At 33.5% G+C, this 72,089-nt stretch overlaps 4 protein-coding genes and 2 non-coding genes across 8 annotated transcripts; 5 read left to right on the forward strand and 1 right to left on the reverse strand.

Moving 5' to 3' along the window:
• The first annotated feature begins 2,157 nt into the window (after window positions 1–2,157).
• On the forward strand, window positions 2,158–4,598 carry LOC126668539 (basic leucine zipper 34). Its single transcript, XM_050361728.2, has 4 exons — window positions 2,158–2,273; window positions 2,356–2,446; window positions 3,002–3,128; window positions 4,198–4,598. Exons 1-4 carry the CDS (start codon window positions 2,161–2,163, stop codon window positions 4,338–4,340), a joined length of 474 nt encoding a protein of 157 aa, XP_050217685.2. The 5' UTR covers window positions 2,158–2,160; the 3' UTR covers window positions 4,341–4,598.
• Window positions 4,599–18,058: 13,460 nt separating this feature from the next.
• Window positions 18,059–18,132, forward strand: TRNAI-UAU (transfer RNA isoleucine (anticodon UAU)). The gene has a single exon. It is a non-coding gene; the product is annotated as a tRNA-Ile (tRNA).
• Window positions 18,133–26,464: 8,332 nt separating this feature from the next.
• On the reverse strand, window positions 26,465–26,565 carry LOC126670886 (U6 spliceosomal RNA). The gene has a single exon (XR_007638875.1). It is a non-coding gene; the product is annotated as a U6 spliceosomal RNA (small nuclear RNA).
• Window positions 26,566–32,428: 5,863 nt separating this feature from the next.
• On the forward strand, window positions 32,429–37,741 carry LOC126667698 (protein CHUP1, chloroplastic). The gene is made up of 3 exons (XM_050360749.2): window positions 32,429–33,515; window positions 36,208–36,342; window positions 36,422–37,741. Exons 1-3 carry the CDS (start codon window positions 32,625–32,627, stop codon window positions 36,491–36,493), a joined length of 1,098 nt encoding a protein of 365 aa, XP_050216706.1. The 5' UTR covers window positions 32,429–32,624; the 3' UTR covers window positions 36,494–37,741.
• A 2,839-nt stretch (window positions 37,742–40,580) lies between these two features.
• Window positions 40,581–42,440, forward strand: LOC126668540 (uncharacterized). Its single transcript, XM_050361729.1, has 5 exons — window positions 40,581–40,793; window positions 41,017–41,274; window positions 41,502–41,591; window positions 41,741–42,149; window positions 42,265–42,440. Exons 1-5 carry the CDS (start codon window positions 40,581–40,583, stop codon window positions 42,438–42,440), a joined length of 1,146 nt encoding a protein of 381 aa, XP_050217686.1.
• A 664-nt stretch (window positions 42,441–43,104) lies between these two features.
• LOC126667531 (6-phosphofructo-2-kinase/fructose-2,6-bisphosphatase) lies at window positions 43,105–57,684 on the forward strand. 3 transcript variants are annotated; one of them, XM_050360518.2, is made up of 23 exons: window positions 43,106–43,476; window positions 43,559–43,622; window positions 43,722–44,014; window positions 44,924–45,121; window positions 47,256–47,501; window positions 47,586–47,681; window positions 47,788–47,886; window positions 47,979–48,008; window positions 49,481–49,534; window positions 50,137–50,190; window positions 50,293–50,370; window positions 51,195–51,286; window positions 51,362–51,419; window positions 51,510–51,584; window positions 52,272–52,319; window positions 52,922–53,019; window positions 54,559–54,634; window positions 56,723–56,785; window positions 56,870–56,961; window positions 57,057–57,125; window positions 57,206–57,269; window positions 57,350–57,415; window positions 57,501–57,684. In XM_050360518.2, exons 1-23 carry the CDS (start codon window positions 43,300–43,302, stop codon window positions 57,576–57,578), a joined length of 2,268 nt encoding a protein of 755 aa, XP_050216475.1. In that variant the 5' UTR covers window positions 43,106–43,299; the 3' UTR covers window positions 57,579–57,684. The 3 variants fall into 3 exon arrangements, with proteins under 3 accessions (XP_055960807.1, XP_050216475.1, XP_050216476.1); XM_050360519.2 differs by having other exon boundaries at window positions 43,107–43,476; window positions 47,256–47,465; XM_056104832.1 differs by lacking the exons at window positions 56,723–56,785; window positions 56,870–56,961; window positions 57,057–57,125; ... (1 more) ...; window positions 57,350–57,415; window positions 57,501–57,684 and adding an exon at window positions 56,597–56,710 and having other exon boundaries at window positions 43,105–43,476.
• Window positions 57,685–72,089: the final 14,405 nt, after the last annotated feature.

Below are 72,089 nucleotides of genomic sequence, written 5' to 3' on the forward strand. Positions count from 1 at the left end.
GCCGAAGATAACGACCGGCGGAAGGCGGCGAGTGATGGTTTATGCGAAGAAAAAAGGTGGTCTGAAGTGTAAGATGAGAGAGCAAGAGTAGAGAATTGGGAGAATTTTAGGGTTTCAGTTTTAGAGAGAGGCGAGAGTTTGAGAGAATAGATTAGGGTTTCTGAAAATTAGTTTATAAACCAACACAAAACGTTGTGTTTTGTGTATCTGAACTCACACATGACCCAGCCTCTAGAAGCTTCCCACACGTGCGAATCCTGAGTAAAACGACGTCATTTTACTTCTACGGTTATTCCGGTTAAATCGGTCAACCGAACCTAGAAACGTCCATTTATCAAATATCAAATAATCCCCTAACCTACACCCAAACTACACTGTTTTACCGAGTTGACCAAATCAAACCTTCAATTTTGGTTCGGTCCGGTTAGTTCGCACAATTCGGTTTCTGCTCTCCCCTAGTTGTTGACCGGATGGTTTGATTACATTTTGTGTGGTTAGATTGTGCTTTGGTTAGATTAATTTTGGTTTTGTTAAATTAAGGGTGTTTTGGGGTTTTAAAATATTTTTGGATTTATAATGACGTGGCGCTGTCAATTTTTTTTCTTTTCGCGCTGCCAGCCGCCAAATTTTTTTGTAGGAATAATTTTGTCCATAAATACCGTGAATGAGCGCCGACGTAAAATTCGGAGGGTTTAGTAACTATTTTAAAAATATAGGAGATTTAGTGAAGGTTGAGGTAAAGGTCGGGAGAATTATTAGCCATGGAATTAAGTATTTACTGAGTTATTGGATTCTTTTATTTTTGTCCGAAGAAATGCTCATTCAAGAACATTTAAACTTTGTCTCTTTTACTAGACGTGTTTAATTTAATCTGAATAGCATAATGATGAAGTATCTATAATTGGCCTGGATTTAATTTTTCTATTATTGTTTCTTTCATGTTTATTCAAACGACTATATCATTATCAGTGACAGCTATATTTTTCTTTCATTATGATTATTGGTTTCCATTGCCATTTCTGAAAGACAAGAATTAATATATGAAAACTATTTTATAGCCCATTATTTCAACATATCTTCTATAACTCTTCTTACAAGTTACATGATGTTATTTTATTTGTCTAGTTCTCTTCTAAATATATATCTATATTTTAAAATCAACTTTTAATTCATCTATTCTTTTACTACCATATCAGATGGATAAGAAAGACGAATTTAAAAAAAATTATATGACATTACTCTTAATATATACTAGTAGATTAAAAATTATCTTAAAGCAATGTATCTCAAATTCGAATGAATTAACCACACAATACTGTATAAAATTTACAGAGATTTTTAGGTAGACTCAGTCTATCACGTTATTCGTGGACTAAACCTATCACATTATGACACGTTATTAAAATAGTGGCACTATCGTAATTTTATTTATTATCTTTTTACACTTTTGAATAATAATATTACGATAGTGCCATTATTTTAATGACGTATCATAATATGATAGGTTTAGTCCATAGATGACGTGATGGACCGAGTCTATCTAAAATTTCTCATGAAACGTAATTGCAATTTCTTGCAGCATAAGAAGGGGTAAATATGTAATTTTAACTCACACAACTATTAATTAGTTGGCAACAGCAAAGGTAATTCATGAAAAATTTTCCACAGTAATATTTTAAAAATCAAATCGATGACCAAGATGGTATAGCACCGATTCATGATTCAACCTATTCAATAATTGATCCGATTAAATACAAATAAATATATATATACATTGAGAATTAGTAAATTGATCGTACCTTAACTAGTAAATAAAGACTCGAACAACTCTTACGATTTAATCAACACTATTCTGTTTTTGTAATTCTTTTTCCGGTACAAAAAGATTGAGTGACCTTTGATTTGCGGTTGAACTGGTTAAACAGGCAATCCGGTTCGGTTCTTAAAACACGAATTTACTGTAAAAAAATAAAAAAATAAAGACTGATATTCATATATGGTATCCTATATTTTTGCTATATAAATTTAGGGCACAGAAAGAACAATTATTTCTTGCAAGTTTATAGCATATCCTTTAAAGGTTAGTATAGAAAAAAGATTAATGTATTTCCTTTAATAGTTGAAGTTGATAGATTTGTTAACCTAATTTTGCAGGTGAAGATGGAGGAGTACAATGAGTTGGAAGGATTATTACCAATATGGCCTTCATCAACTAATTCATTTCTCAAACAAAATGAGTTACCATCGGTGGCCGATCCAAAAAAACTTAAACGGTGATTAATATTTTGGACTATAGTTTTTGATATTAATATTAAATTATTTGATGTTGTTTTAGTAATGAAAAAAGTAATGCAGAATCATATCCAATCGAGTTTCTGCCCAGAAATCAAGAATGAAGAAGCTTCATTATGTGAGTGAAATGGAAGCAAAAGTAAAAGCTTTAGAGGTGAATATATATATACTTTCTTTTTTGTCAAATATTTCTAAAAAGAAAGTCAGCCTTTATGAAATTTTATAAATCGATCCAAAATTTTATAAATTTTTAAATATTTTAAGATTTGATAGTTTCGTTGAAAATTTATTTAAAAAAATTTCAATCAATTTAACTGTCAATTTTTTAATCTCTGTATAATTAAGTTAATATTCATGTTGCATTTTTGTGTTTATTTTCAGCTTCAAACTTGGTTTTTCTTCAACTATTAAAAGTTAGAAAGATTATAATTAGATTTTATTTGTTTTTAATTTTTTTAAAATTAAAAATTAAATTCTACAATTTTAAAAATAGATTATACTAACTAAGAAGTTAGTACAAAAATTTAATTAAAAGTTTTAGATAATTAAACTAAATGGAAATAAATTGAACATATTTATAAATTTTTTATTAAATTAAAATATGTTTACTAACTTTAATATTTTAAAATAAATCTATACAAAATTGAAAACATTTGAGTTTTTTTAAGGATTAATTGTTTCTACATAAAATGTATGTACTTGTATGAAGGCTGAAATAGCAGTTCTCCAACCCCAAGTGCTCATGTTTACAACTCAACAACAGCTTTTACAAATGGAGCAAAAATCACTTCATCACCAACTCTCTGCTCGTACCAACACCAAGCTCCTCAAAGATGGTAAATTCATCCACCACTCTTTTTCTCTCTCTCTATTTGGGCAATTGATTTCAAAAGTATTCAAACTATCGGATTTAGACTTTGATTCCGTTTCAATTTGGTTATTAAAATTTTAATTTTATTACAATAGAGATTTTTTGCTCAAAATATGATGTGGCAACCAGGTTTACCACGTGGTCCGTGGTATAACCACTTAATGAATAAGAGGAACATTTTTTCTCTTTAATAAAAAAATTACTAATATTTTTAAATAAATTTTCTTAAGATTTATCATATTATTTAAAAAATCAGTACGTATTGACCTCTTTATGTTAATAAATTTTAAATTTTATATATTATATGAAAAACAATTCTAATTTGTCCTTTTTAATTTCAATTTTTTGCTATGCCACTAGACGTCTCAATCGCTTTTTTCTTCTATTTTTCTAAAAAGTTGTTACTAATGCACAATTCAATTTTGCATATAGTTTTTTCAATCAAATAATGCATACATGTCAAGTTTTTAGATAAAATAATAAAATAAAATCTGACTGTCATGTATGTATTTTTAATCAGAAAAACTTTCTGTTGAAACGAAAAAATGAAATAAATTAAAATTTGGTGGCCAAAATATAAAAGATGTGAAAGTTTGAATACCGGCAAGATTAAATTATCCTTCTAAAGTAATATTATTATGCCTAAATTACCAAAAAAAACCCACCTTTTAGCCCCTTTTCAAATGCACCTTGACGTTACAATTTTGACAGTTGCATCCTAATTCGCACCTTTGGTTTTCAATTCGACCCTCAAATACTAAATTGATCTCTTTATCATTTGAAAAAAGTTAAAATAAGTCATCCATATTTAACTTTTTATGTGGAAAAGAGTTCAAACGAGTACTTTATAAGGGTTTTTATGAATTTTTTCCGAGTGAAAAAAGTCCAATTTGATTTTGAGGGTGGAATTGAAACCCAAAGGTGCGAATTAGGGTGCAACTGATAAAATTGCAACGTCAGGTTGCAACTGAAAAGGGGCTAAAAGGTGAGGGTTTTTTTTTGTGATTAAGCCTATTATTATTCAATTTTTGCAGCTGAAATTGAAGAAAATAAAGCGCAACTCAACACACTGAGGGAACTCCATTTATCGCAACATCAACAATTTTCATGGAGTCAACCACAATTTTCTATGAATTCAAATTTATGTATCAATGAAACTACTGCTCACCATCTGTGATCTTCTCATTCTTTTTTCTTTTTATTATCTATATTCAATTCTTTAAATGCATTTCTTTTCTTCAATTCAAGAGAAACTGTTGACATCGGCCCAAAAACATGGCTATCAAAGTGATGGGCTGCCAAGGAAGAGAGCATAATGGGCTGTAATGAGATTGGGCCCATATTAGCTATTTTTTATTGCCTTTTTATTTTCAGCTGAGTTAGACTTTTAGTCTTATCAGGTTAGGGTTTAATTAAGTGTTTTAGTTTTAATTCGCTTCTTTTTCCTATTATTAGGAGATTTGTCCCTATAAATAGTGCTTTTATCAAATTAATAAAGTCTACACAATTTCATCAAAAAACACAAATCAAAGCTCAGGCTTTTCTATCTTAATCTCCGGATTAAACCCTTAACTTAGGAGTAGTTGGAAATCAATCCCGCTTAGGTTTCTGAACCTCCGGAGCGATACTAGTAATTTTAGTTTAATTGGTTACTATTGTTCTTTTGTGTGACTTGATTGAAATTCGAGTTTCCGATTAAAGCATCAAACCGAAACAGTTCCCATTATCAAATTCAAAGATTTGAGTTTGGAAGTTTTTCCTGCGAACATCTTTTGGCGACTTCACTGGGGACGCGTTTATGGTTAGCACAAAAATCGGAACACTGAAAGACGATCCGAGATACACTAGATCGGTTACCCGAGAGTTACAAGAGAGAAAACGGTTGTTCCCCGGCAATTACGATTCAGATATTGAAGAAATAATGGCCAAAGATAAAACGACCGCGACCACTCAAAAAACTACGATCTCGCTAGAGACCGTATCTGAAAATTCGGCCAAAGATCCTTCTTCGAGACAAGAAGATGATTCGGCCGATTATTCACGAGACCTACCACCAAGTCGTCCGTCTCTCACGCATGCCGATTTTACCTCTATGCGAAATGAAATTGCTGGAGAAAATCGGCTCATGTTCGACGGAGTTATGAATCAAATGGCGTCGGTGATCAAGACAATGATGACCGATCATGCAGTCTTGCAGCGAGAGATCAGAGCAGATGTCAAATCCATGTCAAACGCAATAGAAAGTATGGCCAAAATCATGACTGGACAACACATTGCGGAGACGACCAACCGAAGGGTTGATCTCATTCAACCGCCGATCCGAGCTAATTCACAAAACCCGCAGGCCGATCCAACCCAGTCGTCGGCTAGATCGGGAATGCATTATGGATCGGTGAAGATCTTGTCACGAGACGATATTGAAACAAGTCTCGCAAGTGAACATGTTTCACAGAGACCTGGCAAAGAAGTGGCGAGCGAACCTCTTATAAATTTGCAGAACCCTGTGAAGGAAAACTCTTCTTACATATCAGCAAAGGGAGAGGATGGAGTATATGATCGAGCCCAACTTTTAGATGAACTGGAAAGATTGGGCGTTGATTGCAGGCCGATACCTCGGCCATCATATGTTAAGCCATACCCTGATTGGATCGACAAATTATATCCATTCCCAAGAGGATATAAGGTCCCAGAATTTAGTCTTTTCTCTGGAGAGGAAAAAGGGAAATCGACAGTCAAGCACATTGCCAGGTTTTCCGCGCAATGTGGAGAAGCGGGAGCACATGATTTTTGGAAGTTGAGGCTATTCGCTAGTTCACTAACAAAAATGGCGTTCACATGGTATTCACATCTAACGCCAGGTTCGATCGGCACATGGAAAGATCTCGAGGAGAAATTCCATGAAGAGTTTTATCGTGCCCCACCCGATGTCACGTTGGCCGATCTAGCTCGCATTTCTCAACTGCCAAACGAATCCATGAAAAAATACATATCAAGGTTCCGCAATTTGAGAACCCGCTGCCAAACCAGCATTGCCGAGTCGGATTGCGTTCCCATGGTGATCAAAGGAATGGACTTCGCAATGAGGGAGCATTTCGAGGGACATCGTTTCAGAGATTTGTTTGAGCTCACTAATCGAGTGACCAGCTATGAAAGGCTCTTGGTGGAGAAAGAACAGAGGAGAGGTTCGTCAAAAGGAACTTACTATAGAGATCAACTCGATGTGGCCGTCGTCACGGACGATAGCGATTGCGAGTCTGATGAAGATATTTGCATGGCTGAATTCCTAGCGAAAAAACCACAAGAGTGCTCGGCTTTGAGAAAGCCAGGATTTCAGAAGAAGAATAAAAGCGCCGCCATTCAGAAAGATTATTCCTTCGATTTAACAAAGGCGGACGAAATATTTGATGCCTTGCTCAAAGACGATCAGATAATTCTGGGAGAAGGTCACGTAATTCCTCCAGCAGACCAAAGGGTTGGAAAAGAGTATTGCAAATATCACAACTCTTGGAGACATAGCACAAATAACTGTGTTATCTTCCGAAATGTGATTCAAAAAGCAATAACCGAAGGCAAACTTTTATTCCCAACCAAAAAGGAGGCCGAAGCAAAATGTATTACCATTAATACGATTCGGCCAAATTTCGAGCGAGCATTGAGGAGCGGACGTGTGTTGGAAAAATGGGACCCGAAGAAACCAAAGTTTCGGGTAGAAGAGAAGCAGGTGTGGAAACCGCGCCTCAAGAATGAGACGTCCAATAAGAGCGTGTTTGAGCGAATATCTGAAGTCCAATGCCCTTCATGCAAGACCTGTTTCAAAGCGGAACACAATATGTGTCGAGCCAATCCTAAGACATTTAAACCAAAGGCTCCGACGAGAGAATGGAAGAAGCATGAACCTAAAAGGGAAGAAGGAGTCACGGTTTTCAGAAGAATGTTTCGGCCCACAGAGGAACAACCTCATTTGAGCAAGACTCAAAAACGGCGTATGCAAAGGATGAGGCAAGATTCCCGAAAGTTAGCCGATTCAAAAATGAAGCAGGGATCGCCAACAGCTGGAGACTTTCTACCGGTTAAAAGGCGACTGGCGTTCCTAAACGAATCAGCTGGTCGCATGGGCGATCACGACACGCTCAATCGCAAAGATAATACCATAGATCATTGCGAGCCAGCTATTAATGTTCCTATGTCTCCAGTGAAGAAGATCAGAAAGATCTGGGTAGAGAAAAAGTCTACGAAGCCGATCGAGCAGCAAAAAATGACGACCAACGAGTTGGTGATCGCCGATGAACCTAAAACACCCAAGCTGTCATACAAAGACGTGGTCATTTCAACAACCGATGGTCAATTGCGAGCCAGGGGTGTTAGGGAGATGCCACATGAGGTTCATGTCATTACTTTGCCTGAGTCATTTCGGTGCAAGCCCGGACAGAAAGGCATCTTAGATGGAGATGTGGTTGTGCCCGAAGAAATCAGCGCTGAAAAATCAGCCGTTGTGTCTCTCAGCAAACCGCCACAACGGATGACAAGACATATTCGGCCCTTGTATATAAAGGCCGATGTTAATAGCATCCCAGTTAATAGAGTACTCATTGACAATGGAGCTGGAGTTAACATATTGCCCGCCAAAATGCTTAAAAAATTAGGTATCAATCGCGATGAGCTGGAGCCAACTGATGTTTATATGACCGATTTTGGGGGAGGCGAGACGCCAGCAGAGGGTTACATAACCTTGAAAACTAGGATCGGTCGAGTCGAAACCGAAGAAGGATTTTTTGTTGTCAACGCAAGGAGTAATTACAACATTTTACTCGGACGAGATTGGATCCACTCCAATATGTGCATTCCGTCAACAATGCACCAAATGTTGATAATGTGGCGCGAAGATGGAATAGCAGAAGTTGTGCAAGGCGACCCGAACCCGTTCGGAGAAGATTCTAATTGTTTAGAGGCACTGCTGTATGATGATCAAGTGAAAGACATACAATCATTGAGTGCGAAACGCAACACCACCCCACGGATCGTCTTAAATTCGGATCGGCCTATGACAGTCACACTCGGGGGCAAAGGCCGATCGTCAATAATACATAAGTCCAATGATTAGTAAACATGAGATAATTAGAGAGAAAGTTCGCATGCTTTCCGAAAATTATGCGGTGCGATCAGCGGAGTGTATCTACGAAGATGAAGGACAAGATCCGACAAGGGCCCTTCAAATTGTCGATTTACAAATAGCGTCGAGCAAATTGGATGACGATCCTGCTCAGGTGCAAGACACGCTGATAGAAGTTGGCATGGGATCCGGAGTACAAACCAAGCCTATGTTTATCAGTGATCAGTTTGATAAAGAGACGGTTGATAGACTAATCGCTTTATTGCGAGAATTCAAAGATTGTTTCGCGTGGTCGTATGAAGAAATGCCAGGATTGGACCGATCCGTTGTTGAACATAAGTTACCACTAAAGACTGGTTTCAAGTCGTTTCGGCAGCCTCCGAGACGTATGTCAAAAGAAGTGGAAACACTAGTTCATGACGAAATTAGACGGCTCGAAGCAGCCGGATTTATCAGAGAAGCCAAATATACAGAGTGGTTATCTAACATTGTCCCAGTCATGAAGAAGAATGGTAAATTGAGAGTTTGTGTCGATTTCAGGAACTTAAATTTAGCCACGCCGAAAGACGAGTATCCAATGCCCATTGCAGATATGATGGTTGATGGCGCGGCCGGGCACACCATTTTAAGTTTCCTCGATGCGCACTCTGGTTATAATCAGTCCCAATCAACGAAAAAGATGTATCCAAAACAGCATTTCGTTGTCCAGGGCCGATCGGCGCATACGAATGGGTTGTTATGCCTTTCGGCCTAAAGAATGCTGGGGCCACTTATCAGAGAGCGATGAATAAAATTTTTGCAGGTTTGGATTGTCTGGAAATTTATATAGATGATGTGGTCATCAAGTCACAGACCAGCGAACAACATTTAACCAACCTGAGAGAAACCTTTGTCAGAATGAGAGAAAATGGCTTGAAGATGAATCCTTTAAAATGTGCATTCGGTGTATCAGCTGGTAACTTCCTAGGTTTTCTAGTTCACCAAAGGGGGGTAGAAGTTGATAAAAACAAAGCGCAGGCGATCATAAATGCTGAACCTCCTAAAACTAAGAAGCAACTTCAGAGATTGATCGGCAAATTAATTTTTTGAGACGATTCATTTCAAACACAGCGGGCCGATTAAGAAGTTGGAGAACATTACTGAAGGCCGGAGAAACATCTCAGTTCGTTTGGACAGAAGAGCAACAAAAAGTCTTTGACGAGATCAAGACTTATTTAGTCAAGCCTCCAGTCATGATGCCCCCTAAGCAGGGACAGCCGTTATTGTTATATATTTCGGCAGCCCACGAATCGTTAGGATGCATGTTGGCACAAGAAGATCAAGGAGTCGAAAGATCGGTTTATTATCTGAGTAAAAGCCTAACTGACACAGAAATTCGATATTCTACTATCGAGAAGCTATGTCTGTGTCTTTATTTTACATGCTGTAAATTAAGATATTACATGCTTCCGGTAGTGGTATATGTTTTATCTCAAACGGATGTGATCAAATACATTCTGTCTCGACCTTATCTGAGAAATCGGCTTGGAAAATGGTCTATTGCAATGTCAGAATTCACTTTAGTATATGTTCCACAAAAAGCCGTTAAGGACAAGCACTAGCAGATTTTTTAGCCGATCATCCCAACGTCCTGATCAAGGAGGTAGTTTGCTTCGATCTAATTCCGTGGAAGCTTTGGTTTGACGGATCTAAAACTAATAAAGGGGCAGGTGCAGGGATATTAATTGTCTCGCCGCAAGACTTGGTTTTTCGAATGTCCTTTTCACTAACATTCCAATGCACTAATAATCAAGCGGAGTACGAAGCGCTGATCATTGGATTGGAAGTCCTGGCCGAGCTAGGAGCTAAAGCGATTCAAGTAAAAGGAGACTCCTTGTTAGTTATTAAGCAAGTTATTGGCGAATTCAAATGCGAATCAGACGTCTTGATTAAGTACTGCAAGAAAGCCAAACACCTCATGGATGGTTTCTCCGAAACATGGATAGAGTTCGCGGAAAGAGCAGAAAATGAAGAGGCGAACAACTTAACCCAGCATGGAAGTGGATACAAAATCATGGCAGGTTTTGAGGTTATTGAGAGAACAACGCCTTGTCTTCACACTGGGGGCATAATACCAGATGATTGCAGATTGGCATATCACTTGGACACGACAGCCGATTGGAGGAAAGAATTGATCGACTGGTTTAGACATCCAGACCCGACGAATCGGCGAATCAAAATGTTGGCCACCAACTATGTGGTTCTAGCTGACGAATTGTACAAACGATGTCGTGAAGGTCTATTGTTCAGTTGTGTAGGACCAAAAGAAGCTATGTTGGTAATGGCTGAAGTTCATGAAGGAATCTCGGGGGCACATCAAGCTGGGCCAAGAATGAGGTGGTTAATACACAAATACGGCTTTTATTGGCCGAAAATGGAACAAGATTGTATCCGGTACGCCAAAGGATGTGAAGCTTGTCAAAAATTTGGACCGGTTCAACACGTTCTAGCAGACGTATTACATTCGATCATCAAGCCATGGCCATTTAGAGGATGGGCAGTAGACCTGATCGGCAAAATTTACCCACCATCGGCGAAAGGACATACTTTCGTGATCGTCGCGACAGACTATTTCACGAAATGGGTAGAAGTCAAGCCGTTGAAATCGCCAACACAAGACGAAGTAATCAAATTTTTCAAAGAAAATTTGATTCATCGACATGGCCTTCCAGAAACTATTACGACCGATCAAGGAACTATGTTTACTGGATCGGACACTATAGCTTTCTCGAAAGAGTACGGTTTTAAAATGATACATTCTACACCGTATTATGCCCAAGCGAATGGACAAGCAGAAGCTACAAACAAATCTATAAAGAACTGTCTGTCCAAAATGATCGAAGAAAACCCAAACCAATGGCATAGAATTTTGTCCGAAGTCGTTTGGGGGAACAGAATATCCCAGAAATCAGCCACCGGCACATCTCCATTCCGTTTGGTGTATGGATATGACGCAATGTTGCCTATGGAGCTTGTGGTACATTCTGTACGACGAAAGAGACAACATACGATCTTAAAAGATGATTATGCCGATAAAATAATCTTAGAAGCATTAGATCTCGATGAAGAAAGATTGGAAGCACTTGACCATTTAGAAGCGCAAAAAAGGCGAGTCGAAAGATCGTACAATAAACGAGTCAAGAGTAAAATTTTCAAGGTTGGAGATCTAGTATGGAAAGCAATTTTACCACTGGGGCATAAAGATCGACGTCTTGGAAAATGGAGCCCGAATTGGGAAGGACCATTTCAAATAATACAAGTCTTGTTAAGTGGCGCTTATGTCTTGACAGATATAGATGGAGAGGTGCATAACAGGTCAATTAATGGTCAATACCTCAAAAAATACGTTCCTAGTTGCTGGGAGGGTATAAATAAGGAAACCTTCCGAGACGATATGGAGTGATCCCCTTACAGGCAAAACGACATAAGGTCTTTTGATCGGCCGAAACGATATTTTATAAGTTCTTGGGTGGCCGATTAAACCTGTTGCGACCATTGGAAACTTTTTAAATGTCGAGCAATCACTATCTATGTTTCGGAAATCCAGCCGAATAAAAGATGTAAACAAAAAGAAATGAATAAAATTATTTATTGTTCGGCAAATTATTATTCTTTTGCACCAAAGATCATGAATATAATCCTGTTGATTGGCCGATAGAAACCATCGGCCAAAAAAGTTTTTAACACAGATCGGCCTTGTTGATCGACCTTATTGGCAATCAAAAAAGTCAATATGTTTCTTTTTAGTTTTTCGCTGTCTTGAACAGTTGAATAAAACGAAATTAAACATCATATGCCGATCTAGTTTACAAACACTAAAACACATGGTTTGTCAAAATCCAGGATAATACTTGTTCAAACTACGGCAAAATAAACATTTTTGGTTGCAAACACAAAAAACAGAAATGTTATCAAACTCATACAACGCCGATCACACGGCATTAAAAAGATCACCGACCAAGTTCCTCATCTCACTATATCCCTTGCAAGCATCGTCATACTTGGCTTGATCGGCCTTCAGCTCATCCTTGATAGAAGATCGGCGCGCAATGAGTTGTTTCGCCTCGGTTACAGTCGATGTGAACTTAGCTTTCACTGGTAGATGAAGTTCTTCCTTGATTGCCAGCTCTCTTTAAAGTTCTTCAATCTTGTTGCGCAACTCTTGTATCGCCTGGGTCGAAGCATCAACTTCAGGAGCCATTTTCTTCGCCTATTCACGAAGACGGTCGATCTTCCCATCTGCTTCCTCCTTCTTCTTTTTCTTGCTCTCATAAGAACGGCGTATAGACCCGCAAGACTCAAGTGTTTCTTTGATAGCTAAAAAGTCGCTGTTAGCAACAGCTATGGCCGAATGACCATTGGGGTTGATGAGATCGGTGTTCGGAAATTTGGCTAAGAGAGAGACCGCCGATCGCAATTACTCCATGTCTTGATCATTCTCAAAAACCTTCAATCCTTTTGGCTTCAAACGACGGATCACTTCAATTTTGGCATCAAGTAGAAGGAGAGAGTCATCAGGCTCACCGGATTGATCACTACAATCAGAAGTGAGGTCGTCTTCTTGTAACGAAGTTTCTTTCTCGACGTCAGAATTTAGGATATCATCCAATTCTTCAAGAGCTGTCTTCTGCAAGAACGAAAAATCCAAACAATTGTCAAGCGAAGTACTTAATACAAAGGATTGCAATATTGGAAATATAAACATAAAAACGTACCACTTGCGCCGAAGCAGCAGATGAAGGATGACTTGGAACGATCGGCACAGTGGGAGATCGGTTGATGGTCTTGGTCGACGACGAAGTGCGAGTGCGAATGGTGATCTTGGTCTGATTGCTCTTTTGTTGCTGCGGTTCAGAAGCAGGCCGGATAGGAGACGAACCGTCAATCGGCAGCAAGTCATCTTCCTCAACTAAATTGCGCACCACGGGAATTGGGATGGTTGGACGGTCAGAAGGAGAACCGAAATCAAACGGTATATCATCTTCGTCGATCAAATGAGGAGTGGCGTTAGCAACGGTCTTGAGAGCTTTCGGTTTCACGGCAGCCTTCTTTGGTTTACCACCAGTGTGAATCGGACGTTTCTTGGTTGTGAGGTTGCTTCCGAAGTCGATCTCGTCGCGAGAGATTTGTTCTTAATGGTCTCGGTAGCTGCATATGCATTTTTGATCATAAGTAAAAGTTGAACAAGTTTATAAAAAATAAAATAACGAAATTTACCTTGATCGACATCATTACCTTTCGCTTTCTTGGATGGATCGCCCTGCAAAAGAAAAACATCTTCGTGAGAAGCTTTTCGTTTAATGGGAGGAAGATAAAAGTCATGGCGAGCCAACACTTCTTCAGCCGAATGGATGAAATATCGGTTGATAAAATCTTTCCACCAAGAGTCGAATGCAGGATCGGCTAGGGGTTGGCTCTCAGGGTACGGGATAGTCTTGCACTGAACGAGATATTGTTTATTCAACAAAAACAACTCTTGGATGTCGATCATATTCGCTAGTTTCGGTCTGGAATGATCTCGTAGGTTCCAATCAATTTGAAGTGGGCAAGGCAAGCCTTGAGGCCGACCGAACTGACGAGCATAGTAGTGCGCAAAATATCCCTCACAACCACTAGACAAGTACGTGAGTCCAAGAAACAAATTCCTGGCTCGAAATGCACTCATCCAATTGACCCACCAAGAATTCTTTTTCTCTTGATTTACTACGCGAAGATCGGTTCTGAATCCATATCCGAGCCACAAAGGAGGAAACGTCAGTAATGGGCAAAACAGCTCCGGAGATCGGCTGTCCGTATCATAGAAGAATCTGATGATCTGATCGATAGTAGACATGAGCGGTCGGCATTGTAGCAAGGTAAATCCATGACATGAACCTTCAACACGGTCTGTAATTTGCATTAATTCTGGAAAATACATGGTTAACCACATCTGAAGTACCCAAATTGGACCACTCGGAACTTTATGCGAGCTCGGATCGGTACATGGAATCATCTCGTGCAAACCACGGTAAATCGATGCCAATATAAATTCTCCAAGGTTCAGGTTCACTCCGTCAGCGAGTGCGACAGCGATCCGTTGGTATTCTTTAGTCACCTTATAAGCTGTAGAACATACCACGAATTTACAAAGGAAATAAGTGAGAAAAGCAATATGTTCTTCGCGATCTGGAACAGTGGAGGTTTGTTGGCGATCTTTCAGGAATCTACCAAAATTCAGAGACGACCGTGCCGGACCCGTATCAGGCGTAGAAGAAGTGGGAGATAGTTCTGGAGTGATCCTGTGACCGGAGATAGGCACGTTAAGCATGCATGAAATGTCTAACAAGGTGATTGACATTGGGCCAAATCTGAAAGCAAACCCATTGATTGAACGAGACCAAAATAAAGCCGATCCCAGCAAATAATGTCTATAACACGACATATCTATCTGTGCAAGCGTAATAAGATCGGCAATACCAGCAGTAACCCAAGAGGCTTCATAAAAAGGTTTCAATCTAGCTACCCACAGCTTGAAGTTTGAAGAAGGGTTTGGCCAGTTTCTGAATTGTTCACCAATCCATACGGAGGCGTGGTGATCGGCCACAAAACGTGGCGGACAGCGGTCATGGAACGGGAGAGCAATTTCACACAATGGAGATGGTTGTTTAAGTAAAGGGCCGACATAAGTTTTATGGTTTTCGGATAGGATTAATACCTTTGCAATTGCGGTTGATGCTTCTTCACGATGGCGAGAGATCTTGTCATGAACCTTTGCGGTGATGTCCGGATCGACACGAGCCATCCTAGGAAATAAGAAAGCCAGCACTTGAAGATCGGCGCCGGCGATGGCTTGCAAGGTTTGAAAACTTGTTTCGGCGAGAATCTGCAAAAAAGATAAGAGGATCGGCAGGCATGATGATTGGCATATGATGTAAGTGCTAGTCTACAAAACAAATGAGAAGATCGGCGTTACTTACAAGACGGATGGAGGCTCGGCGACGGTTTGATACGGAGAAAGGGATGCGATCGGCAAGTGGCGTCCAAAAATCAATGATCGACGTGATGGTCGGCAGATGTGAGCAACAATTAGATCGGCAATGACTGGAAGCGACAAGTTGATCGACGCGGTTGAAGGGAATGATCGGCAAATGATCTTCGGTTTGATGATAGAGGTCGCTACGGGTTGGCTCGGTGGAGACAAACGGCGAAGCTTTGGCTTGGCGGACGTGATGATCGGCGATGAGGCTGGCTCGGTGAAGTACTCGGATGATCGGCAGAAGGTGTTCAACGGCTTGATGATGGATATCGTTACGCGTTGGCTCGGTGGGGACAAGCAGCGAAGACTGATCGACAAGAATGATGGCAGAGATTGCGGCTGGACAGGGATCGCGGCGTGATGATCGGCGAAAGCTTGGATAACGGGTTGATGACAGGTCGGGTACGTGATGATCGGCGATGGGTTTTGTTCGGCAGGATGCGAAGATCGGCAAAGCTGCTAACCCTGTGATGATCGGCGGAGATTTGCTTTAGGGTTTAGTAAAAAGAAATTGAGAGTTTCCTCTTATAGAGTCCAAAATGAGGATGTTGAAGGATCATAAGAGGAAATAGATGCTTGGAGATGGGCCTCTTTTTAAAGAACAAGCCTATGATTTAAACAATATAAGCTTGTTGGGGGCATTGTTGACATCGGCCCAAAAACATGGCTATCAAAGTGATGGGCTGCCAAGAAAGAGAGCATAATGGGCTGTAATGGGATTGGGCCCATATTAGCTATTTTTTATTGCCTTTTTATTTTCAGCTGAGTTAGACTTTTAGTCTTATCAGGTTAGGGTTTAATTAAGTGTTTTAGTTTTAATTCGCTTCTTTTTCCTATTATTAGGGGATTTGTCCCTATAAATAGTGATTTTATCAAATTAATAAAGTCTACACAATTTCATCAAAAAACACAAATCAAAACTCAGGCTTTTCTATCTTAATCTCCGGATTAAACCCTTAACTTAGGAGTAGTTGGAAATCAATCCCGCTTAGGTTTCTAAACCTCCGGAGCGATACTAGTAATTTTAGTTTAATTGGTTACTATTGTTCTTTTGTGTGACTTGATTGAAATTCGAGTTTCCGATTAAAGCATCAAACCGAAACAGTTCCCATTATCAAATTCAAAGATTTGAGTTTGGAAGTTTTTCCTGCGAACAGAAACATATATGGTAAATAGTAGAGATGGAAAATCAGTGTGTTGAATCGTGATAACGTACTAGAGGCGAAACAATCTCAAAATCATAAATATAACTAAATCCAACAAAATGATAAGTCTGGCCCAAAAGCTCGATTGGAGATAAAAATCCATACATCTGTAATAGGGCGATCTGACTTTCAAAATACAAAATGCCAGCCTCATACTAATAAACCCTGAAAATCATAAAGGCAATCATTACGGGATACCAAGATAGAGGTTAAATTATACTATATCGGATCTTAAGTCCAATAGAAAAAGAAGTCCTACGACGATCACACCCTTTATTACCAAAAGAACCCGTAAATTACATATTACTTGTAGGATAAGTTAATACGTACGTTAGCATAAGGACTATGGAAGATTTCCTAATATACGGGGGGGCGTGCTCTCGCGATACTCGTGTATAACACCAACTTCTCTCATCAGTATCAAAAATTAAGTTCGGCCTATTTTTAAAGAGTATCTTTAGACAAAAAAAGAGTGAAAATTTTATTTGTATGCGCACCGTTCAAATTTTTATCAAATTTACCAAAAATTAAGTTTGTTCTATTTTTAAAGAGTATCTTTATCAAAAAAAATTTATACATAATGACCAAAAAGACCACCCATCTTTTAGCCCCTTCTTACTTGCATCATGACGTTATAATTTTGTCAATTGCACTCAAATTCACACTTTTGAACTTCAATCCCACCTTCGAAATCAAATTGGACTCGTTTCCACTCGGAAAAAAATCATAAAATCCCTTATAAAATACTTATTTGAATTCTTTTCACTCATATTAAAAATAAATGACCTATTTAAACTTTTTGCAAATAAAAAAAAAGATCAATTTAGTACTTGAATGTGGAATTGAAGCCCAAAGGTGTGGATTTGGGTGCAATTGACGAAATTGTAACGTTAGAGTGAATTTAAAAATGGGCTAAATGATGAGTGATTTTTTTTTCATTACGCTTTTTATTTATGTTATTCATGTTGAGTTCACGTGACATTAACATATAATCTGTTTTTTTATATATAACGTTTAATCTTATATAAAAATAACGAGATTATTCTTAAACTTCCTATTTTTTGAAAATAATTGTAAAACTTTGGGTCATAAATTGCTATTTACATTCGGTACCCTTATTTGATAAAATATTTATAAAAATATCTTTTTTAACCAGCGTTTATTCACCATAAATACATTATAAATACACCATAAAAACACTAACAAAAAATTAAAAAAATATCATAATTGATATTTTTTGAAATTAAAAGAGCAATTTAGAAAATAAAAAGATATAAGATGTAATTATTTATAAGAAAAATGAGTATGGTTGTAATTTTTTTTTTTAAAGTATGGTTATTTGAAATTTATCTCAAAAATAAATTGTAGATAAAATAAAATAACACGTGTATTATTTTTATTAGTATTAGATACCATCTTTTAAAAAAATATTTATGAAATTCAAGTTTAAATGGTTCAAAAATACAAGTCTACCCCATCTATATAAAAATAATTGTTTGTATCCTTGGTCACAATATGGTTTGTGAAGTCCCGTAGCTCAGTTGGTTAGAGCGTTGGTCTTATGAGCCGAAGGTCGCGGGTTCGAGCCCCGCCGGAACTATTTCTTTTTGTTAATATTTAAGACATTAGTTTCTTATTAATTTGTACTTCAAGCCTAATAAATAACGGTGCAATCTATTTTTAAAGTTTTTTCATATTTAGACTTCTTAGACTTTTTGTCGTTACAGTCGAGCTAAAAATTGTAGTATTCAAGTCCTTTTACATTTTTTAGTTTTTCATCTTTTCCTATTCTTCCATTAATATACTCCTAATTGTCAAAAGACTATCCCAAACAAATTTTTCATCATTTCCAAGCCTTTAAAATAAGCTTTTGAGCTTCTGTTTAACACTCGATTTTCTTAGAACTGACTTTTAAGCTGAAACAGGCCAAGCAAGGGAACTCAAGCCCAGAAAAACCATTCAGTTACAATTTTGTATTTTTTCAGTATTTATCTCAATAAGAGATTAATTCTTATTAGAATAAAGATTCTATTTTAGGTTTTAGTATAAATAGCTGAGGATTTCATTATATACATTTCCATTTACACATCAATTAATAAAAAAAAAACAAAGCTCTAACTTTTTAAATCTTCATCTTCGGATTGAATCATAATTTAGAAATAATTTTTATGTTAATGTCGTTTGAATTTCTTAATTTGCAGATTAGTCCTCGTAGTTTAGTTTAGAGGTTATGTAAATGAAGCTTTGTGAACACCGGTAATATAAAATTTTATGTTAAATACTTATAACAGTCCCTAATTTTTCACCTTTATATATCTTACATTGACTATGCCACTTGTCTATTTTAATATTGCTGGAAGAGAGCTTGCAGGTGCACGTCGACCATAACATTTCGGATGCGAAAATCTAGACCAAAAATCCTAAAAATAAACCTCGCTTGGAACCGTGTGTGGAAGTAATAAGGTTGGAAAAAACAACGTGTTTTTGTGATATTAATTGTTTTATGTGCTACGTGCTACGTGTTAACTAACCTTTCATATCATAAGCATGCATACAATTCATTTATGCATCTAGAATGTCATGCATCATATACTAACCTTTTGCGAATGCAGCAACATACATGCACCATGCACTTATCAGGTGCCTTGTAGTCAGTAGATTGACTGTTCTATTGGGTACCCAGTCAACATACAGAATGTCAAGCAACCAGCCTGATGAATCAAAAAACATTTCTACCAAATCTTCTACGACTCTAGCATTGGCGATCTAGACAGTTTGACAAATCAGCAAACAGTTAACAAAGTCTTCTACAATTCCGAAGTCTGCAATATAAATAGTAAAAAAGATCAGTGAACAACTTTCCTTCGTGGAGATCTTTATCCACTAGAAACTTCACATCATTCAACTCGGCTAGAATGTCAAAATCAACCTGGGATGTGCCAATCGCAATTTAGTTAGAATGTTTGAATTTACTCGAGAAATGCTAACTGCAGTTCAGCTAGTATGTCAAAATCGACCAAAGAGATATCATCTACAGTCAAGATCAGCATGCATCAGTCAAGTAATGCATTCCAGAATGAATTAAGAAGGGATTGCCAGTACCTTCACAGATTTTCAAAAGTGAACTTGTCGAAGTTAGTGGACAAGCGACGAGCTCATCATATTCGATGATTGCTAATGTTATACATCCCGCCAAGCTCGGTTGCATAATATTGATCAACGCAATGTACTTGTTGACACCTATTTTCCGGACAGGTAAAAAGTAATAAGGGACCGAAGCGTTCAATGATAATTTCCAAAAGAATCTTTCCGATTATTTTTATAAAAATTACGAGAGTTTTTTTTGTATCTTTTACCTTAAATTATCGGGTAATTTATTCTAGGGATCACTATACTTTTCAAGAATTTCAAAATAGTGACCGAACTTCAAAACATAACAAAATAATTACTAAACTTTTAAATATGCGATTTTGTGAGGCTTTTAAGTATTTTACTGTCAAATTATACATATGTAGTAATCAAATTTTTATTATTTATAACAAATAATACCTTATATTTCATATATACACACAATCAACAAAAAATCGACTCAAAATATTTTTCTTCAGTGACCAAATTTTTTTCTATCTTAACATAACCAAATAGTATAGCAACTAAAATGTTACGTTTTGAAGTTCGGTCATCATTTTACAATTTTTGAAAAGTACAGTGACCTCCAAAATCAGTTACCCTAAATTATCAAAGCAGATTAATAACTCGTTACGTGGCTGTATTTTTCTAAAAATCATCGCTAAAAGCTTCATATTTTAATCTCAATTTTTGTATTAAGTTTTCTGTATCCGAAAAATAACTATAATAACTCAGTAATTTCTAATTATCTTGCTTTCTACTCTATTAATTAGACATATTATTCTACATTTTTAGATAAGGAAAATGCTTTATAACCCACCTATTTAACCCACCTTCAATAACCCACCTTATATGGCAGGATTTTATTCGTCCAATACCCACCCAAAAGTGTATATCTTAAAAAACAAAATTTAATACATCCACTCTTTAACTGACACGTCAGACGGTACAAGAAGATGGGTCAAAAGAGTTGGGTTATATAACATTACTCTTTAGATAAGGGTGTGATAAACTGGTAATCGTTAGAAAATGACGCATGAGTAAACGTTTGACCTATGGTTATTACTTCAAAGTTAGGGAAGTGGAGTTTCATTAGATTCACGGCATTAAAAGTGGATGGCTTAAAACGACATTTACCCATAAGTTTTGGCCACATAAATCATCAATTCAATGACACTCCTCATTATTCTCACGAACTATACTTGTTCCACCAGGGAATTGGACAATGGCCCCCCTACAACTAATTTGATACTATCACACCTAAAATAGATTCAAGACAGACTTGTGTTTAATTTAGAATTTGAATGACATCTCCTTCAAAAATAATTTTTGGCCATTCTTTTGTTGAAGTAAAAATTCATTGCAGATCGAAGAGCTATCCATTTTAAGGCAACTTGGATACGTCTCACAAAAGCCGTAAATCTAGCTGTAGTCATTCCAAAATAATCTGAAACTATCACACCTATTGTCCCAAATGGCTTATGATTCTATCGGTTCAATTGATTTAATTCTTATACTTTTTTAACGTTAATAATTTAATTAATTGATTTAAAAATTATAAAATCTCAAATTTTATATATAAAAGATATAATGGCATATTAAAATAAAGGGTTAATGTCAAAATAAATCACGAACTTTACACGTTTTCTCATTTTAATCACACAGTTTAAATTTTCTCATTTTCATACACGAACTACCATTTTTTTCTCAAATTCATGCACGGTGCTGAGGTGGTACTCATTTAATGGTGTAAAGTGACATCCACCTCAGAAAATTACACCAATGGAGCCATGACATCTCAGCACCGTGCATGAATTTGAGAAAAAAATGGTAGTTCGTGCATGAAAATGAGAAAATTTAAACTCCGTGATTAAAATGAGAAAACGTGTAAAGTTGGTGAAATTTTATGACATTAACCCTATAATAAAAAATAATTATCAATTTTTTTATGAAATATAATTATAAGTGATTAATTTATAAAAGTATGTAAATATTTACTTTATAAGAGAGAGAAATATAATACTCCTTCCGTTTTGAAATAATTGCCGCTTTAGCCATTTTCACACAAATTAAGAAAGCAATCAATATGTCTAACTTTATAAGTAATTTTTTCTAAATTAACCCTTCTTGAAACTTGTTAACATTAATTATTATGATTCTTTATTTATATATATGCATTCTTTCGATGAATGAGTGAGGGATATATATGAAAAAATAACATGCAATATTTTCTTGATATTCTAAAGTGATAAGCTATGTAGCACGGAAACGGAAACGACACGAAACAGACACGAGGAAACGGCGAATTTTTAAAATGAAGGACACGAAACGTGGGGGAAACGTGTAAATAATAAAAACATAAGGATATATTTATGATATTAGAATTATAAAATGATATATATATATATATATATATATATATATATATATATATATATATATATATATATATTAAATTTTATTTATATATTTTTGCCAATTAATAAAATAAATCAAATATAATTAAATCCAACAAAAATAAGAAAATAAGCTATGTTTTAGATAAAGTAATAATAAAAATTGTGGGTAATTGATTCATAAAATTATTTTTTGAGGATTTTTTAGGTTTTTTTATAATTATATAATTTTTTTTATTTATGGAAACGGCCCGAAACGTTTCCTTATGAGTTTACGAGAGTTTCTGAGAGTTTCCGGTTTCTGAAACGTTTCTGAAACGTTTCTGAAACGGGACACGCAACTTTGTTGAAGTTTCCGTGCTTCATAGGTGATAAGTATTATAAAAAAAAATTAAAGCGACAACTATTTATAAATAGAGGGAGTATACAATTTTTGCACATGTAAACTATAGTGGATATATGTCAAACTTTGTTGTTTAATATATAATTATTAGTAATTAATATATAAAAGTTATGTAGAATAACTCTTTTTAACTGGAAAGGAAAAAGAGTATTCTATGAAAGAGAAAAATAATGTTAACTTTTAAAATACTAGTGTCGTTTTACGTGTTTCACATGTGGCTCGTAATGTAACTCGTCAAATATATTTTATTATTCGTTATTATATATTATAAAAATTAAAAAAAATTCATTTAAATTGAAATTATAGCACTTGAGTTATATGATATGTTATATTTATATTAAATATTAGTTAAACTATCAAATATAAAGCTTAGTTTAAAATAAACTATTGTAAATAACAATAAATTGGATTTTATTTTAATTGAAATTATTTTTAAATTTTATTTTATATATGCAATTTGAAATTAAAAATAATTTTTTATTAATTTTCATTGAATTTTTTATTATATATAGCACCTATACTTATAATAATCTCGCATCAATTTAAAAATAATATGTCTAAAGTTATTGTTTTATTTTTTTTATTTAATGGCCTAGTAAAATCATGCACTCACGTTATTGTTATTTGTTACTGAAACTCAACTATTCCCTCACAAATCAGGGTTAATGACCATTAAATTGGACTTTTGTTAATTATTTCCAATTTTATGAACCAAAATGATAAAATTCCCATTTTATGGCTACCAGACCGCGGAACTGTTCCGCGGTTTATGTAAACCGCGGAACAGTTCCGCGGTCTGTCCTACGTGGCTCCTCGCTGGAGGAGCCACATAGGCAAAAGCAGACCGCGTAACACTTACGCGGTTTGCACTGCCAACGTGGCAAACCGCGTAAGTGTTACGCGGTTTGCTTTTGTGCAGCCAGGGAATTAATTCCCTGGCTGCACTGATTGGGAGAAAATTCTCCCAATCATTTTGATTTTATTTTAAATGATTGGGAGGTTTTCTCCCAATCATTTAAAAAAAAATTAAATAAAAATTTAAAAATGAGAAAACTTTTTATTAAAAAAAATTTACGTTTGAATTGTTGAATTTTTTAAATTTAAAACATTTGAATTAGTTAATTTTTTTTAACATTCTACAAAAATAAATTTATAAAATACTACAAAATAATTATATTAACAAATATTCAAATATAATTTATACTTCATAACAATAACATATTTAATAAACTAAAAATTTCAAATTAAAAAAGAATACTACATCAGATAATAATGTACAAAGTACAAAAAAGAAATCACCTAGGAGTCCTATCGTCATATCTGCTAGTGACCGGGAGGTTCGAGCGCAAGTTGTTTCTGTTACGGTTCGCCCGACGGCCTGTACTGATGGTGAGGTAACGTCGACCTGGGCGGCCATCACCATCTCCCTCTCCTGCATCGCCCTCCTCGTCGTCGGCTCCGTCGTCACCCTGCTGGTCCTGTGGAATGGCCGTACTCGTTGTAGCTGGTGGCGGGGTAACAAATTCTCCTTGTTGGCGGAACATCATCGCCTCCATGCTGTCTAGACCTAACCAACTGCTACCATATGCCAGAAAGTCTGTAGTCCCAGGTGTCTGTGGAAGTCCCTGTGAAGCTGGAAAGTCCTGTGTACCCTGTGTAGGCTGATCCCACTGCACCTGAAAAGGAGGCACCGTAGGTGGTACATAAGCAGGCGGCGGTGGAACAAAAGGCGAAGAAGGTCCTGGTGGCACTGGATATGAACACGACCCCTGAAAATAGTGATGTGCCGAATCCCCGTAAAACTGGCCAGAAGAAGAAGGAGGACCCGATGAAAAGGGCGGCGGTGCAGAGCTGGACCCCGCGTAATAGTAATGCCCTCTGAAAGGATGAAAAACCACTGGGGGAGGCATAGGATCAGTCGGACGCTGAGGTGGTGCAGGGGGGTGACGCCGCTGTCGCCGTCGATGTCGGAAATCTTCCGCGGTCTGCAACTAACCCAGTCAAAGGGAATTTATTCCCTGACAGGGGGAATAAATTCCCTCTGTAAACCGCGGAAAGCTTCCGCGGTTTACAGTGACCTGTCACTGTAAACCGCGGAAGCTTTCCGCGGTTTACATCCACGTGGTTCCACCTGCGTCCAGGTGGAGCCACGTGCGCAGACCGCGGAACACTTCCGCGGTTTACAACAAACCGCTGAAGTGTTCCGCGGTCTGTATGGCCTAAATACAGAAATAAATCTAATTATGGGGTAATTTAAGAAATTTTCTTAATTTTTTATGTAAAAACGTCATTAACCCCACAAATCAAACTTGCAACATAAAGATAAATTAAGAAATGGGTGGCTAGGAAGGTTTCTTTTGGTCCAAGGGTTTTCATCATAAAATGAAAATATTAACGTAACTACATTAAAATATAGTATATAGTTTTAATAATGTATAATACTAATGCAAACATGATAATTCGTTTAGTTTCTCAGACTCATTATTACATTAGGATTGTGAAGATTATTATTAAAATTAGACTTCTACCGACTATTATTTACTTAATTTTACTTATCCATTCCTTCCCATATTTAGCTATTATATAGATAGATATAACTAATTAAGTAATTACTATAAAACCTCTAATTAAGTAATGAATTAGTTATAAATTAGGAAGGGCTATTAGGTAAAAGTGCCTGTCCCCCCTCCCCATCCGTGCTTTTATATATAGTACTAGCGTTTCGCCACGTGCTACGCACGTGAGCGACATTTATATGACCCGTTGTATATATTGAATGTTAATAAAATTAGTATATATTATAATTTAGTGTTTAATAAATTATTATAAATTATTTTTTATTTAATTAAAAATGGTAGCGAATGAGTTATAGTTTTATGACCCGTTAATATATTTTTTTTGATAATTTGGGGAGGGGGGAGCGCTTGTGGGAGGAATCGAACCCACGACCTAGCAGTTTGTTGGTTAGCGCTTATACCATTTGAGTTATAGCTCATTGGTGTCCCGTTAATATATTAAATATGATATATTTTAATTTTTAGTTATGTACTATGAACGTGAACGATATTTATATAATTTGTTATATATAATATATCAATTAAACTATAGATGTAATATTAACTTTTAATAAGTTGTTATAAATTATTTTATTAGTTGAGTTTTTAAAAATTCACTGTATAAGTGTTATTTATTTATTATTGTGATTTATTGTATTATTGATTTTAATTCAATACTTTTTGGTGTGAATTAAATAAATAAAATTATAATAATTAGGATAACATCTTTAGCTTAGGTTTAAAATAAAATTATAATTATTCGTAACAGAAAAAACACAACATTAGCACACAATAACGTATTCTACATAGTTCATAATCATTATTTCTCTTCTTTACTTACTAATATTTGGGAAAAAAAATCAAGATATGAAATTCAGACATCAAATATACTCACTGCTTGCATGAAATCATAAATTCCAAATACAAATTGTAGATCCACGAAATTGGTAGTACCACCATAGTGAGAATCAATCACATGTAGCTCTTTTAGTTAAATAAGGTCACAAAAACTGATTGAAAATATGGAGGAATATAATTGAAGTATTCCTAAATTTAGATATATCGATATATAGTACCACTCAACTTTATATTGTTCTATTTGAATTGAACTCTGATACTTCTAATAGTTACAACGGTGAGAAAATTAATTGCTACTATATTACTATTTAACTTTATATTGTTTTATTTAGATTAAACTCTTATTAATTTTATTTTTCAAATATAAATTTATACCCTTAATGAAATCTAATACCGTAATTTTGCCTGTCCCCCCCCCCCCCCTTCCCACATATAGAGTTGTTATAGATAGATAGATAGATTAATTACTTATATTTATACAATTAAACAAGAAGTATATTTTTTTAAATTGATTCTTATTAAAATTTATTAATATTAATTATTATAACTCTTTATTAATTTGGATAGTACTCATTTTTTTTGGTTAAAAAAAAAAAATTGGACCATTTATTGTTTTAGTGTGTCATCCTTACGCAGGGACTATGTTAATCTTCTCTGTATCGTTCCAATTTTATCGGATGTCCTAAAGGGACAATAGTCATTTTTTTTATTTTTGACATCTAACTGTTGACCAGACTGCTAATTAATCCTGGTTAATACAATCTAACCGGCCGGTTCAAATTACTTTTTAAAAGTGGATAAGAGTTATGGGACAAAAAAATTTCTCAAAATGAACAACTCTATTGGGACGGAGGGAGTAACACTTTTGGTTCAGCTTTTTGATGGAGCTTTTGGCTTTTACTTTTCAAAAAGTTCCACCAAAGTGTTTGGTGAGAATTTTTTCAAAACTTTTTGGAGTTTTTTGATCCTCCAACAGCTGCTGTTTGAAAAGCTCCATTTGAGAGCTTTTTACCAACAGCTAATAGCTGTTTCATTATTTAGACAAAATTACCCTTATTAGAATATATCATTTTTTTAATATATAAAATTATTTAAATTATTTTTATATACTCTAATCATTTATAAATTATATAAAATTATTTATTTATATTAAAACAACTATAATTTAATAATTTTTTAAAAAAATTATTATAAATTTATCAAAAAAAATATCTAAATAAATTTAAACAAAATATTGCTTTTTATAAAAAATAATTATTAATTTTTTAATTAAATAATATATGATATAATATATTCATAGTTTAATAAATAAAAACAAAAATTATGTCCTTTACGGTCATTTTATATATAAACAGCTACAGCTAATTAAATTTCACCAAACACTTATGGTCTATCAGCTATCAGCTATCAGCTACCAGCTAACAGCTATCAGCAACAGCTAACAGCCACCAGCTATAAGAAACAGCTGAACCAAACAGGCCTTTAATGCTGCAACTTGGTGTTAATTAGGGCTTTGTTTTGTTTTATCTTTTTATTTTGCTTATACTATATATGTATGAAATTTTTTATTTAAGAAGAATTTGTGTTAATTGATAACAATTTGATCAAATTAAGAATTAAGGTTGAAAACTAATATTTAAGGTATCTAAATTTACCTGAATCCAGTTTAGGTGGAGCATTTCAAATGAATGTTTGTTTTATTCCCATACAGCAACATTTTTTTTCTCTTAATACACTACCAGAAAAGGTAAAATTTCACAATTTCAAATTAATTATTTGCTATATTTGTGGTTAATATAAGATAAGAACTAAATTTTCTCTTTGCACACTTCAGAGGAGAGAACTTTTGCTATATTATTAATTGGTTTAATATATTATTTAACCCCCAAACTTTAACAGTTTATTCTATGTGACCTCCAAACTAATTTTTTATTCTATTGAACCTCTTAACTATTTTTTTGTCTTATTTAACCCTTAAATCTTAACACTTTATTCCATGTAACCACTAAACTTATTTTTTGTTCCATTGGACCTCTTAACTTTTTTTTTGTTCTATTTAACCCCTCAAACTATACTATTTGTTCTATTCCGTTAACTAAATGTTTTTCCCAGTGAACATTTAAACTACTTTTTTACCCATTTAACCCCTCACACAATGTATTATTTTAAAAAAGATATAAATATGTTTCTTACATTTAAAATAAAAAGCGATGTATTTTATATATTATTTAAAAATTTATTTAAATATTAATTGCTTTAAAAATCATGAATTTTAGCGTGTTCTACAATTTAAACACAAGCTTAAAAGATTCGTAATTGATTTAAAAAATTTGAAATTGTAAAAAATTAAAAGTTGGTATCTTAAAATTTCTAAAATTAGAAATTTGAGTTAAATTTATGGAACACACTAAAATTTATAATTTTTTAAACAATTAAACATTCATTTAATATTATCAAAGTATAATAAATTTATGTATTTTATAAATATCGTTAACCAAAAGAGACAAACTCCTTTTATCATTGTTAAAATGTAAAAAAACATTTACATGTTCAAGAATTAATATGATTTAATTATTTGATCAACTTTAAATATTTTTTATTTATTTCTACCATTTTTTTTAATTTATATTGTCGCAAAAAATTTACAAAAATATTATTAAAATAATATATTTTTAAAAAAAATCATATGTTATTGTATATAAATTAATTCATATGTTTTTAAGCATTTATTCTAGATATGATATGTTTGATAATTACATAATTGTATTTTTGAGGAGGTTAAATGGGTAAAAATTAAAGGTTTAAATGTGCAATAGACAAAAAAATAGTAGAGAGGTTAAATAGAACACATAGAATAGTTTGAAGGGTTAAATAAAACCAACAAATATAATTAAAAGGTCCAATGGAACACGAAATTAGTTTAAAGGTCACGAGGAATAAAATGGTAATGTTTAGGGGTTAAATAGAACAAAATAAATAGTTAAGAGGTCTAATAGAATAAAAAAATTGTTTAGAGCTCGTATGGAATAAAGTGATAAATTTTAGGGATTAAATAATATATTAAGCCATTATTAATTAGAAACCACAAAAAAGACACCACACACACATATATGGCATTTGCTATAGTTAGTTTGTTTTAAACAAGTAACACACTTTATTCACTGATTATTAATTATATAAAAATATGGTGGCATATTTAGAAAATATTATAAATTTTACATGACCCGCTATTTTTTTAAAAGGCTACTTTGAAAATGCATTTTAAATGTATCATAATGATAATAAATAAAAGTATATCATATGGATTGAAATACGATTAAATAGTATGATACAAAATTAAATGGATTTGAATTTTATAAATAGATTTAGATCATGAGCAGATCAACTCGTTTTCAATACGATTATTTTTATATCCAAATGGATTATATGTACGCATAATCCGTTTAAATATGATTACTAACAATTGAATATTATTTGATTTTAAATTTAATTAAAATATTAATTATATTTATATTTTTTCTATAATATAATTGTAATATTTTTTATTTTAATAGATATTAATAATTCTACTTTTATTATATTAAATAAATTAATACATATTAATCAAATAATATTTTGATTAAGTATTATTCAAATAATTAAATATATGTTAACTTGTCATTGTTGACTCAATAACACATTTAATTAAATATATTTATTATATATCATATCGTGCAATTCATATTATAGATTTGTCATGTTTGAGTTTTCTCTATCAAACATTATCATTAATTGTGTCATGTCTTTATTTTTCTTAGTTATATTTCTTATTTAGACAGACAAAATTTATGTACGACCCACAAATATATATTGTCAAGCCTAATATCAAACAAACAAAGATAATGCAATAAAAAATTTATTATCTCTGTAACTTTATATGTAAAATATAGTGGTGATTTCCAGAATACATATTTCGGTATTTTAATCTTTTTTTATTTACGAATAATTTTTTTTTTTAATTTTATAATTTTTTTTTTGTTTCCAATTTTGGTTTTTTTGGTTCGGTCAACCGAACCGACCGACAGTTTTTTTTTATATAGTGTAAGATTAGTGTATATAGTGTTAATTTTTATTTTTTATAGATTTTTTTCATGGATTTATTTTTTATTTTTTATAGTGTAACAGTAGTGTGTATATAGTGTTTTTATGATATTTATATAGTGTAAGATTAGTGTATATATAGTGTATTTTTAATTTATTTATGGCATTTTGTAGTATTTTTTGTGGTTTACACCACGAAACACTGCAAATACACCATAAACACTGCAAATGCATTATAAATATATTAAAAACCGTAGAATACACTATAAATACATTAAAAATACACTAAAATATAAATATATTATAAAATTACTACAAATGCACCATAAATCAATTTGTTCTTTACAAAATCAGTAGCAATAAACAAATCTATGAATAAGAAAAAGACAAAATAAATAGTTATATGAATAATAGAACAATTTTATAAACAAAAAATTATAAATTTATAATAATTTATTTATAAAATATTTAAATCATTATAAAAAATCTAAAAAATTACACAAATCTAAAAATGAGTTGAGAAATCCATAGCGCGAACGGAAAAGACGAACAAAAAAACGACCGGAAACGACGAAAAATCCATCGGAAGTTGACGAATGGAAGCGCGAACGGAAAAACGAACGGAAAAGTAAACGGAGGAGAAAAACTGAAATCAAACGAAAAAGAAGAAAAAAAAGAAAAAGAAATTAGAGAGAGAAAAGAGAGAGAAAAAAATGGTTATCTAAAAATTTAACCTAAAATGAAAGAAGACTTCTTTATATAGTGGGTATTTTTGATAAATAAATTAGGTTATTAGGTAACATAAGAAATAAAAGAAAGATAAGCTAAAATGGTGTAAATACTTAAGTGAGGTCGCGGGTGAGGCACTCTTCTAGATTAAGTGAGGTCGCGGGTTCGAACCGTACTCATGTATGCAGCCGTTTAAAACTTGGGGTCAGAGCTTTGCCTCCCGCAAGGGACCTACCCGGCTCGAATGGGGATTAGTCTGAATGTGGAAGGCTTAAAGGTGCCGTCTCATAGTTGGGACCCGTTCAGGACACCTCATGTACCCTGTACAAAAAAAAAATGGTGTAAATACTTTGCCAAAAACATATATTTGAAAAATAATCCGTACAAGATACTCTCATTTTAAAATTTTATATTTGTAATCGGTTTTTTCCGAATGTTTTCATCAATACTCTTTTTTTTGTTTAGTTCAGATTTCCTTACTCCATTTTCTAATTGCAATTCTCCTTTTCTTTTTTATCAACAAATTACTTAAAAATGAATTATAGACGGCTTTTCTTGTAATTCTTTAAAAAAATTCTTCAATAGGTTTCTCATTTTTTACGAAAATTTAAATTAACTTATTTTAGTATTTATTCTCTTTTTTTCATAATTTATTATCGAGTGTTTATCCTATACAATTGTTGCGGCACGTTATTTTTATAACAAGTTAATGAGGGTTTACGATAGATAATTTTTTAATTATTTTTTTTTATCATTAATTATTCCACATGGCTAGCGCACTATTGGTTTGTTGCGCGAATGATATGGCGCAAAAGTTGTACCTATAATTATTCTTTATTATCATCACCTGAAACATAATAATTTTTTTTCAAATAATATAGTTTGAGGTTTTTTAACACCGTAATAATAATTATCTGAACTGTTAGAAATTCAAATAATTTCATATGGCTTAATTACTTAAAAACCGCCCACCTTGAACTTTTTTTTCGTTTATACCCTAATTTAGGAAAAAATTCATTTATACCCCGACGTATGTATTTATGTTTCATCTCTACCCCGAGACACTAAATTAACCTATTTTTATTAAGAAAAAAGTTTAAAATAGTTTTTCATTTTTAACCTAAACTAATTAGAGATTAATTAGAAATGAATTTTTCTCTAAATTAAGGACTATTTTAAACTTTTTCTTGAATGAAAAGAGGTTAATTTAGTGTCTCGGGTAGAGGTGAAACATAAACACATACGTCAGGATATAAATGAACTTTTTCCTAAATCAGGGTATAAACGAAAAAAAAAAGTTTAAGGTAGGTGGTTTTTAAGTAATTAAGCCATTTCATATTTGATTATATCCGTAAAGTTCACTAATGCGATCTTAAAATAGAAAAAGCTGGAGAAATATCTGAAGTAAATAAATGGAAAAGTGAGTTTTTGGTAGGCTGTAATAATCTAAACCTTTCTTGTAATTATAGTCGTCACCATCTTTACCGTCCTTCATTTTCTCACATTGCTTAACATGTAAAACAACAATAATCAACATCTGCTCACTCAACTTAAAAGCTCCACACATGGCCACAGTTGAATTCTTATGAGGGTATTCAGTTGAAAGGTGAAATCATAAATAAAAGGTAAAATGTTTTTATATATCCACAATTACGATATATTTGTTAAATATATCACGATTTTAATTCGACATGTACTAAATATATTCACAGCTTATTTAAAAAATGATCTAAATTTTCAAATAGCATAAATCATTTTGAAATATTGATATTTTGATACTCTAGAAAAATCATTGGTATATAATATATTAGTCCCAAATATGTTATGAACCAAACTAGCACGATTTTAAAATCGCGATATATTTAAAACAGACGATAGTTATCGAGAATGTAACCTAAATAAAAAGAAGACAAAGAAGAAGGTGTAGTAACAAGCAGAAAATATGCAAGAAGAAGAGAATGAATCGTTGATGAGGTACCTAAAGAAAGAGGTTGAGGCTTGTTTGATGAGAAATGATTCATTGGAGAAAGAAAATGAAGAATTAAGACAGCAAGTAGTCCGTCTAAAGGCACAGATAACTTGTCTGAAAGCACATGATACCGAGAGAAAATCCATGCTCTGGAAGAAGCTGCACACCTCCAATGACACCACAACAACTCAACCCGATTTCACCAAACTCGCATCAGAACCGCCATCCAAACAATCAGCCCCGCCGCCTCCACCTCTTCCATCAAAGGCGCCAATGGGGCCGAAAGCAGTGAGGCGCGTGCCAGAAGTTGTCGAATTATATCGCTTGCTTACACGAAAAAACGGGAAGAAAGTGAATTCTTCAGCTACTCCAGGAAGTGCATTTACATCGGATATGATCGGGGAAATGGAGAAGCGTTCGTCCCATGTTTCAGCAGTTAAATCAGACGTCGAGAAACGAAAGGAACTGATTGATCATATAATTAAACAGGTGAAATACGCAGCCTTCACCGAGATATCCCAAGTGGAGACGTTTGTGAAATGGGTGGACGATGAGCTACGTTGTCTGGTCGATGAAAGGGCGGTATTGAAGCATTTTAAGGAATGGCCGGAAGGAAAAGCCGACGCCCTAAGAGAAGCGGCTTTCAACTACCGGGACCTGGCGAACCTCAGCTCGGATGTTTCGGCATTTGAAGACAATCCGAAGCATTCTTCGAGCGAGGCTATGGGGAAGATGGAAGCACTGCAACAGAGGTTAGAAACTTGTGTTGATGATGCACAGAGGACAAGGGAGAGTAGGATTAAAAAGTATACGCAATTTCAGATCCCTTGTGAATGGTTACTCGATACAGGCCTCATTTCTCAGGTATTTCATCTTTCAAATTATCCTTACACTAAACATGCAAAATAAAATGAATATAATATCACTAAAAAAGGATCCGATCTGTTAAACCTGCACAGATATCAGAATCAAGAATTATTTCGCAATTATAATGACATTGTAGAAAGATATCAGAATTAAGAGGCAGCAAAAGTTCATTTTACCTTCTAAATTTAACATAAAAAATTTAATTAAATTTATAAACGAATAATTTTAAACTGAAAATTTTGATTTGTTTTATCTTTCTGTTTTTAATTGGCTAATAATATTTTACCACCTTAACCTCAATTTATATGTACTACTTTTATTCTTTTGATTTGAATTTTTATATGAATTCGAAAAATAAACTTTTCCTGAATTAAGAAATATAAATGATTTAATTATTTTGATAAGTTAGGGACGATGATGGGCATACTCGTCTGCTCATCCATCATTGTCATTTTGCCAGCTAATAAATAGGGATTAAGTGCCAACGGCCAACCTAACTATATTTAGTGCATATCTCACTTTTGTTTTTCACAATTTTTTTGGACAATTGTTTTTCACAAGTTATAATATTAAAAATAGGGAAAAAGATCATTTATGTCTCTAAAATTTATTTATAGGATCAAATGAGCTTCTAACGTTCGGAAAAATTCATATGCCCCTCACATCTTAAAAAATGAACAAACATACTCCTATTTTGACTCGTAAATGAGACGTCGGGGTCTAATTGTTACAATTAAAGGGCTGTTTTGTTCAATTTTAAAGACGCTAAAGACATATTTGAACCTTTTCGGACATTAAGGCTTTATTTGATTTTCAAGTCAAATTTTAAGGGCATAAATAACCCTTTTCTCTAAAAAATAAAACATGAATATTATTACTGTCTAAGGCTATTTTCATCAAATTTGTGTCAACATACATAAATTTAGTGAACACTCGTCACATTCACTCTAAAAGAGTTCTTCAATTTCAACACTAAATAGATTTTTTTTATCTTTAGTAATTTATCCATTTTTTAATTATAACATTTCATATCCTTTTTATCAATTTCATCGTAAATCTATTTTTATTTTATGTTTGTTCAATTAATATATATAATATTACTCATATTTTGGTAAATAAATTAAAATAAATTATTTAAAATAAATTGCTTGATTTTCATATTCTTAAAAAAAGAAAATGCAATGAAATATTTATTACAAAAACTTATATTATTACAAAAGAATTTACATATTATCAAAAAGAGAAAAAGAATTTACATTACAAAAATTAAAAATAAATGTTATATTAATTTATTCAAACTAATACTATCGAAAAGCTAAAATTGGCAGATGCATAATTTATTCCTCATAATTACTATGATGCTCCCACAGATATCTTTTTAATACATTACGAAATTCAGTATGAGTTTTTTTATTCTTGATTTGTTTATGCCGAATAAAAATTGTTTTTTTAGAAGAATGCCGAATAAAAATTGTTGAAATTGAATATAAACATCTAGGTCTATAATTTGTTTTTATAATAGGTTTAATTGCTCCAAAAATCACCAACTTTCGCGTGTTTTTGGTATTTAACATGAATTTATAATTTTGACATATAAATACACGAACTATCAATTTTTTTTGCATATATGATCAAGTTTCCGTTTTAGGTGAAAAACGGTGCCGTTTTAAGTATTAAACGTCGCCGTTTTAGGTATTAAACGTCGCCGTTTTAGGTCAAAAACGGTGCCTTTTTATGTCAAAAACGGTGCCCGTGTTATATATATGCAAAAAATTGATAGTTCGTGTGTTAATATGCCACAATTAAAGTTCGTGTTAAATACCAAAAACACGTGAAAGTTGGTGATGTTTGGAGCAGTTAAGCCTTTATAATATTATAATTGTTTTTTATAATTAGGTCTTTACTTAAATAAAAGTAAAACTATAGTGTTAAGGTTTAATTGCACGAAAAATCACCAACTTTAACATTTTTTGCATATTTGATATGAATTTTTAATTTTTGGCAATTTCGGACATGAACTTTCACATTTTTACAATTAAAAGACTTATTGAATTTCCGACTGCAAGCTGCTTATGTGGACACCAGAGCATGTCACGTGGGAACGGTCATCGCCACCTAATAAACACACTGTTTTGGCTAATAATTAATTGCACGAAAAATCACCAACTTTAGCGTTTTTTGCATATTTAACATGAATTTTTAATTTTGGCAACATCAGACATAAATTTTCATATGCAATTCACAACTCCTTATGAAAAACACACATTCCTGCAAAACTATAGCAGTCCTCATCTTCACTTTGTACAAAGTAAATTATTCAAACCATTGATTTTTCCAATATCAAATTTGTGAAATGATATCATCAATCATAAAATTAATGCATAGAATTTCATATTTAAAACCTCGCTCTAATACCACTTGTTAATGCCAAAGTTACGCAAATTTTAGTAAGAGATGAAAACATTTAATAACAAAAGAATGTATAATTTTCTATCAATGCGATCTACATGCACGAGCCACTAGAGCGATTCTATTATTACAAGAGTAAAGTTACAAATAGGGTTATCATAAATATTTATACTACAGTTCTGTATATATTTTAGGTACAATATCATATTTATGTCAAATAAATTATTAACTAAATTTTAGTGTAACAAAAATAATAATCGTAATTTTATATTGCATATAGATAAAATTAAGTTCGCTGAAGCTAGCCAAGCAGTACATGAAGAGGATAATAAGTGGAATCCAACTCAAAGAATTCTCTGTTGACCGTAAAAATATACAACTTCAAGGAGCAAAATTTGCTTATCGCGTCCACCAAGTAAAATTTAAACTCATCTAAACCACATTTTAAATTTATAATATTCTTATATCATTAAACTAATTAATTATCAATTCAGTTTGTAGGTGGTTTTGACGCTGATACACTAATTGTATTTCAAGAACTGAAGAAGCTTGTTCACATAGAATAGCGCGGTATGAAGAATTATTGGTTTAGTTACTAGTGAGCTACTAGTGTAAATGCACGTCTTACACCGTTTTGCAAAAGAATGATCGATTCACCCTCTTAATTTCGCATAAAATATTAAAAACGCAATTTTAAGCAAAAACATATAAAATAATCCACAACTTTAAATCCTTAAACTGTAATTTGAATGGATGCATAAATTGAAGACATAGTAGAGATGCATTTTTTTTATGGTACATTGGTATCAAAAGTTAAACTTTTTGAAAATCTACTCAAACTTTTCAAAAGTTATAAATATATTCCAATATAACCAATTCACTTGAAATTTATTAATTTTTTTAAAATTGATTTAATTGTGTATATTTGGCAACTAAATTAATAATTTTTTAAAATTTGGATATAAAAAAAAATTGTCGATTGGAATATCACATGGTTCAAGTAAATTATAATTTCATTTTGTTGTACCAATTTGGCATTGCCATGTGGACACAATTAAATTTATTTTGAAAAACTTGACAGATTTTCAGCGAATTGGCCGAATTGTGGTAAATTTACAATTTTTAAAATGTTTAGATAAATTTATAAAAAAATCAAAAAGTTTGGACATTTTGACACTAATAGGCATATTTCATTGAGGGGCATGATCGGGGAGCTGTTGAGCAGTTGCCATTTCTGTTTGCTTTCTTATTCTCTAACATTTGCTATTTGATGGAAGTTGTCCTTTTTGAATTTGTTTATTTCATTTTGTGTGGGTTGCACCTAAGAGTAGTGGTAGTGGAAAGAAGAGAACAAGGGTCACTTATCATGCCTGTTTTTTAATTGGGTTACACTAATGAATTGTTTTTAAAATTTTAGATGATGTTAAAGAGATGTTAAGTAACTTGAATGATTAAAAATACACATTTTTAAGAGATTATGAATTTTGAGAATTTTGATTTTGAATTATAAGTTATATAATTTTAAATTTTATATTAGTTTAATAATTCATGCTTTACACGTTTGAGAAAATAATAATCGAGGGATTTATATGAGCTAAAATGTACAAGTTGTGGGTGTTTTGTTATTTTTCTTTAAAAATGGCGTTTTTGATATTATATGCAAAATTAAGAGGGTGAATTGATCCTTTGCTCAATTAGTTTTAGACATGAGTGTAGTGTAATTCAAAAGAGGTTATAAAGTTGTATAAAATATATGTTTGTAATGAATTCTGATTAATCGAAAGAATTTGTTAAAAATATAAAGTTTGAGTAGTCGGATAAGTGTGAAGCTAGTTTTCAGAAGCTCAAGGAGTATTTGATGACATCTCCTATTTTGGTTTTACCATCGGGAACCGAAGGGTTTACGGTTTATTATGATGCTATTAGGATTGGTTTTGGTTGCATGTTGATGCAAAATGGTCGGGTAATTGCCAATTTATAGTTGAATATTTTTAGAGGTTCAAATGTTTTGAAGGTTACCCGCCGATTTCTTATTCTCGGAGCTATATAGATAGGTCTTACGTTAGTCGTCGAGAAGACGAGGTTATCGGACCAGAATCGAGTCCGACCGTATATTGTTTATTATCCATGTATATGTTTTTTTTGTGTTTTTATACGTTGACATAATTATGAGTACAGTCGACCCTCTAATAGTTAATATTCTATAAATTAATAATTCTAATAATTAATAAAAAATTGAGAGAACCAACTTCGTTCCACGTAGGATAATTAATAATTCTATTATTTAATAATTAATAAAATTTAAAATATATTTTACATGAATATTAATTATTAGAGAGATTTTTTAAAGAAATATATAACAATTGATGATTTATTTGAGGCAATACTAACCTTAATTCATAAATTGGAAGTTAAAATACCATCAAATTATGATTTTTTTATTCATTTGAGAAATTTTAAAAGAAATTATTAGATAAACAAATTAAAGTAAGTAAAGTATCTCTAGTATAAAAAATATTAAAAATTATTTTACTTTATGAATACAACTTCTTAATAATTATTTTTTAATTTGATATCAATTGATATTTCTTAAATTGAATATAAAATTATTTCTTTTAAATTGAATGATTGTAAAGTGTATTTAGTTAGTTTTTTTATAATATAATATTAATATTAGGTGTATTAATGTAGATGCTTTAAAATATCTTTTATAATTTTTTTTATATAAATTCAATAAATTAATAATTCTAATAATTAATAAATTTTTGATCCACCATGTGTATTAATTATCAGAGGGTCGACTGTATATGATTAATTTTGGATGTTTATTATGCGTTTACAGATAAATTAAGTTGGTATGCTTTGCTAAGGTAACAATGACTTAGACATGAGGAAACGTAAAACATAATCACATGAAAAATGATATAGGATGTGGAAATTGTATATGATGTGTGCATAAGATGTTTGTTTGATTGTGAAAAAAAATTATAACGAATTTTATAAAAGGTTTTTAATGAAAAAGGGTTTTTTTAAAGGCTTGCTACGGGTTCCGGAGCAACCATTTCCGTTCCCTAACGCCAATCGTGACTCATGGATTTAGGTCGTGACATCATCCTCCACTGATATCGATAAAGCATATAGAGTTTACCGGCCCTTACCTTCCACTTTTTAAGGTCATATTGACATGTCGGAGGTGTTGTTTTGCTCCCTCCAACGATCTCCCACAAATCTTGACCGAGCAAATAAATTTGCATACGAGTACTCCATATGCTATAATTACTAGCAATGAATTTTCAAGGATTCTCATTGAAGTTGAAATATCCCCCAGTTATTTGGTTATTTCTCCAATTAACCAAATCGCTTGGTCACAGACCAATACTCCGACAGTCCCTAACTATATGCTAGCCTCCTGGATCGCTTGCTCGACCTCTGCTTGAACGGACACCTAATCGTCCTGCTCTGATATCACTTGTTAAAATTTGGAGGACGTAAATTAAAGAAAAATATTTTTATTACACTAACGTGTAATCTGTACAACTCTTAACTCTCACTTGCTGCACATACACTATTGCTCAAGGACGGATGTAAGACAATAATGGTTCCCCTCAAACTATTTTAAAAGAGAGTTAATTACATATAAAATCACCACCTTTACACGAATTTTCAAAAATAACACGACCTTTAAAACGTGTCAATTCAGGGCATCACCTTTCATTTCTTTTCAAAAATAACACGAACACGTTTTTAGATAAAATTTTGCTGACTTGGACACCTGATGTAGTGCCACGTGGCATGCCAAGTCAGCAAAAATGTCACTAAAAATGTGCCCATGTTGTTTTTGAAAAGAAATGAAAGGTGGTGCCCTAAATTGCCACGTTTTAAAAGTCGTGTTATTTTTGCAATTTCGTGTAAAGGTTGTAATTTTATATGCAATTAACCATTAAAAAAAATATTAGTTGTAAAATTTAGATTTTGTACAAATGGCCCCTCCTAATAATTTTATAAATTTTGAAGTCCAAGTTGTAAGTCCAGTGTAATAAATTGAAAGCCCAATATTATTAGGTTGAACCACTTCCGTTTTTGACTTCTACTGCTTTTATTAATTTGGATTTTCTTTCACTACAAATAGCCATTCCCTATTTTTTATTCTACCTTTTCTATTAAATTTATTTGTTATATTGAAAGACTTCCATATTGTTGAAGGATGGAGAATTCAATCAGTATATAGTTCAATTTTTTTAGAATGAATACAAGTTCTAATTAAAATAAATAGGTGTTTGCCACTGTAAATGCTAATTCTAATATATATTTGTTTACTAATTGCTAACAACACAACGATATTTTAGCTAATCACTGTCTATTTTTTGATTCTTAGATGAAAAAATCATGTACGCTTGAAGCATTCTTTAAAAGAAAGAGTGTTGATATCTTGACATCTACAGAGTCTCCAACTCCAAATTCATCTGTAGATGTTGATAATTTGATTGCATAATACATCTACATAGTCTCCAACTCCAACTCCAATATGAGCCAAAAATGCATAATTTTGATCATGGAAGATGGTTAAAGATGGAATAAATTGTGCATTTGGCTCATATTGGAAAAGAGCTCACTTCGCCTCATCGAAATGCTGAGAGAGCATGTGCTGATCTCATGAACCAATCATCCCATATTATAAGAAGATTTGAGAAATTCACAACTAAAGAAATAATCGATAATCGACTTCGCTTGAAAGCTTCAATTGAGGGAACTAGGTGGCTTACATTTCATGGATGTTCTTTTAGAAGTCATGATGATTCTAAAACATCAATTAACCGTGGCAACTTTTTTGAACTATTGACTTTATTAGTTACCTATAATGAGAAGGTAGCATAAGTTTTGAATAAAGATACATAAAATGCCTCATATACATCACCAACAACACAGAAATAAATCTTACATGTTTTGGCAACTAAAGTCAAAAATTACATCCGAGAGGAAATTGGTGATGCAAAATTTTGTACTATTATAGATGAGGTAATAGATGAATATAAAAGGGAAAAAATGTATGATGTCTTGAGATTTTTTGACAAAGATGGTTGTGTGCAAGAGCGTTTTTGGACTTGTTTATGTTAAAGACATTATTGCATCAACATTGATGAATTGTATCTTTTCTCTCCTCGGTCATCATAGTCTCGATGTTCAAAATATTCGGGGACAAGGTTATGACGGTGCAAGCAATACGCGTGAAGAATGGAATGGTCTGCAAGCCCTAATTTCAAGTGAATGTACGTATGCTTATTATGTTCATTGTTTAGCACATCGTTTGCAGCTGGCATTAGTTACCTCGTTTAAGGAAGTAATCCAGGTTCATCACTTTTTCACTAAGTTAAATTCTATTATCTATTGTTGGTGCCTCATATAAGTGAAATGATCGATTGAAAACTGCCCACGCTTTAAACATTGCTTATTTACTCGAGATAAATGAACTTCAAATCGGAAAAGGACTTCATCGAATTGGTTCTTTACAAAGGGCGGGTGATTCACGTAACACGTTGGAGTTCTCACTTGAAATCTATTTCAAGTTTGATAAAGATGTTTAGTTCCCCTTGTGAAGTTTTATTGAATATTATTGAGGATGGAACTACGGCTGCTCAACGTGGAGATGCTGGTGCAGCTTATGAGGTGCTAACTTCTTTTGAATTTGTTTCATTTTGCATCTAATGAGAAAACTTCTAGAGATCTCTAATTTACTTTGTCAAGCTTTGCAACTCAAGTCTCAAGATATTTAAAACGCAATGCATCTTGTTTTATCTACTAAATTGCTCATTCAGAAACTTAGAGATGACGGGTGGGATAAGTTAATTGCAAATGTGAAATCTTTTTGTAAAGTATTAGGTATACCTGTACCTGATTTTAATGCTCAATATATAGCAAGGAGAGGAAAGGCTCGTCATCAACATGATCAAAGTACAATAGAGCATCACTATAGAGCTGATATTTTTTATGTCGTGATCCACTCTCAATTGCAAGAATTGAACAACAAATTCATTGATAATATAGTGGAGTTGATTATGCTTAGTTCAGCTTTAGATCCGATGGAGATGCAAGTATTATTCAGAATTGAAGACATTTGCAAGTTGGTGCAAATTTTTTATCCAAGAGACTTCGCAGAATCTAAGATGCAGTTGAGGACACAATTTGAGCATTTTGATCATGTTCGTGAACTTTCTGATTTTAAAGGTTTGACAACTATTTCTGACTTATGTCAATGGTTGGTGAAAACTAGAAAGCCAGATCCGCTTGTGTATAAGGTAGTAACTTATTCTCACGCTTCCAATTTCAACGGCTACCTCAGAACGATCTTTTTCAGCTATGAACATAGTTAAGACAACATTCCGTAACAAGATGGAAGATGAATTTCTTTCTGACTGTTTACAAGTGTACATTGAAAAGAAGATTGCTGCAAAGTTTAACACAGACTTGCTGATAGATGATTTCCGTGACATGCAAGAGGGACGTTCTCAATTTTAGTTATTTTTTAAATGTAATGTTATTTTAGAAAAACTTAACTATAAAAAAATATGTATTATCCGATCTAAATTTAATTGATCCGAGCTTTGCTGTCATATCTAAATATTTGAGTATTAATATTTACTTTTATAATTTGCCCCCCCGTAACTCTAATCCTGGCTCCGCCCCTGCTTGCTCACCCACTCACTTTATGCCTCATGTATGCATAATAATGTAATCAACACACATATATACAAACTTGACATGACGGCGGATTAATTTTCTAGATTTCACCACTCTCCTATTTTCTACACGTTTCTTCAATTAAAAGCAAGGGACACTAGGTAATTCTAGAGAAATCTAGGGAGTAGTTGGTGACTTTTAACAGTAAACCATGTGTAGCACACGTGGACCAAAAAGTTCAATTTTGATCTCACTCTCGCTGACCCCGGTTGCACAAAACGCGGCAATTTCCGTCTATTTAAGAGTGTGTAAACGATTCTCAAAAGAAAAAAGAGTGTGTAAACGGAAAATTGGTAAGCGGAAGGACCTAGAGGTGAACAAATTTGAAACAGAGGCTTCTTAAATAAAAGCGGTAAAATACAAGGGTCTCGGGATGAGTTTTGCCAAAGAAGAAGGAGAAGGCATTATTCATCTTTATGTTGACGTTGCTATCGACGACAAAACCACCAGCCATAAAAAGAGAGAATTCATTGAGCACCATTTGTTATCCAAATCTTTTATTTCTTATCCAATTTTAATCGAATATTAAATTATGCGTTCTATCCCCACCATATTTAAATGGCCAAACAATCGCAACTCATAGACTGATACACAACATAACCAGAACCCAATACAAACACAGTAGTTATTCAATAGAATGGGCACAGGTTCTTCAAAGAACGAAGATAGAGAAGAGAGTATGGAGCAAGAAGAAGGTGGAGGCAGTCAGCTTTACGTCTCTCTTAAAATGGAGAATTACAAGCAAAAACGAGACCTTTTTCCTCATGTTTACGGCTCTGTTCCTCTCATTGGCTCTTGGGATTCTTCTAAAGCTGTAATTTATTCTCATTCTTGCTTTTTTCTCTTTAATTATTGCTGTTTTTTTATATGACTCACCAATTTGATTTTGTTGTCAGCTTACCATGGAACGTGAATCGGCTTCTATGTGGGAGTTAAGCTTTGTTGTTCCTCCTAATCATGGTACTATAAGTTTTATTAGGCTTTTTGTGATGTTGGGTATTGATTGGAATAGCTAAAAGGTGTGTTCTTTGCTTACTTTTGGGCTGTTTTTGAATGTAGAAACTTTGGATTTTAAGTTCCTGTTGAAGCCAAAATACAGCAATTCTCCGTTTGTTGTGGAGGATGGTCCGAACCGGGTTCTTACTGGGGGGACATTGCAAGGGGAATCTAGACTGGCTGTGTTTAGGATTGATGATGAGGTTCTTGAATATAGAGTGTTTATTAAAGCGGATAGAGTTTCTCCGTTTGATCTTGCAGCTAGTTGGAGAGCTTATCAGGAGAATTTTCAGCCTTCGACTGTTCGGGGAATTCCTGATGTCAGTATCAATTCTTCGCCAACTGCCGCAGCTGAGGTTACCATAATAATTTTGATGTCTCGCTTTTTGTTAAATTGGTGTTATGTGACATTCTATGTAGTTTTTCAGTTTAAGGTGGTGTATTTTGAGAATACTTTGTTGATACTCTGTTGTCGAGTAATGAGTAATAGTTATTGAATTTTCTGTTGTATTGTACCTATCATGTCTGCACTCTGTCTTCCTACGGCCTAAACATAATCATTAAGCCGCATCATTTGAGCTATTATATTCTGATGCTTTCTTGGCTATTTATATGGGAAGATGTGAGCTTCAAGTTCATTATAGAATGTTTGTCTGAGAATATAGCTTTTCCTACAACTTCAAATTTTGGAATGGACCATACTGTATTTTCCCTTCATGTTTTTGTGAAAGAGTTCATATGAAGTCATTGTTTAACTCTGTCCTCTAAGAACTAATTTTAAGGTTTTCCATGTTCTGTGTCAGCTATGTTATGTTAATTTTAATTCTATGTACTCAATTTTGAGTTACCTATTTGGGTAAAGTTTTTTGAGCAAGTAGCCTGGTTGCACTGACTACTTTAAATTTTTGGTCCAGACTTCATTAAAGCTCCATGCAAACATATGAGTTACTATAATTTTCTAGATGTGTGTTTGTCACTTGTCTCTCTCTCTTTCTCACACACGTGTATATATATATATACTTTTCCCTTTGTCATGCTGTTACATGTTAAAATAATTTTTCAGGGTAAGCTTTAGTGGGATAACTACCGTCGTGATTGAATATTTTCTCAAGATGATGAAGTTCCGGGGCATTACAATTTGCATATGCTATATTTCATGTTCTGAAATTGTCGGCTGCATCAGTTTACTCTGTTGATGATTTAGTGTCTTAAGTTCATTTTTTTGGTGATAAGTACACACTGATTTCTTTTTCCTGTTCTTACAGATTGGCTCCTCAGCTAGTTTGGAGCTAGATCTTGAGCATTATGTCATCCCACCACCAGCAACTTCTGCGAACTCAGGCCTTGTATATCCAGCGAATAATGCTGAGAATCCAAGGTTTCATAATGCTGATGGATCAGGGAATAGTTCATATTTCTACAAGGATGGTACTTTTTCAGTTGATCAACCTACACTTATTAAGGTTTGTCTGGATCTCTTAGTACTGCGTAAATTTTATTGTGGGTGTAGAAAAATTTAACCTCTTACATGTGATGAATAACCTATTTATTATCCCGACATTCACTTGTTCATAATGCACATTTTCACTTTGTTGGTATTAAACTATTAATAAACTTTTCGATGTTGCCATGTTGGGCCTTAGTGTTTGTTTCTACCATGTTTAACTGGAGCCAACTACAGTCAAAAGTAGTAGTGTGACTGTTGGTGGATGCTGTATCGTATATATTTCAAGCACACTAGGCGGAAGCCTCAATGTCTAGAACACTTAAAGGAGAGCGATGTTAATGAGGTTTTTGCCTTTACTATCATGACAGACGCCTTATGCAATTCAAGAAGCGCCCTTGTTACATTTTGAATTACAATTTTTAAAAATTCTCTTTTCTTCAATTGTTTTCTGATTTAAAAGAATATACAAGTGACTTCATAGCATAGCTGTGAAAAGCACAGATGAGCACCGCAAAGCACATAGACTTGCGTCTCACCCACCAAAAAGTGGGAAACAGGCGCGCCTTAGCCATAAGGTCATGTGCGACTTTGTAATAATTTTATATGTTTTTCAAATAAACGAATAGGTTAATCACAACAATCTATTGTAAGATTAATATACCCACATTTGATCCTAACCAAAAAACAAATAAATAAAGCAAACAAAATTGGAAATTTAAAATAGGATAGAGAAAAGAAAGAGAAAAAGAAGATGGCTAAATTGACCTAGATGATCATAATGAGTAATTGACTAAAAAGAGACGATTTATAAATTTTGGTTAATTGTTAGGTTAAATGAATGGTACTTTTCAATTCTTTGTGTGTATTCAGAAAACATTAATGCTAGTTAAGTTTATGGTTTGTGCACATTTTTTTTTTTTTTTGTATTTTAGGTTTAGAAACATATTGATATAATGATTATGTGAATTTGTTTTGGTGAGTCTTACTTTTACAAGGCGTCAGCCTCGTCTTGTGCCTTGTACTTCGGACTCTAGGACCCTTTAGTGCGTTAGTGAAGTTTATACCTTTTAAAAATTATGCTTTATAAAAATCTTATACACGTCAAATCATATTAAAGTTTATTTTTATAATTCTAATTCTTTATCCTATTGCCCTCGTGTCTCTTAGGAGGATTCCTTGTGGTGGAACTACTCAACAAACACTACCTTTTTATTGGGGTTATTGCCACCTAAAAGTTGGCATATCAATGAACCAACTATAAATTTTAGATAGTTCATGAAAGCTGAAATAATCTTGGTCTTTATACACTCTTATATCTAGGGGTGGGCAGAATGCCCGACTGACCGGTTCAACCAACTCAAACGATGACTTTTGGCCGGTTCGGTGATAAGTTAGGTCGGTTAAATTTCATTCTTTTTATTCAGTTCAGTTTCGGTTTTAACTTTGGAAAACCAAAATTAACTGAACCGGCCGAATAACCAAATTTAAAAATTTCTCTTCTATAATTATTTTTTGTAATTTTTTTGGTTTTAACCGAACAACCAATAGTCCAAATTTTTTCCGGTTCTCGGTTCAGTTTTGGAATTTTTTTTATTTTTTTTCGGCCAGTTTGATTTCAGTTAAAGTTTAATGTTGGTCTTTTTCGGTTTTGATCTCATCAGTCTTCGGTTTGGTCGTTTTTAGGGAATTTGTTTCAGTTTTATTTGAACCAACCGAATAACTCACCCATATTTATATCTAGCCCTCCACTTCTAAAATTTTGTCCTAATAGTTCAATTTCAGCCACATCCCACCCTCCATCCGTGTCCCTTGTCCTGTAGTTCTTGACACAAAATTAGATTTTTTGCTTTTCCATAGCAGTATTGGATTGATGGCTCTGATCCCTCATCCCTCTCCCATTTACAAGGACCTCCTTTGCACTCTGCTACTTGCGCACAGTCATGATTTTGCCCTGCACTTAGGCTCTACGACCCACTTGCACATTTTATATTATGCTCTGTACTTTCTGTCTTTATTATTATTATTATTATTATTATTATTATTATTATTATTATCATCATCATCATCATCATCATCATCATCATCATCATTATTATTATTATTATTATTATTATGTTTTTAATTCAACAATGTTTTTATGTTGACAACAGGAGATGGAGGTTAGCATCCCAGATCCAGCCAAGGTCTATTCAGGTTCTGGAATGGTCGAGTCAAAGTCTGTGGGGACCTTTTCGCCTCTGCAAAAGCAAGATAGTCACCGAGGGCTCTTTGTGGATAGGGGGGTTGGATCTCCTAGACTTGTGAAATCATCTAGTTCAAACACTTATTCATTTGATCTCAAACTTGACTCAGAAACCAAGGTTTGCAGCAATGAATATCCCACAACAGTCAAGACTGTACAAACTTTGGTTTACTTGTTCTGCTTTGTATGTATGTGTTCTTATGTTGCAATGTTTACTCTAAATTCTTTATACTTTCAGAATTCTATGCCAGCAGCTGCTGGAGCTGTTGCAGCAGCGGCTGTAGCTGATCAAATGCTGGGACCAAAGGAGGATAGGCATTTAGCAATAGTTCTGGTAAATGTCCTGTGAAAATACATAGCTGGATATTGATGATCGTATTCCTTTTCAGTTTGGCTTTATCCATGTTTAAAAAGTATGCTTGCAATTGCTTTTGCATTAGGTTGGTTTACCTGCTCGAGGTAAGACTTTCACTGCTGTTAAACTTACCAGATATCTTCGCTGGTTGGGTCATGATACCAAGCACTTCAATGTTGGAAAGGTCAGATGATTACTGACAACATCTTCTTTTTGTGTTAATCAGCTCTCTTAAAATAGAAAAATAAGTTAATATGTTTCTATATTTTATTGCAGTATCGGCGCCTAAAGCATGGAGTTAATCAGGTACACTTAAGAATCCTACAAGGGACGTGTTTCATTGTCTTGCCTATAAGAGCGACTAGGTGTTTATCTTGTGATGGGTGAAAGATTGCTTCAACCAGTTTGTTTTCCATTAACCACGACTCTTGTTTTATTTTAAACTATGCCTTGTGTTCAAAGAGTCCACCTTGGAGAATTAAGCAAATGTACAACCCATGCATGCTCTTGTTTTGCATTCTAGTCCTTAATTAATCAAATGTACTGATTTAAATACTATTTAGGAATGTCAAAATGGGTTGACGGATTTTGTTTGTGTTGTGTCGGCCCACTCTATTGACATGATTAGAGTCAACATGAACACAATCCTTTTAATTAATCGTGTTAAAATATTCAATCCTAATACGACATGAAATTAAACAGGTAACTCTGTATGACTAACACGATCCATTTAACATGTGAAGATATTTAAAACATATAAAATATGATATTAGATCAATTCATACTAAAATTATAAAGTCGTAATATAATTAATTCTAGGCTTAATCACCAAAAAAACCCCGACCTTTTAACCCCTTTTCACTTGCACCCTGACGTTGCAATTTTGTCTATATCACCCTAATTCGCACCTTTCGTTTCCAATTACACCCTAAAAAACTAAATTAACCTTTTCTCGCTAGAAAAAATGTCAATTTGATCCTTCATTTTTAATTTATTTTCTGAAAAGTATTTAATATACTAAAAGTGAAGGATCAAATTGACATTTTATACAAAAAGTGAAGGATCAAATTGGCTTTTTTCTAGTGAAAAAGGGTCAATTCAGTTTTTAAGGTGTAATTGGAAACGAAAGGTGCGAATTAGGGTGATATAGACAAAATTGCAAAGTCGGGGTGCAAGTGAAAAGGGGCTAAAAGGTCGGGGTTTTTTTTGGTGATTAAACCTTAATTCTATTTACATATTAATATTATTATATTTATTATTTTAATTTTTTTTTTTTGGTATTTATAACCCTTTTATTTCTATACCATATAAACAGAGGAAGAAAGAAAATACTTCATATGTATTATTGAAGAGTGATACACCTATTTATACCCATGGCTGAACCCTGCCTGGAAAGAAAGAAAGCTATTGTAGGAAAGAAAATACAATCAAATTAATAGCTTATTTCCTAATATTTTTTTGCAGCTGTAACACAATTTATACATACCTAGCATATATTTTATAAACTTGTCCTGCATCAAGTGTCGTAGTCAGAAAGAAAATAAAATAGAGAAAAACACCCATTAATCACTAAAACACGCCTCTTGTCACATCAATACTACTCTCTAGAACTGTAAAACTAACAGGTGATTGGAGAAAGCACAATGAGAGTTTTAAACTAACCTTCTTTATGTATGCGTTATCTGATTTTATGTCTACTTTGCTGTTGCTTGGGATTAGAATGCAGTACTGATTTTCATATACTCCTAGAAATATCTTGATAACTCCTATATATGCAGTCTGCTGATTTTTTTCGAGATGACAATCCTGAAGGCATGGAGGCACGTAATGAGGTGAATAACTTTAGCTGATCTTTCTTCGTCCATTCATATGGTGCAGTTTTGTCTGAGCCTGAGGTTACTTCAGTCAATGCAATCATGGATAATGAGTTTTTTCTATGGGTATATGAAAAAAAAGTTCAATAGTACATCAGAATTTATGCTTAGTATATTTTAAAGCTTCGACTTTGGCATTTTCTCTCTCCCAATATGAATTCGGTTAAATCTTATAAATAGCTTTCAGCTGTCACTTGAACTTTTGAATTGAGCTGCACAATCATACATATCGGTTGACTTTAGCTCAGTGAAACTTTGGACATGTATGATAAAATAAATCTTCTTTAAATGATACAAAGAAAGGGAGACAACCTTCTTCCTAGGGGAGCTAACATTTATGTGATTAAGCATTTTGGCACATAATCAGGTGCAATCTCTGGATATGATTGCTGATTACATTGTACTTGATATAAACCTGTACTAAAGCATATTATCCCATAAAGACTGACTGTCTATTGTGAACTTGCTGCTTTGATGAGTTTACTTTTTCTTAGATGATTTGACAACACCATATTAACCCTCTCCTTTCTACATAGTTTTAATGTATCAAATGCTACTAGGTAGCAGCATTGGCAATGGATGATATGATTGCCTGGATGCAAGAAGCTGGCCAGGTATTTAAGTTCATGTTTCACATTTTGATGTTTCTGCAGCATGTGGCAATGATATCTTCCTACTCTTCTAGTTTTTTTCTTATCCTTTTTCGTTCATTCCAGGTAGGAATATTTGACGCCACGAACAGTACAAGGAAAAGGAGGAATATGCTTATGAAAATGGCTGAAGGAAAATGCAAGGTGCGTAGACTATAATATTGTAGTAGCTGTAAATTTCACTGGTATAAGGATCATTGTGATTATTAGTTGATGCATATCCTCATGGAATTTTTATTACAATATTGTGCTTCTCCCAGAAGTACTGTGCAATTTTGTTAAGTGATGCAGTCAGGATAAAAATTTAGAATTGTTTTAATTTTTTTTCTAAATTACTAATTTCATATGTTTGTTGGGTGTAAACTTATTATTGCGAAGCTTAGAGTTAGAACTTATTACGAATTGTATTGCATTAAGATTGTTTTGACAGTTATTTGCTGCTGTTTCTATTCAGCATTGGTTTAGCAATTTTATCGTTTAATACTATTTAGTAACCCATAATTTCCTGGTACTTGGTAATGAAGATTTTTTATAAAATGATCAAAAGAAATATCAAATACTAGGATTTGTTTCTCCGGGGATTGTTTTGTCCTTTTTAATCCCGAATTGCAACTTGTTGCATTTTTTCTTTGTTTCTTTCAAATCTCTTTCATTTAACTGCCTTACTTAACGACTGGACTACTTGCTGAGGTTTGTCATTTAATATCTCATCATTAAAAGGCTCCTACTATCAGTAATTAACATATAATTTACAAGCAAACAAAGTGCACCTTTAATTATCTAGCTGCCATGTCCCTAGGGATTTTCTGATTACTCTTTCCTTGTTAAAGACTTTCCAGAGATTTACATCAAGGGAAACCCCTCGAGAGTACTTTCCTTTGTAGGAAACACAATTTTGCTCCTGGAAGAATAAGATATAATGAATCATCTTGAAGTCTTCTTATACATGCATTTTATTTTAACTGCAGATCATCTTTCTGGAAACACTATGCAATGATGAACGCATTATCGAAAGAAATATACGTCTTAAAATTCAACAAAGCCCTGACTATGCAGAGGAGTATGGTTGCTACTTGAAGCTGTTTGCGACTTATCTTAAATATATCTGTATTTAGTGTTCGATTTACTTTTGCAGGCCAGATTTTGAAGCTGGATATCAAGACTTCAAAAATCGACTAAACAATTATGAGAAAGTAGGCTCTTGCTTCTTTTAAAAGTTGACCACTAATTTGATTTTCCATTCTAATTTGTAAATGAATATTTAATTTTTCTTCTGTAACTAGGTTTATGAGCCTGTGGAAGAAGGCTCTTATATAAAAATGATTGACATGGTCAGTGGACATGGTGGGCAAATACAAGTATGTCTTTATCCCTCGCACCCCTTCTTGAATCGTTTTCTTAGGATTTTTTATTGATGAAAAGAATTTACTTTAGGATTTGAAATATTAGTTTTTAAATGCACAAATCTAGAAGGAAAAAGAATCATGAAAAAGCAACTACTTATTTTAAATCCACAGCAAAATTGGTGCATATTTGGCTTGTTGCTGGGTGTTAAATAAGTTTAAATCAATCCTATAGCACATATTAATACAAGCACTTTATTTGAATCTTAATCCAATCTTATTACTCAATTTTCTTCTTTTTGCTGTGTGCATTCATATACATGATTGTAGAATATCATCTATGATCTGACAATTACTTTCTTATGGATATCACATGGTGTCAGCGTAATATGGAAGTATTGGTGGTAGCTTTTCGAGATCTTGCTAATTATGAGTTGATTCGTCAATCATAGAATTAGAACCTAGAAAATACATTCTTCCTATAAGTATCCTATAAAACTTAGATAATGGTAAAACAGTAACAGCAAGTTTAAATCTTTTAAAAAACCAGCCTTTACGTTACGTAATGGCCTTTATGTAAAACCATGCTCCATGCCGTGGTTTGATTTTTTTTCATGAACTTGCTAGTATGTACTTTGTGCAAATACTCTGTAGCATGACATTTAATATTTTGCTTATTTAGATGATCTGTTTATGATTCAGGTAAACAATATCAGTGGATATCTTCCTGGAAGAATTGTCTTTTTCTTGGTATGTAACCCTGCCAATTATCTAGATCGGCTGCTCCTTTGGCCCATTTAAGGATATCATGTCTAAACTATTAGTACTATCAGTACTTTTTTGGAGATTATTATTAAATTCCATTAATCAATTTTGTGAAGTGTATTGTGTTTCAAAGTTATTGAATATTGTAAAAAAAGAAAGGGAGAAATACTTATGTATTATTGAATAATCATTCACTTATTTATATACATGATTGAATCTATTCTAGGAAAAATTTGAATCTATACTAGCAAAATACAGTTAAAAGAATTTCCTATTATCAAGCTAATCAATTAAGCTTAGTTCCTAATAAAATTATGTATATTGTTAACAAAAATGATAAATCATTCCATGTATATATTGTTTATTTGTTTTCTTTTCATGCTAAATCTTCCCTTCACATCTTTTATCGGACAGCTATAGTCTATACTTTTTTTCTTTAATCAGAGATTTTCGTTTTAGCATATCAAAATTACTGATAGTTATGAATCATTGCTATCCTCTGTTATCATAATATTTTAATCTATTCTGCTGTTGTTGTTTATTGAAAAGTTAATGCAGATTAAGAACTGATACCAAATCTGTTGCAGGTTAATACACATCTCACACCCCGCCCAATCCTACTTACTAGGCATGGTGAAAGCCGAGATAATGTTAGAGGCAGAATTGGAGGTGACACTGTTTTGAGGTACTGGTTCTTGAACATCTATTATCTGATGAAAGTTTTACCAAAAAAGATGTCAGTAGATATCAAACATGAAACCGAAGCATATTGTAGATTTTGATTATTTAAGTTGAATGTTTAAGCATGTATTAAAAATTGATTACAAAAGTTTCAAATGAAAATTTTGTTCAGTATACAAAAAAAAAAGCATGAGAGGACAAAATCTTTACCTTACATAACAGAAACCAGTTTTGAGAAGCGTGATTTTGCCATATTTTTGCTACTACCATCTTTTCCATCTTATTCTTTGCATTAGAATTTATTACTTCTTCTTGAGAAACATTCTCAAGTCATGCATGTAAATGCGATGCTGACTTCAGCGGACTTGGTTTGCGGAAGTTAATGATAATAATGCACAAGTTTCTTCATTACTTATTGTAGGTATGACGACCAACACCTTTTTTCTGACACGAGAATGTCTTGAGATTTATCATTAGAAATAGAGTTGTTTCAAACTTATGCATGCTGTGATTTTTTTTTATCTTGAAGCAGTCGAGTATGGGGCTTAAATCAGTAGTCAATCTTATGGAAAAAGTAAAAGCACCAGATTTTATAAAACTAATGTAAAAACTGCAGCTATCACTGTTAGAGGGGAGATATGTTACAAAGCTTTATGGGTGTTGTATTGTTAGCCTTTTCTAAAATTAAGTTACATGGTTTAGAGATTATCAGTCATTTTCTGGAGTCTCATATTTGCTACAGCTACACATAATAAGTTCTAGGGATAAAATGGATAGCAACTAAGCTGGTCATTTGAAAAGGTTAGTTGGTGCTTCCAGTTCTCTAAAATTCATGGTTTTCAGAAAAATTAAACATACGCAGTTCTTGTGTAGCAAGGCCGCTTAAGACTGAGCCTTGTGCTTGGCAGCCATCACTAGTCCTTAAGATGTCTTGATAGGGTTAACTGTTATAATTTATAAAGAATATATAGTCTGTATCTTGATAGGGTTAACTGCTATAATTTATAAGGAATATATAGTCTGTATCTTGATAGGTTAACTGATACTCCCTCCGTCCCAATAGAGTTGTCCACTTTACCTTTATCACAGTTTAAGAAAAGCAATTATTGTTTATGGATTTTGTAAAATTTTCTTTACTTTTCTTGTCATACCCCTATTTAATATAGGATCTACTTGCAATTTACTTTCAATTTACTCATTAGTGGATTTTAAATAAGGGTATATAAGAAAATCGAGTGTAAAAGTTAGTTACTTTTTGAAAATGGACAAGGATTTTGGGACAAAAGAATTTCTCAAAGTGGACAACTCTGTTGGGACGGAGGGAGTATAATTTATAAAGAATATATAGTCTGTATCTTGGTAGGTTAACTGTTATAATGTATAAAGAATATACAGTCTGGAAATCCAGCAAATTTTATGCCCATACTATTCTATATTTTGACATTCTCTTAAATTTCATTTGCCTGTCGAATTCTGATTTTTCTATTCTTTGTTTATTAATATTACTTACTTGTGACTAAATTTTGTTAATTCATTTCTACAGTGATAAAGGAGAGATCTATGCGAAGAAGCTTGCTAATTTTGTTGAAAAACGACTGAAACCTGAGAAGGCTGCTTCTGTAAGCTTCTTTAAATGCATGACAAGCCTGTATATATTTTCTGCATCCCGAAAGATAAATAAGTAAATTAGAAGGCTTTTTGCTGCTAAATAAATGTGCCTGCACTCCCATGCTTACTGTTTTTGAATTATCACTAGTAGCAAATTTAGGCAGAGAAACTTATGAACTAAATTACATCAGTTCAGAAGATTTGAAGGCAGAGAAACTTATGAGTCAAATAACATCAATTCAGAAAATGTAAGAGTGGACCAACTTTTATACGGAAAGATTTAGCTCTGGATTATATAGAAAATATGAGATAGATAACTAATACTGAGTTATAAATTTTGATTATATCAGTGAAGGTGATGAAACAATAGTAGGTCACTGGTAGCTGCGGATAGGAATTAAGTTTGATAGTATTTAACCAACAGATGTTGCGGCTGGCAGTAAGCTGGTAGTAGTATTAGTGGAGAGTTATGGTGGTTATGGTGATATTCTGGGGGCGGGAGCTAATAGGGACAATCATGGTTAGCTATAGCGGTATGGTGGTTGGTATCATAGTTGTGGTGTTAGTGGTGGTGGTACTGATAGTTGCAGTGCTGGTGAAACTGCAATTACCTGTCATATGATCTATGGCACCAGAATTATTGACCCGTTTAGAAGATGAAAAGACAAGACATTTATTAGATTTACCTGACTAGGCGATAATAAGACTTCTATGGTTCTTGCTACTGGTTAAACTTAGCAAATTCATCTACATAAGTTAAAATAGACTTTTCAGATATATCAGTAAGGGAAGCTATATGTGACTTTTCAGATGCATGAGTAGTGTAAGGGACTTGAGCTGAATGTTGCTTATAATTCATGTTCTGTAATTTCTTGCAAGTTCATTTAATATTAGCGAACACCCCGACTGAAAATCCTTGCTGCTTGAACCACTCCTCTATTATGTGTCATATTGGAAGAACGTCCAGGCTCTCTACTATGATTTATAAGAGCACTGTTAGGTTGAGGCGGGGGAGATGACTTGTTGGTGTCAGTGCGGAGAATGCGTATCAAACATTCTTGCAATGATGCAATTATCGTACTAGAGAGAATCTGAGACTAGTGTTTCAAATTTAAGACGAGGACTGGCTAAGAAGCTCAATATAGCTATCTGCTCTTTCTGCCTCTTTTGCTCTTTAAGCATGCAAATGCTTCAAGACATTAAGTACTCCATAACATTTGAGATTCATAGAATTTCCTTTAAGAGTTTGATTATGTTGCTCAACACGTGAAAATTTTGACACACATCATTGATTTGAGAAATATCCTCTTTGCCAGAGAATAAAAATTTCAAATATTTCATTAATTCTTTAACATATAGTGGTCAATTAGACCAAGTATCTCGTTGTCAATAGAATTCTGCAAGAAAACAATAGAAACCAAGACCTTTACTAGAGAAAACCACCAACTTAAGTTGGTGTGTATTACTCAATATAGTCCAATAGGAGACTCCTCGGATGAAGGCAAAGTTTGGAAAATAAAATCGGAGTTGACACGCGCGTGAAGAAGGCTGCAAAAGCTTTGATAAGCACACGAGCTTCACGCGCTGGTCAGATGTTGGCTGGAAAGCGGGAACAGGCCGGTCTCAAAGTTCAGCTCCTCCCTGTACTGGAGGTGGGAACTAAATATCACTGGAAAATAGTGACTCAATAATCCAATAATAATTCTTGCCGGGACAGAATCAGAAATAAAACAGGAGATTGCTCTCTTGGGAATTTGAATAGCCAGAATGTGGAAGAAGAGACTAGATATTCAGATTAGGGTCTGATACTATATTGCAACTTGTGAGTAGAAATTGAAGAAGAATTGCTGTTTTCTTTTTTTTAATTCAACATAGGAGAATAGTTATATATTGTATAATTTCTAAAATAATCTTTAGTTAATTACTTATTACATTCTATAATACTCTAATTAATTGTTGGATCCTTGCATTAGTGAAATTGTATCCGTCAAACTGCCACATGACACTATTATGATTCGGCTTTTTCACATCCACGCCATTGCTTGTAAAGACTGAGTGTTTTCTCCATTTACTCTTTTGAAATTCCAAATATGATGTAGATTTGGACTAGCACGTTGCAGAGAACAATTATTTCAGCAAGTCCAATTGTTGGGTTTCCCAAGGTTAGTGTGAAATGCATAGTACATTTCTTGACGTAAGTTGAAGTTGATATATAGAAAACTAACGATTGGTGGCATTTTTAATAGATTCAATGGCGTGCCCTTGATGAGATAAATGCGGGAGTATGTGATGGGATGACATATGAAGAAATAAAGAAGAATATGCCGGAAGAATATGAGTATGTATTTTTCTTATTTGTTGGATGGCTCTGGTAGTGGTGGTTGGGGTGTGCATGCGTTTTCATACTGGTTGTCTCGTTTCTTTGTTGTGCAGGGCACGAAAGAAGGACAAGTTGAGGTACCGTTATCCACGTGGAGAGTCATATCTTGATGTCATTCAAAGGTATAAAAGTTTGTAACATACTCCAGGTAATATAAAGTTTTAACAGCTTGTCATGAATATCGGATCACATTGTAATGCAGGCTAGAGCCCGTAATTATTGAACTCGAAAGACAACGAGCTCCGGTTGTAGTCATCTCACATCAGGTTTAGCAAAGGCAACGAATCTTTAATTTTGGTATACACTCTTTTCCAGCCTTTTTACCTATTTCATTTTCTTGATGCAGGCTGTGTTAAGAGCATTATATGCATACTTTGCTGATAGACCTCTCAAAGAAATACCACATATTGAGGTAATTCATGCCTAATTATGAATTTTCATATGTTGAAATTATTCTTATTGCTTAGTTATCTGATGTAAAAGTTATGTTATTTCAGGTGCCACTTCATACAATAATAGAGATACAAATGGGAGTTACAGGTGTCCAAGAGAAAAGATACAAACTCATGGACTGAAAACGCTTCTACCAACTCCCAATTTGTTTTTGCACGTAATTTCTATTCATTAACACTGATGTATCAAATCCTATCTGCATCTAATAAATTATTTATTAAAATATTATACATGGTAAAATTGTTTACAAAAATTTCCTATACAGTAAAACTATGGGCTGGGAAAAATCATAAAAATACTGCTAGTATAATAAGAGTTTACAAAAATATACACCAAGTATCGAAAATGTATCATTAATTTTTTTTTTTTCATATTTGTAAAACAGATTCAAAGAGAGATTTAATGTTGGGAAAAACATTTATAAGCTTAAATTTTGAAATATTTGTTTGATATGATTTAGTTGGTGCTAAGAATTTTGACTGTTAATTAGCGGGTTTTAACGATACTTTGAATTATGAAGACTTGTTTTTTTAGTCATGGAGCAATTATTGAAAGTTATCGCTAATTAAAATGTTATTATTGGAAGTTGCTATTTATTAAAATTTTATTATGAATTTTCTTCTCTATATCTATGATGTATCAGTGGTGTCTATTACGATGTATAAATATAAGAAACAATTGGTTAACAAACATATAGCTTTATCATAAACCTGTTTCACTTTATAAATAACTGGCAAAAGCACCTTGTACACACAACATTCAAAATCAAATACAAAAAACTATAGTTTCACCTAGAGTAAACCATTTAAAATGAATTACTGTTAGATAGACTGAACTACTACGCAGTTCTAGAGTGACATTACACCAAAACGATTTTCGAAGAAAGGACTAAAAGCCTGGTCATGTCAAAACTCTATTTACATGTAAAAGGAAAATATCAACGAGGTCAATATTAAGCGAGTCCACATAATTACTTAGGAACATTAATGAAAACATAAATCACATGTAAAACATACATAATGCAGCCGGACAACTAATCCAGATGAAACCTTAAACATCAAATTCCTTAATGGATAAACTACAGTATGAACTATAATACATCACACCATAGTTTAATACATAATTTAGACGATGAACTGAATCATTGCCGTCTTAATTCTGTATTGGGTATTTGGGCCATAAACTATGTTATTGCCGTCTCAGGATTACCCCTTAAATCTAGGCCGTCAACAATTCCATCTCCATATGACTTAACACAACCATGCTTATGTCTATGATATCACAAACTTAATCTAAATTATCAGTATTGGTGATCACGCAGCCCTATTGCCGCTCAATAGGTAGCATGTTTCAATGGATCTGTATCGGTTTCAAATCGACTCAATGCAATGCAATTTAAATAACATTTTGAATTATAAAACATTTTGGCATCAATATTCAAAACTAAAATTCAAACTCACAGAACTGATATCTTAAAACAAAATACGAACACTCTTTACTCCTTTGATCCGGTAGCTCGCTAGCCCGTTGGATGTAGTTAGAATTCAATTGTTAAAACACAATTCAAATAAGAACTCTAACTATAAAGAGTAGACTCCATCGACACACTAGATATTCGCGTTTAACTCTTTTAAACGTCCTAGTTTACATTTTGAAGTCCAATAGAATCAAAATCTAACACTCCGTTCGAAATGGGGCAAAAAACGACCGACCTGCCTTTGGTGTCGCTATGCGGTCGCACAACACGACTATGTGTCTACACAGTTTAGATGTGTGAGCGCACAGCGGCTGTGCCGCTTGCACAGTCCAAGGTTTATTCTCCGGGCCATTTCGACGTGGCTCGACCTATTTTTCCCGCTCCGGATGCTAAAACACAATCGTAACAATCCAATTTCGCAATCGTAACGTAAAACGATTCCAATTCGATAAATTTGATTCGATAACCATTATAAACTCAAGTATAATCCAAATAATAAATAACCGAATTCAAATGAACGATTATTACCTCGAATACTAGCGGATTCTCGAACAAATTTGAGTTAGAAACGAGAAATCGAATCGCAAATGCTAACCCTAGAATTTGTGCGAAGAAAAAGAAAGGAACTGAAGAAATGAGATTCTTTCCTTCATTTCAAATGAAATGAAAGTTTTATACAATTTGGGCCAAATTAGGGATTTAGGCGTCACTTAAACCCAATTTCTTAATAGTTCTTCCGTATCTAATATGGAAACTAACTCTTAATTTTATGAAACTTTACCCAAAAACTTCATAAAATATATAACAAATAAAAATATAATTTTTATTCTCTCAGAACTTATATTTTATTTTTAATAAATTTGTTAAGATTTATTAGGTCTATATCAGTCTAACTTAATAAAAAAAAACTACGTCCAAATTTTATAAAAATTTGACGATAACTTCCTAGAATTATTTCGTGAATATTTACCTCAAAAATATTAACTCAAGACTTAGGAATTGTTTTATTTTAATTTATAAGCATTTCTTTATTCCTGATTAATTATGTTTATTGAAATTTAAATTCTCAAATTCATTTAAACTCCTATAATTATGATATAATTTTTTAGGACACTTATAAATTAAATTCATAATTAAATTTAATTTACGTACTCTCGTTCCTATAAAGTCACAGTACATGGCTTAATTATTAACCCAAAATTTTCGGGGTTTTACATTCTACCCACCTTATAAAAATTTGCCCTCGAAGTTTAATTAAAACTACATACCTTGAACTAGATCCTGTACCCCCCCTCAGCTTGACCTCTAGCTCTACCTCGGCCCCTACCACAATCTCTACCTGCCGCTTGGACCAGCGCATTATGTCCTCCATGAACAGATGATTCATCTTGGCCATCTTCTTCATATATTTCTATAGCATCTTGAGCACGTGTTTGTCTTTGGTCATCCATCCTAACCACATCAAACCACGCCACTATCAAACAAATATACACAACAAACACGAGCTCAACAAATACATATGCTCATTTTAGCATACATCTCATGGCAAACATAACACAGACTCACAACCTAAAAAAAAGCTGAAAGTTTTCAAACACAAACGAATACGTATCAAAGATATGACTCGAATCCTATGTGTCAATTACATTATATATAATGCTAAACCATTAATCTGATACCAACTTCGTCATGACCCAATTTGATGAGTCGAGACCGGCGCTAGGCAATTGGAATGGTAGTTCAAAATTTAGTAGCAAGCCTAGAAACCTCTATAACTTTTTTGTATTTTGAAACCGTAAAAAGGTCTCAACCTTTTTTCATAAGTATTTGAAAACCTTTTCTGAAAATATAATCAAAACACTGTGATTGTAGGCGTAGACATAAATTCCATAAAACATAATAGCCCTGCCTGAATACATTATCAACTATATAAAACCATATTTTTGTACAAACATATAGCTTTCTCACAAAACCAGTTTCACTTTATAAATAACTAGCAAAATCACTTTGAAAAACTACACAGCATTCAAAACAAAATACACAAAACAATAGTTTCACATCAGAGTAAACCATTTAAAATCAACTACTGTTGCATAAACTGAACTATTACGCAACTTTAGAGTGACATTACACAAAAACAACTTTCGAATAAAGGACTGGAAGTTTGGTCACGTCAAACACTATCTGTTTATAAAAGGGAAATATCAACGGGGTCAATATTGAGTGAGTCTACATAATTACTTAGGAACGTTAATGGAAACAGAACTCACATGTAAAACATACATAATGCAGCCAGACAACCGATCTACATGAAATCCTAAACACCAATTCCCTAATGGATAAACTATAGTATGAACCACAAAATATTACACCATAGTTTAAACATAATTTAGATCATGAACTGAATCACCGCCGTCTTAATTCTGTATTGGGTATCTAGGCCATAAACTATGTTACTACCATCTTAGGATCACCCGTTAAATCTAGCCCGTCAACATTTTAATCGCCATATGACTTAACATAATCATGCGTATGTCTATGATAATCATAAACTTAATCTAAATTATCAGCACTGGTGATCACGTAACCTATTGCTACTTAATGGGTAGAATATTTCAATGGATTTATATCGGTTTCAAATCAACTCAATATATTGCGATTTAAAAAAAAACATTTTGATTATAAAATATTTTGGCATAAATATTCAAAAATAAAATGCAAACTCACGTTATCCCCAAACAAAACTTGAACACTCTTTACTCCTTTGGTCTTGCATCTCATTGGACCTTCAGATCTAGTTAGAATTCACTTGTTAAAACATAATTCAAATAAGAATTACTCTAAAGAGTAGACTCTATCGACACACTAGACATACACGTTTAACTCTTTTAAACGTCCTAGTTAACGTTTCAAAGTCCAATTGAATCAAATATTAAACACTCCGTTCAAAATGGGGAAAAAAATGCCCGACCCACCTTCGGTGTAGCTGTGCGGTCGCCAGCATGGATGTGCGTCCACACAGTTTAGCTGTGAGAGCGCATAACATTTACATGTTATGCATGCGTACAGCGGTTGTGCCCCTGGGGTTCATTCCTTGGGCCGTTCCAACGTGCTCCGAGCTATATTTCCCGCTGTGAATACTAAAACACAACGCAAACAATCCAATTTTGCAATCGGAATGTAAAATCGATTTGAATTCGATTGATTCGATACGATAACCATTATAAACTCAAATATAATCCAAATAATAAATAATTGAATTCTAATTAACTGTTATAACATCGAATACTAGCAAAGTTTTTTAAAAAATTGAGTTAGAAACAAGAAATCTGATTGGAAACACTAACCCTAGAATTTGTGCGAAAAAAACGAAAGAAACTAAAGAAATGACTTTTTGTTTCCTTCATTTCAAATGAAATGAAAGGTTTATATAGTTTTCTAAAAGCCAAACTAATCCCTAGTGACTTACGCGTCACTTTAATCCAATTTCTTAATTATTCTTCCGTAACTAATACGGAAAGTAACTAGCTAATTTTATGAAACTTTATCCAAAAATTTCATAAAATATAAAACGAACAAAAATATAATTTTTATTCTCTCGGGACTTATAATTTATTTAAATCGTGAAAGATTTATTGAATCCATTTCACTCCCACTTAATATAAAAACTACGTTCAAATTTTATTGGGACTGTAAGAATTGTTGGAGAATCGACATAAGTATTCTTCTATATTTTTCTTTGATTCCTAGATGCTTGCTTTAATTATTAGATGATACAATGGTCCATAGTGTTTTTGTTGATGTGATCAACATCCGAATTGTTGGAATTTCAATTTTGCATTGAAATATACGATCCAGAACCGCACCCTACGCTGCACCAACAGAATTTCCATTCAAATGCATACGTAGTAGCCAGATTTTGTTTATTTTATCACATGACAGCCGGATTTTGCTTATTTTTTATTTTAAAAAAACTTTCAAATTATGCATAATTGTATTTCAACATGGACATTTTAGGCCTGGTTATACATACGTTTTCAGGAAAAAAATTCTGGTCAATAGCTCTTCATTTAACAAAATAGTGACATATAGATCCATTGGTATATCATGGCACTAGAAAAACATCATAATATACTAACATATTTACCGACAAACATGACGTCCACCGATACTTCGCTTATAAAACTGTCGCAAAAATAAGAACCTTCGTAGCACCCTATTCCGCCAATATTGCATACCAATATCAGCAATAAAAAATAAGTCCATCAAAATTCCATCGATAGTTTTGTTGTTGAACTATTTTTGTGATTACATTCGCCAATTACATGGGGGAATTGTCTATTTTATCGCGAAACTTCATGTTCATTCGCAAAATTCGTCGCTAATTCTCACCCAAATTAAGAAAAGGGCTAAACCTATCTTAAAGTTCCCGTATTTTTTATTTTTTTACTTCATCCCTATGCATTTTTGTTTCTTTATTTGGTCTCTGTACTTTTAAAAACAGTTTTATGAAGTATTTCTATCTCTTTACTTAGTTCTTATACTTTCGAAAACAGTTTTACTTGATCTTTGAAAGTGCACCATACTTCCGCACTTTTGGTAACAAAAGGAATTCATTAACTATTTTTTAAAGTATAAAAATCAAGTAAAGAAAAATACCCCTTAGGAACGTAGTAAAGAAAAAAAATGGAAAGTACATGGACCAAGTAAAGAAAAAAACCTCTTAGGGACGTAGTAAAAAGAAAATGAAAAATACAGGAATCTTAAAATAGATTTTTCCAAAGTATAAATATGTCTAAATTAAACATTTTTTACTAGACTAATCTTTTTTAAAACTTGTTGACATTTATGATTATGAATTTTTATTTGTATTTTTGTTTTCCTTCAATAAATTAATAAGGGATATATATAAAAAAAATAGAATTAGATGCTTTTTGGATATTCTAAATTGACAAGTTTTATGAACCAAAAAATATACTCCCTCCGTCCCACTTTAAAAGTCCCATTTGACTTTACACACAGATTAAGAAAACATTAATTATTCTTGTCTTTTCATGTTTTTTCATGTTTTGCCCCTATTAATGATAGTGGAATTTTCCATAAAACTCTTTTAAGATAAATAAAATAAGGGTAAAATGGGGTATTCAATGGAAAAATATTCTAAAAATAGTAATGAGACTTTTTAAATGGGACATCCCAAAATAGAATATGGGACTTCTTAAACGGGACGGAGGGAGTATTTTCTTTAAAGGGGTTACTAGCTATAAATTAATGACTGCATCTTAACAGGTGGAGTTGCTGTTTGAATATTTCCTTTATTTTCATCGTGTTGCTTTGCGAAGGCGGAAAACAAATCTTCTTGGGGGACAATTTGGTTTCTCAGTATTTAAAATTAACAAAAACTAAGAAATGAATGTGTATTTAATCATGATTTAACAGATTATTGTGGATTGCTTCTGAACAAAACAATGGTATAACAAGGTCAGTAATGATCCTTGAATATATTTCTAATGAATTAAGCTTTACAAAGGTTTCTATTTATATACACAGATACTTGCTATCTAAGAAAAGAAAGAGAAAAAATCCTAGCCAGCTCAGCTGTACAGCAAAACAAAAGGACAGAAGGAATAACAGAAATGACAGAGAATGATGGCAGGGAATTGTTGGAGAAGAATAATGTCGTTGTAACAGAAAATAGAAAAGGCTTCTAGAAGGAGATTGCAGAGTCTTCTAGAAGGAGATGTAATTCTACATCCCCCCTTCAAGTTGGAGATTGGTGGACATCAAACAATCCCAACTTGAGCAATAAGTGATTGAACTGAGGAGCAGCCAGAGACTTGGTGAAAATGTCTGCTGGTTGCTGTTGAGAAGGAATGTAGGAAGGGTGAATAAAACCTTGCTTATACTGATCTCTAACCAAGTGGCAATCAATATCCAGATGCTTGGTTCTTTCATGGAAGACTGGGTTGGCTGTTATATGAAGAGCTGCTCTGTTGTCACACCAGAGTGGGATGGGAGTCTGGACATTAATGTTGAAATCTTTGAGGACATATGAAATCCATTGGAGCTCACAAACAGTTGCTGCAAGGCTTCTATATTCTGCTTCTGCAGAAGATCTTGATACTGTAGTCTGCTTCTTGGTTTTCCAGCTAATGAGTGAAGGACCAAGGAAAACACAGAAGCCAGTTAGGGACCTCCTGGAATCCATACAAGATCCCCAATCTGCATCACTGAATGCCTGTAGCTGCAGGTCATTATTGTTGGAATAAAGAAGTCCAAGGGAAGGGCTCCCTTTAAGATATCTAAGGAGATGAACAGCAGCAGTCCAATGTGTTTCACAGGGTGAGTTAACAAATTGACTAAGTTGCTGGACAGAATAAGTTATGTCTGGTCTGCTGATGTTTAAGTAAAGTAACCTTCCAATAAGCCTCCTATACTTTTCTGGTTCTGACAAAAGAGGGCCAGAAGCAGATTGTAACTTAAGACCTTTAGGCAAGGGAGTAGTAGCAGGTTTTGCACCCAGCAAACCAACATCAGAAAGAATGTCCAGCAAATACTTTCTTTGATTAATCACAGTTCCTTGTGAGCCTCTTGCTATTTCAAGCCCAAGAAAGTACTTTGCATGACCAAGATCTTTGATGGTGAACTGTTTATCCAGATAATTCTTCACAAAAGCAATATCAGATTCTGAAGTTCCAGTAATCAGAATGTCATCAACATAAATAATGAGAACTGTGAAGATGTCTGCAGTTTGTTTGATGAACAAGCAGTTGTCAGATGCTGATTGCCTGAAGCCAGCAATTTTCACTTTATCACAGAATTCTGCATTCCATTGCCTTGATGCTTGCTTCAGACCATATAGAGACTTTTTTAACTTGCAGACAGTATTATCTTTGGCATGAAAGTATCCTTCAGGAAGTGTCATGTAGACTTCTTCTTCTAGAGAACCATGCAAAAAAGCATTGTTTATGTCAAGTTGATGTATAGGCCAAGACTTTGCAGTAGCAATTGCAATAAAGATTCTGACAGTAACAATCTTTGCTACTGGTGAGAAGCTTTCAAAGTAATCAATTCCTTCCAGTTGGTGAAAGCCCTTGGCCACTAGCCTGGCTTTATGTCTGTCTATAGTGCCATCTGGTTTAAGTTTGAGCTTGAATACCCATTTACAACCAATGGCTTTCTTTCCAGCTGGTAATGCCACCAAATCCCAAGTGTCATTTTTCTCCAAAGCCTGTAATTCATTCTCCATAGCCATTCTCCAAGATTGATCAGTACTGGCTTGTTTATATGAAACTGGTTCCTGCATATTAGATACATTTGCCAAAAAAGATGCATATTGTGGTGACAGGTTTGTGGTTTGTAAAAAAGGAAAAGTCTTAGGTGTGTATTGAGTCAAATTTTTCACTTTAATCTGAGGGTTGAGAGTTGGCACAGTAGTGAGGTTAGTGACATAGTCTTTTAGCCAAGAAGGTTTAGTTTTGATTCTGGTACTTTGTTTAGTGGGTGCAGGTTCAATGTTGACTATGGGAATGGAAGGTGAATTAGGGGGCTCAAAAGTTTGTTCTAAGTCATTTTCAACAGGTGTGGTATTCTCAGGTGAAGGTAAATCAGGGCTTTCATCTATAGCAATAGGAAGAGGATTTTCATCATGGATACTCTTAGTTTCAGAAAAGGGAAAAACAGATTCATAAAATTTCACATGTCTTGAAACATAGATTTTGTGATTTTCTAAGTTGTAAATTTTGTAACCTTTTTGACCAGGACTATGGCCAATAAAAACACATTTGTAAGCTCTTTGATCAAATTTGTCTCTATTTGGATGAATATTTGTCATAAAACATAGGCAGCCAAAAGTTTTAAGATTTGTGTAGTTAGGAGCATTTTTGTGTAACAATTCATATGGTGTTTTCCATTGTAAAATAGATGAAGGTGTTCTGTTTATGATATGGGTAGCCATGAGTATTGAGCAACCCCAGAATTTTTTTGGCAAACAGGATTGGAACATTAGGGCCCTAGCTACTTGTAGCAGATGCTTATGTTTTCTCTCTACAACTCCATTTTGTTGTGGAGTGTAGGGACAAGACCTTTGATGTGTGATACCTCTTTCATTTAGGAGTTTTTGAAATTCTGAGCTTGTGAATTCAGTACCATTGTCACTTCTAACAGTTTTAATAGTTTTTTCATATTGGTTTTGAATCATTTTGGTGAAATGAGAAAATATGGAGGTGGTAAGAGCTTTATTAGCCATAAGAAAAGTCCAGGTGGCTCTGGAGGCATCATCTACAATGGTAAGAACATATCTTGCTCCCTCAATGGACTGAAGTTTGTAAGGGCCCCAAATGTCTAAGTGAATAAGTTTGAAAGGTTCTTTAGTGGTAGTTTGACTTATCTGAAAGGGCAGGCGATGTTGCTTTGATTTATGACAAATTTCACATCCAATTAGATCCTTTAGGTTCAGGTTATGGAAAAATTCATCATGCTGTAGAACATTTATAGGACAGTGTCCAAAACGATTATGCCATAAAACATGTTTAGAAGATAAAATATTTTCATTGATAACTGCATTACAAGGTAGAACATTTCTTTCAGGATTTAAAACAGCCTTTGAAACATTACACTTTGTATTCCTAGAACTAAGAGTATCCAAGATGTAGAGGCTTCCTAAAGCTTTTCCTGTGGCCAGTATGGTTTTAGTCTGAAGGTCCTGCAAGGTGCAATCAGTGGGTGTAAAAATGCATTCAAGTTGAGCAGTCTTAGCAAGTTTATGAACAGAGATTAGATTGAATTTAAAACTTGGTATGTAAAGTACATCTTTCAAGGTAATTTTGTTTTCAAGGTTTATGTCACCTATACTATCAATATACCTAACAGTGCCATCAGGTAAGAAAACAGGGGTAGGTTTGTGTGGTGGTTTAAGATGTTTGAAAAGTTTTTTTGTTCCAGTCATGTGATTTGTGGCTCCAGTATCCAATATCCAGGCACCAGTTTCAGATAAATTAGCAGTACTTAATGCAATACTTAAAGCAAATTTTAACTGAGATTCTTTACCTGCATAGCCATCCATCATAGCAAGGTTCATGAAGTTACCTTCTGTGAGCACTTTCCCTTTCATTAGCCTTTGTATTTCCTGCTGTACTAGACTAGCAATGTCATCTTGCCTGTTCCTCTTTCCTTCCTCCTTTCCCTCAGAATCATAGTCTAAAGGATTATCAACCATGTTAGCAGCAGCCTTTAATGCTCCTTTCTTTTGTTGATCTTTCAGCTCTTTGAACCAATCTGGATATCCATGAAGCTTAAAGCAAGATTCCTTCAAGTGTCCCTTCTGCTTGCAATGCTCACATAACTGTTTCTCTTTGTCCTTCTTGCTGAGAAACTTAGAGAAGAAAGGCTTTTTCTGAAAACCCCCTTGAGTCTTAACCATCAACCCAGCACCTTCTACATGTTCATTGAAATTGATGTGAACCTCTTTTTGTTTTTCAACACTGAGCATCATAGAGTATGCTCGATTAACAGAGGGAAGAGGCTCCATGACCAAGATCTGATTCTTGGTATTGTCATAACAATCATTCAAACCCATCAGGAACTGCATCAGTTTATTCATGGAGTGCAGATCTGAAACAGCCTTTGCTGCACCACATGAACAGATTGGTAAGGGCATTAAGCAAGCGAATTCATCCCAAAGGCGTTTAAGCCTAGTGTAATAAGTAGAAACTGATTCATTTCCTTGTGAAACTGAGGAAATTTCTCTCTGAAGCTGGTACAAGAGAGGCCCATTACTTTCACCATAGCGTTCTGCTATCTCATCCCACAGTTCTTTCGCAGTAGTTGTATAGAGAAAACCATCAACTATCTCCTTTGAAATGGAGTTTAAGATCCAGGAGGTTACCATGTAGTTAACTCTGGTCCATGCTTCAAATTCTTGGCTCTCTTCATCTGGGATAAGAATCTTTCCATTGACAAAACCCAGCTTCATTTTTGCTCCCAAAGCAATCTTCATTGATCTGCTCCACGTAAGAAAATTAATTCCTGTTAATGGTGCTGTTACCAGAACCATTCCAGGATGATCTGAACCTTGGAGGAGGAAAGGATCTCCATTACTGGTTCTGTTAATTGGGTTATCACTATCACCCATGATAGTAAAAGGGTTTATTCAGGCACCTGATCTTGATGCTCTGATACCATGAACAAAACAATGGTATAACAAGGTCAGTAATGATCCTTGAATATATTTCTAATGAATTAAGCTTTACAAAGGTTTCTATTTATATACACAGATACTTGCTATCTAAGAAAAGAAAGAGAAAAAATCCTAGCCAGCTCAGCTGTACAGCAAAACAAAAGGACAGAAGGAATAACAGAAATGACAGAGAATGATGGCAGGGAATTGTTGGAGAAGAATAATGTCGTTGTAACAGAAAATAGAAAAGGCTTCTAGAAGGAGATTGCAGAGTCTTCTAGAAGGAGATGTAATTCTACAGCTTCTCCTTGTACATTAATAAGGGTGTGGTTCACTTTGCAAGTAGTACAGTCTGAGTTCTCTCTAAACTTGAAATGATGTTTTTAAAAGTCTGGATTATTTGATTGATTATTATTAGCTCTGTTTTTTTGGGTTGTCATTTGTTTTTCTAAAGTCCAGCTTCTTTCATAATCTTTTTTGGGTTAAACATTTTTTAGGTCACCGAACTATAATCTCTTTACAAAAAAGTTTTCAAATTATAAAAAGTTTCAAAACAGTTACCGAGCTATAGTATTTTTACAAAATGATTACTGGACTATAAAAGTTATAAAATGGTTATCGAACTGTAGTTTTATTACAAAACGATTACTGAATTTTTTTATTTTTTTTACATAAAAGGCTATCTTACTATATATATTTTTCTTGTCCACATCATTAACATGATAACCCGTTTGTAAAGATAATACTTCAGTAACCGTTTTGTAATCTATCTATACTATACTACTGTAATCCTGAACTCTCAAAAAGTTTTGACAAGTGGATTTCCTTAAATCAGACAAGTGGACTAAAACTCTTGAGTTTCTCTTAAGGAAGTAGTAATCAACATTGTGCGATCCTTCGTCTGCTTGCTCATTCATATTCAAAATAACTGTTATACTCTTCAATATTCACAAAAAAACGTTACAATCACAAACATTACATCTGAAGTGATATTTAAGCCATCTTCGGTCTTCCAAACAAGAAGATTTTGGCAAGGTAATAAAGAAGAAACAATCAGCTGGAATCAAGTGGTTTTCATCAAAATGATTTCCAGCTCAAAACCTCTCAATAGCATATCCATGTCTATTTTTTGTTGCAGAATTCAGGTCAGGTTACTTAATATTGAATCTTCAACATTTATGCTATGCTATGCTATTGTACCTAAGTTAGTACGCTATAACTCTTTTGCACATAAAGTATTCGATTAAATGAGGTCGAGACAAATATTTTTCCAACTCTTTCAATTCCAACTTCTTCACAAATAATTTTTCCAGCCTATGCGACGAAGATAAAAATCAGAATCAATGTTGTATTTGGTTCTTCAAGACATTCAAACCTCTATTCACATCTAAAGATCATTAATTAATAATGCAAATTTCATTATTTGCTTAATTTACCATAATGGAACTAGATTTGGGATTACGTTATAAAAGCATTATTGAATTACAATTGTTTAAATTTGTTTACCAATATGGTGTTTGCCGAAAGACTATGTTCATATTGTAAATATGCATTTCTGGCTATATTGAATTAGACTTGAGTTTATGTTAAGTATTAATTGCAAATAAATACACAAACTTTACCCCAATTTGCAATTACAACACGAACTTTAAAACTTGGCAAATTGGTACACCGATTTTCATTTTTTGGCGAATTGATACACCGAACTGGAAAAACACTAACGTGGACATTGTCATATACAGCCACGTGTTGTTGTATAATTGGTCGGTATACTAATTTGCCAAAAAAATAAAAGTTGGTGTATTAAATTGCCAAGTTTCGAAGTTCGTGTTGTAATTGCAAATTAGGGTAAAGTTCGTGTATTAATTTGCAATTAACCCTTATGTTAAAAGCATTATTGAATTAAAGTTGTTTAAATTTATTTACCAATATGGTGTTCACCAAAAAACCATAATCATATTCCTTTAATCATTAAGCATACTTCTGTTTATGCTTGGCCTTCATTCCCTTCAAGGCATTTTTAATATTCGTATAACATAAAGCAACATTCATGTGCAATCAGTTGATAATTTGATTTCAGAATCATGCAATCCATTTTCTGCAGCACGTACTTACGCTAAAGACCGATGTTTATGTAAACCACCATATTTGGCCAGCAGTTGACCAGGGTGTGTATTTTATTTTGTGATGCATTTACTAATATTTGACCGAGCATTATAGTTTTGTTAAATCATATAGTACTACATTATAATCGCTGTTATGGACAAGGATTTAGGTGACAAATATATTAGGTTTACAGTCATTTGGAAGGATAGATGCATAGTTTTATGACCCTTTGGAAAGGGACACTAGAAATAGTTTGTGCCCATGAGAAAAATTCCTACGTATGTGGCGACTTGGTAGAGAAAATAGATGATAATATAATCTTTTCAAATACCTTTTTGAGGTATTCTCACTATTATGAAGTTTGTTAAACTTATATGTGATATGTACTAGAAAGGTATCGGTTTCTTTTTGGGTCGTGATGATAACTATAACAATGCAACTCGAAAGGTATTAGGTGTAATAATCAAACATGATATGTTATCAAGCCATTTCAATTTAGAATCCCTTCAAAGCTTATTCTTTGACAGAATCTGAAGTTGTTGAATATAAATATTTGCGCCTGAATATTGAGTTTGGTTAGTCTTTGCTACATTTGAAGTTTCTGAATGGAATTGACTTTGAATAACTACTAAGAAATATAACCCTTAAATAATTGATTCTTTTAAGAATTCAAGGTATTAACATCTCTCTCATCCTTCATTTACTGGTTTGGCTCTTTCTAATATTGAAAATCAATATGTTGATGCTAATGGATATTCAAATAATAACTTTAGTATTAGGTTGTATGTGAATAATAATTTTAGTATTAGGTTATTAAATTATCTTATTTGAAACATCTCGGCGTGGATTTTATACAAATTAATAATAGCACAA

Source organism: Mercurialis annua, linkage group LG2 (genome assembly GCF_937616625.2).
Source record: "Mercurialis annua linkage group LG2, ddMerAnnu1.2, whole genome shotgun sequence".
Taxonomy (NCBI): Eukaryota; Viridiplantae; Streptophyta; class Magnoliopsida; order Malpighiales; family Euphorbiaceae; genus Mercurialis; species Mercurialis annua.

What these genes read in the sequence shown, in the direction of transcription:
- LOC126667531 (XM_050360518.2), top strand. Translation starts at nt 43,300, where the DNA reads ATGGGCACAGGTTCTTCAAAGAACGAAGATAGAGAAGAGAGTATGGAG. An exon ending in GGATGCAAGAAGCTGGCCAG is followed by an intron (nt 50,191 to 50,292) that starts GTATTTAAGTTC and finishes CGTTCATTCCAG; the next exon opens with GTAGGAATATTTGACGCCAC. An exon ending in TTGTAGTCATCTCACATCAG is followed by an intron (nt 57,270 to 57,349) that starts GTTTAGCAAAGG and finishes TTCTTGATGCAG; the next exon opens with GCTGTGTTAAGAGCATTATA.
- LOC126667698 (XM_050360749.2), top strand. Translation starts at nt 32,625, where the DNA reads ATGCAAGAAGAAGAGAATGAATCGTTGATGAGGTACCTAAAGAAAGAG. An exon ending in ATACAGGCCTCATTTCTCAG is followed by an intron (nt 33,516 to 36,207) that starts GTATTTCATCTT and finishes TATTGCATATAG; the next exon opens with ATAAAATTAAGTTCGCTGAA. An exon ending in TTGCTTATCGCGTCCACCAA is followed by an intron (nt 36,343 to 36,421) that starts GTAAAATTTAAA and finishes TTATCAATTCAG; the next exon opens with TTTGTAGGTGGTTTTGACGC.
- LOC126668539 (XM_050361728.2), top strand. Translation starts at nt 2,161, where the DNA reads ATGGAGGAGTACAATGAGTTGGAAGGATTATTACCAATATGGCCTTCA. An exon ending in GATCCAAAAAAACTTAAACG is followed by an intron (nt 2,274 to 2,355) that starts GTGATTAATATT and finishes AAAGTAATGCAG; the next exon opens with AATCATATCCAATCGAGTTT. An exon ending in CAAAAGTAAAAGCTTTAGAG is followed by an intron (nt 2,447 to 3,001) that starts GTGAATATATAT and finishes ACTTGTATGAAG; the next exon opens with GCTGAAATAGCAGTTCTCCA.
- LOC126668540 (XM_050361729.1), top strand. Translation starts at nt 40,581, where the DNA reads ATGAACCAATCATCCCATATTATAAGAAGATTTGAGAAATTCACAACT. An exon ending in TAGTTACCTATAATGAGAAG is followed by an intron (nt 40,794 to 41,016) that starts GTAGCATAAGTT and finishes GTTGTGTGCAAG; the next exon opens with AGCGTTTTTGGACTTGTTTA. An exon ending in CGTTTAAGGAAGTAATCCAG is followed by an intron (nt 41,275 to 41,501) that starts GTTCATCACTTT and finishes AGTTTGATAAAG; the next exon opens with ATGTTTAGTTCCCCTTGTGA.